The sequence below is a fragment of the Cupressus sempervirens genome, chromosome 10, assembly GCF_028749045.1.
Source record: "Cupressus sempervirens isolate cs-2001-9-10 chromosome 10, ASM2874904v1, whole genome shotgun sequence".
In the NCBI taxonomy this organism is placed as follows: Eukaryota; Viridiplantae; Streptophyta; class Pinopsida; order Cupressales; family Cupressaceae; genus Cupressus; species Cupressus sempervirens.
The window spans coordinates 267,893,853-267,965,941 of NC_143127.1; positions in this window are offsets into that span (position 1 = coordinate 267,893,853).

A 72,089-nucleotide genomic window follows, 5' to 3' on the forward strand; every position below is an offset into this window, starting at 1 on the left:
CAACAATAGCTATAGGAAGAGTTTCAACTAGACACATGGCATCATCAAATCTGATCAAATCTGATATAGAAACTTCTTCTTGTCTATATATTCTCTCCTCCTCTCATTTGTAAGGGTCTGAATTTTGAGAATTTTCTCAGTATTGAGAGACCAATAAAGGGGTTCCATTCTTTATGACTATGATCACAAGGGTGACTCCAATTTTATAGTTGTGATACCACCCACTCTCAACATATTTCTTTTATATGAACAACATTATTGCAGTTCCCTTAAAGAAAATAGTTTGTACAGTCATTTTTTGTGTATATTCTAAGTTTGGCATACATTTTACGTATTGGTTTCAAGGAGATTAATACAGAGCTTCATTTTCTTAGTTTCATTCTAATTCTCATCTCCTTCCTCTATTGTCTATAATGTTTTGTGTTTAAGAACAAAGAGCTTATATCCTTTTGTAATCCCTTAAGGTTGTATGTCTAGATAAATTTTCTATTGGAACAAAGAGCCAAGTTAATGTTTATTTACCTTGATAAGGTTGTAGGTTTCACCAAGAGGATATTACATTAAGTATGAGATTTTCTATGAATATAGATGTTTATTTACAAAGTGAATAGATAGATCTAATATTTGAATATATGAATATATCTCATGTATCCATGTGTATGTTATGATTTAGTTTATGCCCAATGGATAAGGGACTAATTAGCTAGGAGATTGCATGCATTTACTATTGCATACTTTGGTTGTGTTAATTTTCAAAATAATTATTCAAAATATTTTCCCTTTCATTTTGAAGAGCTGAAAAGAATTGCTCTCACTTAGTTTGTGGATTTCATAGAATTTACAATTTTCTACTGCACATCTTTGTAATTGCACAAGTATAGGAGAAATAAGGGTTTTATCTACTTTGTTTAGATTCAATGTATGATTTTGAAAAAATGGTACCATATGAAGAATCTATAGGTATACCCATGTAGGTTTTGTAGAGGCTAAAGTAGAAGAAGGGTCTAGCCTTATAGTTGGCCCGGTGTTTGAAAGGATACGTTGAGGATGGGAAGTAGTTGCCCCTAGATGTATCTTGTTCTCATTGGGGTAATTTGAAACCATGATGTTTCAAAACACCAATAGGTAGAACCATAAAACCAAATGAATTTAAGGATACTTCATCCAACTCTTTATAAATATAGGTATCAATCCTAAGCATTTCCATATATATCTATATAATATATTTTAGTAGGTTGATTGCAAGAAAATAGGCTACTTTATTGTTTCAAAAATGTGTAATACATCCTTATTACCTATCACCTACCTAAAAGGGATTCTTATAGGACTTCCAATAGTCGTAATAACATTTCAAACCTATTTGTGGCTATTTGAATAGTTTTACATTTGTTTGCAAAAAGTTGCTCAAAAGTTGCTTGACAACTTTTGAGCAATTTTGCAAACTGTATGTAAAATACCATTAACAATAACATAACTAATCCAAATAGGACAAAAACATGTCAAAAAATGAAAATGTGCAAAATCCTAAGGTTTTAGGCCTTTTGACCATCTTTGAACATAGTTGACCAAGGTCTTATAACTATACCAATCTTGGAACTAGGTCTTACAATTTGGTTTAAATGCCTAGATGATATTTCTAACCTATTCTAGATGTTCCTATTTCTTTGATGAGTCACCATTTATTTTGGTTTCTTGTGCACCATAAATACAAAGGTAAATATCCTCTCTCTTTTTTCATGCAACAAGATTTGTCATATTACTATAAGGTGTCCTGCCAGAGAAGAAAAAGATGACAACAAGGAAATAAAGTACAAAGGAAGAAGGGATGAATGAGATTACAAGAAGAAAAAGGATGATAGTATTAATCTCATATTGGTTTTGAGATATGAGTGACTACACACTTATTCATATTCATATAGTGTATGTTGAGTAAGTAGTGTATGTCGAACATAAGTTGTTAGATAGTACATGTCGAGAAAGATATACAATATGTGTTGAGCACTAGTATGTGTTGAGTAGACACTTATTGTCAAGTCACTCTAGTAATTGTTGGGCATTTATTTTGCACAAGGTCAACGGTAGGAATCCATAGTGTAATTCCTCTCTTGAAAAGAAAATATTTTAAAAGATCCACTCCAAGGTTTAGTGTTTGCTTTGCGACGTACCAAAATCTTCTCAATAGAATATAAATGTGAGTGTTCACGAGGAGGCCTTTGCTGGTTCTAAAAACTCTTTTATCTTGGAATCAAAGTAAAATTTGTTCGCTGTCTCAAAATATCACACCGAAAGAACAATATTTTTGTATTTTCTATTTTTTCAATGTATGCAATTCTAACAATGCAGCTAGTATGAGGTCCTACTCTAACAGGGGGTTAGCAAAGAAAATGATGAAACTAAAAGAAAATAACATGAAATCAAATAAATTGAAATTGAAATTCCTAAACAAACATAAGCTACAGACGACAACATGCTATGAGTTAAACCTTCGAAGAAATTGGCAGGAAACCAATGAAAATAGGAGTAGCACTACCTAGAATCCACTGATGTAATTGTCAATGAGAATCTTTAACAAACTGAATGATGTTTCACTCTTCATCAAATCACAAGGCCATGGAAAGTGTGCTCATGTGAGACAAAAAGCTATGTAGACACAATAGGGTTATCTCTTCTCAAGCTCGTAATGTCAATGGAATTCATATATCTATAAAAAACACAAGAAGTAAAAGATCACACAACCAAAAATAACACAATAAACCTTTGGTTCAATCACAATTTCATGAATAAAATTCACAAAATAATGACACATTTAGGCAAGAATAACTACACTCTGAATGCTAGCACCAAAAGTATAATTTTATTGCATAATAACAGCAGCCATTCTTACATTTTATAATGGGGTATTTATAAGAAGTCCTCTCCTAAATTTTTGTTGAGATTGAGAGCTATCTTGATGCAATAAAATGCTTTTAAAACATTTAAACAAACTAAATATATACAAGTTAACAATCTAACTAGTGCTTAGAGGGACTCCATCCATATTTTATTCATTAATTAGATGCATGAGCCCTTTAAATGTCAAAATAGAGAAAGCATGAGAGAGAAAGTAGGAGGAAGCCATCGATCGAAGTGGAAGTGCATGGAGGCATAAAAAACGAAAACTGGCCCTTCACTAGGCATGTGTTAGAGTTAACTTGCCATCAGAATGTGCTCCCAATGCATGAAAAGTGCTATTTTTAGAACTAGCAGTCAAATGTTAGTGCACCTCTAAATTTTAGAGCTATGGAGCTAAAAAATGTGGAGTTGTGGACCTACGTAACTGCAAACCTATGGCCCTGCAGACCTCGGAAGCTCAATTCGCCAAAAAATCAATGTTCCCAATTTTGAAAATGGTTTCTGGGTTTTTCTCAAATGGGGCTTTAGATCATTTTTTGTATACATTATTTTCCCTTTTTTGATGATTTACACCCTCTTTATAGCCAATCACTTTCATAAACTTGAACTGCTTCTACTTCTTCAATCTAAAATCCCAAGGCACCTGTGTTGAATCTTGTCATTAATAGCTACATAAGATGGGGAACCTATTCTACTTCATGTGTCCAACCTCTGTATCTTTGACCTTTTTCTTCTCTCTAACTGCCCTATCCTTCCCAACGAGAAACCAAGTGACCTGGATCATCAAATGTTTGAAACTTTTTCATATTTTTTCACAAATTTTTCTAGGCATTTTAAATGGTTTTTTCAAAGGTCTTCTGCTCAAAATTTCAAGTTGAAACTTTCATCGGTCTCTAAAATTGGGTAGCCCAAAGCTCTTTATTTTAGGGACTAAAATTAGATATTTAGTTCTTCTTTCCAACGGTGTAAACAGTTATGAATTCTGAGCTTCGAGTCAAAAGCTATGACCCCAACAAGTTCAGGATACCTTTTTTACCTACAAAAAGAAGCAAACATTAGTCCAGATAGTTGAAAATGCTTAATTAAGACAAACACCTCTGAAAGAGAAATTTTGGACCTATTTTTATTTTTTTGGGTGCGCACACTAGGGGGCACGCACGACACCTCCATGGAGGGTGCACGCGTGGCGCACCTCCATTGGCAGTGCAAAATTTTTTTTATTATAAAATTTTTAAATTTTTTAAAAATTATTATTATTTTTTAATTTTTTTAATTTTTTATTTTTTTTGTTATTTATTTATTTAATTTTATTATTATTATTATTTGTGTGTTTTTTCTACTTTTTGACTCTAAAATTCTAACTTCTAACCAAATTTTTTTCTTGCGACTCCCGAACTACAGGTCTAGGAGTCAAAAAAAGTAGGGGATCCCCATTCCTCACTAGGAATGGAGCGTGTGTTGTGGAGACCACAACAGTAATGAGAAAGTTAGTATATGGCAAGTGATTCACATGTCAAGTGAATAGTGGATAATGAGTCATTGAGAGGATGAGTTACAACATTGAAGATATAGTGGATGTCGAGCATCAAAGGCTTCAAGTGTTGAGTAAATAATTTTGGACATAGTTGTTTGTAATGGCACAAAATCCTATGTAAACCATTTTTAGGCTGACTTAAGGATTGTTTTACAATTCTAAATGATAACAAACAATCTATATTGAGAATCCCTATGTTGTACATGCAACCAATCATATTGAGGGATAATTTAAGTGGTAAAATAGGTGAATCACAATAATTGATTCCTATCTAACCCTAAGTCACCTATGTGTTCTTAAGGAGCATAAATACCTAAAGATTTTGTAGAAAGAAGGGAGAATTTTTCATATATAGAAAAAGCATTCATGGTGGCTAAGGAGTTGTGATTGAGATATGAATTGTAGAATCAATTAGAGACAATAGAGGAAATTAGAGAGAATAGAAATTATACATCTTATTAGAGAGGATCAAGTATACATTAGGAAAGAGGTGATCTGATATCTAGTAGAGGTGTGCTAACCAAAGTATCAAGGTTTATACATTCTATGAGGTGAATTAGTAAAATCTCTTAACAGAGTAGCCTTAATAGGTTTCAAGTTGTAGCAAAATTTTGTGCAAATCTCTTAACTGAGTGCTTACTTCATTGTAAATTGAAGCCCTTTAACTAGACACACTTCTAACAAGGTTCTAAAATCCTTTAAGAGGGTAGGATCTAATAATCTTTGTAAACTTTTAATAGGGTTGACCTTTCATAGGGTAGATCATAGTTTATGATTGTACACTATAACCTTCATTAGATACACTTTACAACTAGAGTAGTGAAGATTTGTGAGTGTCATCCCACCCCAGTTTTACCTTCTTATTAGAGGGTTTCTAGGTAACCAAATATCTTGTCTCATATATATGTTTAATGTTTATTGTTTTCATGCTATGGATGAATATTCTTAGTTTGGTACCCTATGAAAGGTCTTACCTTTGTTACTTCATTGTTCACCACTTTTAGATGATTCTCCTTCCTCAATGCTAGTGCATTGTAATCCAGTAGTATCATTATTAGATCTAGGAGATCTAATTAATTTCTCAAAGTACTTGATGGCTTCACTTGGTCTATTGAAACTTTCAACAAATTCCCTTTCTCTTCTTAGATCATTTCTCAGTTGTTCATTTTGTAACTTTAGGGTTGTGATCTTAATTTTCTTACCATTCAATTCATGATTGACAATCATCACTCGATTCATTATTTCCATTTGCATGTTATCAATCCTATGTACCTTTGATGTCTTTTCTTCTAGTCTATTGGTCAGTATCCTTTTGTCATTTTCAATCATGAATTTTTCTTCCTCATTTTTCTATTTTTTCTCGATCACCTCACATATTAATACTTATTGGAATTCTTATTCTATCTTAAGATTTGTAACCTCTTCAGTTAGGGCACCATTCTGTTCCATCAAATCTGCAACTATTGCATCAAATTCACTTAAGTTTCCATCTACAAACAATTTAGTAGTGTCTTCCTCTTTGTAATGTGTGTCATTATCCTCATTAGCTATCTCTTTCCTTCTCTTTAATGAGCACTTCAAATCATCTCTTGCTTCATTTAGTTGATGTAGGGTAAGTTTTATTTCAATATTTTGGTTCTCAATGACTTTTCTGAATTTGTAGACTTTCATCTTCAAGATCTTTCCTCAAAGTTGCAAAGCTTTCCTTTTCAGAGAACAAGGCTCTAATACCAATTGTTGGAAATACAATAGGAAAAGTAAAATTTGTGTTGGAGGGGGGGTGTGGGTAAAAGCACAAACCTGTGTCACCTTTTATAAAGAAATGAGATATCAGAATGTGATAGTTCAACATTAATAACAAAACAAATGGTATTTGTGTTTAAAATATGAAGATGATGTAAACTGATGAAATGTGTAGAATTGGATGAATTTTATTCCTATAATTTTAAAAAAAAATTGAGTAAGAAATTTTTCATTTTATTTTATTTTGAAGTCCCATTTTCAACTGTAAAAAATATAGGCTATAGTTCCTACCAAACAAGTATATGCAAATCATCTTTTTTGGTTCTAATTTGAAAATATCTTATAGATGACATGTATAGCTACTGAACAAAAAAAGAAATAATCATTTTTTATGTATATTTTCTTTGTTATAAGTACTCAAGTTTGACTTTATTAGAATCCAATAGTTTTTTCCTCCCATCAAAACTTCCCTATCAAATCTATACCTTCTTGAAAAAAAACTACATATTCATGAAGAGAATTCTCTCCTCCAGAGATAAATATAATTTTTTAATTTTTTTGATATGATTTACTATTCTTTTCCTTTTTTTAGGGAGCATCTTCTAAAATATTGAAATATTGACTTATAATATTTTGATATTATAACATATTATAACTAATCAAAACACTCAAAATTTAATATAATGATGATATTGAATCTAAGATCTATAAAAATGTATTTTTAATTTTTGAAAAAAATTGAGTTTTGATAGAAAAATAAGATTTGACCAAAACAAGTTTGGTATCATAAACACTGACACAGATCTATGCTTTTACCCATGAATTAGTCCTTCAAAGCCTTAACCATTAAGTGTGACAATGTTTATTGGTGGAAGGACATAGCTATAATATGTTGTGTGTTTCACAATTAAACAAATTAGGACAAAGAGTTGAATTCCATCATAAAAAGGCCATGATATATGATGTTGATGGGAAGCTAATTGGAAGTGGTGATTTCATTAGAGGTAACTTGTTCTATCTATATTTATCTAATGAGACATGTTTTTTTTCACAACAAGAAGATGTTTGCTTATGGCATAAAAGGGTATGTCACTTAAACTTTGAAATTGTTAGGATTAAACCATAAGTAGAAATAACAATTATATGCAAATATAACCAATATCAAAAAATAATAGATCACATAGAAAAGAACACAAGAAACCAAGATTTAGTGTGGTTCACTCAATCCCTGGGCTATGTCTACCAAATAACAAGTTTGATATTATTACAATCCAGTGATTACAACTTAATTACAATTCATAATCCCTTATAGCTCAATACTACTGCAAGAAACAATTTTTGCATCACCACTGTTAAATAATCCCTAACCCTAAGCCCTTTATACAAGTATTTTTTCCACTTTAGAGTTACAACATATCAGCTATAAATTGGCAAATATTAGCCCAAACTTTAGAGGTGAATCAGTCAATTGTACCAAAAAAAATTATATGATGTATAGTACTTCCCTGATCAGTCACCACAAACTAACAAAAATTTTGGTGAACATTATTAAAATGAAGAAAGTAAGAGGGTTGCCAAAACTAAAAAATTCTAATAATGCTACGTGTAAACATTGTCAATTGGGAAAAATGACAAAGTCTACTTTCAAGAGTAAAACATACATATCTAGTGATATTTTGGAATTGGTTCATATTGACCTTTGTGGACCCATTGATGTTCAAATTTATTGTAGAGATAAGTATTTTATTATGTTTGTTGATAATTATTCTAGGATGATGACTATGATGTTTCTCAAAGTTAAATTTAATTTTTTTCAATTATTCAATTGGTATTTAGCTAGAGTTGAAAAAGAAATAGGGAAGAGTCTGAACTGTTTGATATCTTGTAGAGGTCATTAATTTATTTCCAATGAGCTCAACACATTCTGCAATAACAGAGGAATTAAAAGACAGATGTTAGCACCAAGGACCCCTTCTTGGAATGTGATAGCTAAAAGGAGAAACAAATCAATAATGGACTATACTAGAACATTGATGATGGAGAAGAACACATCATAGAAATATTGGAGAGAAGCTATCAATAGTACTATCTATATGTTAAATAGTGTACAAGTCAAGAAAGGTACAAATGCTACACCTTTTGAACAATGGTATGGATATGGTCCTAATATGAAATATTTTAAAATATATGAAAGAAAATGTTATATATTTAGAGATAATAGAAACAAAAAAATTAATTCCAAAACTAATGAAGGTATATTCCTAGGATACTCAAACAAAAGTAAAGTTTATAAGTGTTTAAGCTCTAACACTAACAAAGTTGTGAAAAGTGCAAATGTGAAAGTTGATGAATTTTTAGAAATAAATGATGTTGAATATAAGGAAGAACCTAAATATTATAGTGCATTCATTTATGTGAATGATGGTGCTCCCAACTCTCCAACTGAACAAGAAAACCAAGCTATAGTTTCCCAGCAGATAGGGAATGATGAAGTGCAACAACAAGTTGTTGAGAAGTAGATAAAAGGTGCCAAGCAATAGGTAGAAAATGTAGAGCCTTAAGTATACAATGCCAACCATTAGATAGACAATGTCAAGAATATAGAACCAAAACTAAAACCTTAAATAAAAAGAGAGTTAATGAAACTGAGATTATTTTCAAGATGAACATATTGAAGAACAAAGAAGGAGACCACTTGTGCTATCCAAGTATGTAAGAAGACATCATAAACATGGAAAAATGATTGGAGATGCATAATTTAGTATCCTAAAAAGAATGAAACTCATACATGATACATGCTGACTTTGTGAATTTGAGCCCAAATTAGAGAAAAATTCTATAGACAATGAAGATTCGATCTAGGTAATGAATGAATAAGCTGAAAAAATTAAGAACAATACTTGGACCCTAGTACCAAGGCCAAAAGACAAGAATTTTATTGAAACAAAGTGGGTTTTTAAGAATAAGGTAAATCAAAATGGTGAAGTTACAAGGAACAAGGAAAGTTTAGTATGCAAAGGATATGCTCAAGGAGTTGACTATGGAGAAACTTTTTCTCTTGTAGCAAAACTTGAAGGAGTTAGAACTCTATTAATTGCATATTCAACCTATAAAAACTTTAAGGTATATTAGATGGATGTCAAATCTACATTTCTAAATTGTATGCTTAAGGAAGAAGTGTACATAGAAGAACCTAAAAGATTTATGGATTCAAATAAGAAGAATATGGTATGTAAATTGAAAAAAGCTCTATATGGATTGAAACAAGCTCCAAAAGCATGGTATGGAATATTGCACAATTATTTGGTGAAGACTGATTTTGAAAGGACAAATGATAATAGTAATTTATACTTGAAGATTGGTAGGAAGAATGAATTACTACTATTTTAATTTTTTGTTGATGACATTATATCTGGATGAAAAGAAGCATTGTGAAAATTATTTGTTGATTAAATGAAGGAATTTGAGATGTCAATGTTTGGTGAAATCAAATTCTTTTTTGGTTTGCAAGTATGTCAAATGAAGTTTGGTGTTGTCATTACTGAGTCCAATTATATGAAAGAGATATTAAAAACTTTTGGAATAGAAGACTCAAGATTAGTGAGAAAACTTATGTCTACAGGATATATAAATTATCTAAAAGTGATGAAATGTTGATGTGTATGAAACACTATACAGATTAATGATTGAAAAATTACAATACATTGTCCATAGCATATATGATATTGCATTAGCTATTGGAATAGTTGCTAGATTTTCAAAAAATCCTAAGGATAATCATATGATGATAGTAAAATGGATATTGAGATATATAGAAGGTACAGAAGACTATGGATTGTATTACAAGAGAAGTAATATATTTGAACTAAATATAATCACTAACTCTGATTGGGAAGAAAATAATGATGATAGAAAAAGAACTAGTGGAGGTGCAGTCTTCCTAGAAAAGATATTGGTGTTATGGAAAAGGAAGAAACCAAACCATATTTCCCAATTAAAAACTAAGGCTGAGTATGTGGTAGCTATAGTGAACTATTCAAACATTATATGGATATGAAATTGTTGAAAGAAATGAAACAAAAAAGTACATATTGAATATTTATATATTTTGATAAAAAAAGTGCTATCAACATATCAAAGAATCCACTGGTGCATACTAAAACAAAACACATTTCTATCAAGTATCACTACTTGAGAGAACTAGTCCAAGAATAAGAAGTGAAGTTAGAATATGTGCACACCAAAGAACAAATTGCTAGCATATTCACTAAAGCCTTATGTAAAGATGCTCATGAATATCTTAGAGGTAAATTAGGGGTGATTCCCCTAACAAAAGAAACTTAAGGAGAAATATTGCATTTCATCAAATGTGTTAATAAAAATACATGAGGCATTAATGCAAATAGTTCTAACTTAAGAGGTTCCTAAGGTAGTCAAGTACACAACATAACAGATCTATCATAGATAGATGATAGATGATAGAATTCAGCTAGACATGCAAATATAGCATAATCAAGATTTAAGAAGTATTTGTTAGAGTAATACAATATTTTTTTTATTAAGTAAATCATATTGATTTAAATATTAAGTCACTTATTATCTCTAGTTTCCTTAAACTAAACTTTTCACATATAATAATTATTTCTTTTATTAATTATTATAATGCAACCTAGGTTAGTTACTTGTTAGGGCTTTGATCTCCTTTTATAAGGATTGATCTCTTTGTAATTCATTCATTCACTTTTGATAATAGAAATCTCTTTTTTTCTCATCAAGAATGTCTCACCTATGGATCTGAGAATTCTAGCCTCCATAGGTTTTTCTTCTTTCTTTATATGACAGATGTTTGCATGTAGGTGATTCTTGGTATCTATGGGGTTTAACTTTCATCAACTTCAATAGTATCAAGATAGTGTCCTTTTTCACTTTTTTCAAAGAGGGGGATAACTACTAAAGAGGGAAAAGATACATAGGTGGAGAGATACATATTGTAGGAGAGAGAGAGATTTGTAAAGAAATGGAGAGCATGAGGAAATATGAACTCAAGAACTTAGAGGGGTTTTCTAAATGAAACTAATGATATTGGTCACTCGTGATAGTGAAATCTTTTGGATTTCTTGGTAACAAATAATTAGATTGTATTCTTATAGAGAAAAAATATTGTAAGGTATTGTCATCAATGCCAAAGAGGGAGATTGTTGGAAACTACAGTTGGAAAATTTTTGGTATTGTTGTGGATGTTAAATCTATTGATGAAACATGTTGTTCTCTAACCTAAATTTAATAACTATTTGATTGAAGAAGAGGATTTGAGAAGTTTCTCATAACAATAGCACCTAGAAGAAAGGTTGAGTTATGAAAAGGAGGCTGCAATGGACATTAATTGATTAGTTATACTTTGATAATACAATATAATTATATAAATCACGTTGATGTTAAAGTTTTTATGGTAAAAGTTAAGATATAACACTTATGTAAAGCTCGACTAAGCAAAAAAGTCAAAAATTAATGAATGTTGAGAGATTCTAGTGCCAACCAAGCCACAATAAGTGCCAAGAATATTCAATGTTGAAAAAGCATTAGTATTGACCAAGAAAACAAGTTGATGTCAAGCTAGAAGCTCTACAGTGATTAAGAAATTAAGGGATGATCGAGTGTCAGAAACTGGTAATAGTTGAGTGACAATATTTTGAATGCATATGAGGAATTGTGATTTCTAACCAACTTAGTGGATTTTTGATAGAGAAAGTTGTTGGAATTCTTTAGAATTACTGAGAGGGGGGATGAATTAGTTATCCAAGGTCTAGATGTACAAATGGAACTTTTCACAATTTAGTGAACCCATATCCATAAATCATTTTCATCATACATGTATCCATTGGATCATACAATCAATTAAGCTTGTGGGTTATTGTCGAATAAACTTTGGAAAAATGTAAGTATGCAACTAAATAGATTCAATAAAATATTTGACACAATTATTTAATGTGGGAACCCAATTTGAGAAAAACCACCAGTAACATGCCACTCATTCTCACTCTTTTGAAGTGATGCCCTGTGAAAGGCCAACTCTATTAAAGGTTACAATGCACATTGTTAAATGTGACATGGTTAAAATATTTTCAATCACCCTATTAGGAGTGAGCCCTATTAGAGGACTTAAGATCATTCTTTTTGAATGTCACCTAGTTAAAGGATTTACAAATGACTATTAGGTCAGCCTTAATCCAAAGGATTTACCCTAGACTAGTGTGATGATTAGAAAGTAATAGTAAGGCTTGATCTTATAACAAATTACAATGAACTTGTAGATTAAAAATCTCTATTTTAGTCCTCCATTCTATATAGCTTTCACACAGTTTCACTTTAATAGCTTGCTCACCATTCATGCATCCATACCCTTAAGCCTTCTTGCTTTGCTTGCCAATATAGTCTCTTCTCTTAGATCAATAAATGAATCAATACCCTAGACACCTTGTCTTCCTTAGGTTCTTACGCATGATAACCTTTATTTCCAACCAACCATCTTTATAAATAGAAAATTAATATCTTTTTTCATTCATCCTCCTTTGTCGATTTTAGAGTTAGGTTAGATTAAGTAGGATTCAATGAATCCACCCATCACTTCATTCCATTCCCTTCTAGATGTTGACATAATTGTAATGCCTTGCTTGGAGATCCTTGGAACAAGGATTCAATTCAAGCCAAGATTTTTTTTTTTAATAGGTATGAATGCACATGACAACATCATACAAGGATCAAAAAGATCACAACAGAAGACTTCACCACAATCCCAACAACCAACAAATCTTTGAACATCACTAACAAATTGACACACACAAATAGAGGCCAAAAATGACCATGCACATGAAGAGGGCTCAAATAAACAACCACTCATCAACAAAACACCAAGTTGGAGCAAAATGCAGAATCCTAAAATTTGGCTAAGCCTGAAATCTTCTAGCCTTAAAATTTGGCTAATTCTAAATTTTTGAAGCCTTAAAATTTCCTAGAATCTTTATCTTATCTTGGAGAGGTCTGAAACCTATCTCAAAATATTTTTCGCATATATTAAAATATATCTTAAGTATAAAGAATTAAATATATGTCAACTTATACTTAAACAATATATTTTAAATGCCTAAGAAAGAATGTTTTGAACTTGAAAGGTGTGAAATCCACTAAGGTGTCCAAAACAAACTTTCAAACCTTCCTCGACCAAGCCTAATTGCCCCCTATTTCTTGCATGAGAAAGTGCACTGGTCTTGAGTTTTACATGAGACCTTGCATCACTATGTGCAAGAAAGTGCATGGCTCCACACAAGGATTTGCAACACATCGCGTGAGGATTTGCATCCATATGCAAGGAAATACATTCTTGCACTAGGAAGTACATTCTCACACAAGGAAGTAAATTCTCACATGAGGAACTACCTTTCCACACAAGAAAACCCAACAACATGACAAAAGAAAAAGACTAAAAACCATAAAAACATGAAAACCTCCACACCAAGGAGTACCAGATCCATGTAAATTGAGGAATGAACACTCAAGTGCATACACATAAAGAAAGAAGAACATCTATCCATCTAAACCATAGTAGTAAAGAACATACTGAATACAACATCACAATGAATAGAAGTAACATCACAATGTATAGAAATAACATCACAATAACTGAACAACCAAACTAAGTACATGGTTCCTCCCAACTATCAATAGCATCATAAGACCATCATGGATCCTAGCCATCCCCTATGTGTAACATCCCGAGCCACCGATTAGATCATCGGTACTATCATAATAGGGGCATCACTACTAAACACATGCTACAATATAAGCATAAGGAAATCTAACTTGCTAGTAGTAAAGCATAACATAATCCTAGAAGTAGATAACATCACCTATCATAAGCTAATAATCATAATAAGGAAATCTAACATGCTAAACTGTTGTGGTATTCACAACACACGCCCCATTCCGAGTCCAGAATGGGGACCCCCTAACTTTTTTTTTTGACTCCTGACTCTCATTTTGAGAATTGGGAGAAGAAAATTAGTTGATTAGTTAGATTATTTGAGTCAAAAAAAAAAAATTAAAAAGAATCCCGCGCGCGTTTTGTAAGAGAAAGCAAGGGGAGGAGTTATAAAACCCCCTCCTTCCTCCCACTCTTGTCATTTTTTTTTCTTCCCACTATCTTTTTTGGCTAAGGGAGGAAGGTGAGGAAAATTCTCCCCCCCCCCTTCTCTCTCTCCATTTTGCGCTACGCACGCCCTTAAGGCTGCACGCGCGCCGCGCCACTACGCCACTCTTTTGCACGCATTGTCACGGCGCCCTTTTGGGTGCACCGCGTGCGCGCACTACGCTGCACATGCCTTGAATGAGGCGCGCATGCCGCACTTCCCTTTTGGGCCCGCCACGTGCACACACTACACTGTGCACACCTTTAAGGCCACGTGCATGCCGCACTGCCCTCATGGGGGTGCACGCCTTTAAGGCCACAAGCACGCGCGGTGTTGTGCAAGCTTCCTGGCTGTGCATGCATGGCGCTCCACCACGGCATCCCTTTTGCCCCCACGCGTGGCTGTGGCCACCGCCCTCACTTTTTTTAAATTATTTTATTTTGTTTTATTATTATTATTTTTTAAATTTTATTTTTGTGAAAAAGAAAAAAAAATTAAAAAAAGAAAAACCATAAGTAAAATAAAATTGGTTTTTGAGTATCATTTTTTTTAATGTGTTTTATGTATCCAGTAATTAATTATTTTTTCTTTTTGTGATGTATAGGTAATATAATCAAATGGCATCCACATCCGAATCAATAGCAAAGCCAGTCGTATACAAGTATCAAGGCGTAACCTCGAAGTCACGGTTACACAATGAACACTCTGAGATCAAAGACACAAAACTTGGACACATAGACTTGGGAGAATTTTTGAGGGTTTGTAACAACCCAACTGAAAGATCTTCTTTGAGATCTGCCTTAATACGGTCTGGATTGGTAAATGCAGCATCACATCTTGAGGCTATTCAGTCAGTTGAATTGATCATGACCTTATCTCGACATTTTGTTCCCGAGGAAAGGGTGGTAAAGAGTGTCACTGGGGAAGTAGTCTTGGATCTACAACCTGATAATATTGAGAGAATCTTTCACTTACCCAGAGCTGATCAGTTTATCGGGCTTTCATATGAAGCAGCTGAGAGGTGGCATAAAGATCATCACCAGGAGGCCATGGACATTATATATTCCTCATACTTCATTGAGAAGCCATCTCGAGGAAAGACAATCAACAAAGTGGATATGGCTCAAGGATATATGAGGGATGACATTGGATATTCAAACATTCTCCTGAGCAGAGTTATGGGACTGCCGGCAGTAGTTCATCTCGCTCCATTCATGGTTAAATTCATTGAAACCATCAGACACGCAAAGATGCCACTAGATTGGGCTACCACACTTAGTGAGAACTTGTGTGATCAGTTGTGGATAGTAAAGGACAAGAAGAAGTTCTATATGACTTCTTATGTGATTTATCTACTTCCAGCAAGGGCCACCGACTATCCTGGGTTGTACAAAAAGGACAATATGCAGGATCCTAATGCATGGCCTTATATAGTTTATCCTTAGCTAGTTAAGAAAAAGCTCTTGTTGCAAAGCAAAGAGTACCGGATTGTGAATGATGCCTTTATCTTTGCCATCATTTGATTCATCAAAGGTGACTATGGAAAGAGATTGTTTGATGAGGCCAAGGCACAAATCACAGCTCTCGGTGCATATTTTATCCAGTTTTGGACATTCACATACATTCAGGTCGGTGGTGCATCTATCCATCCAAAGAAGCTCCCAAGGTACCCAAGTGATAAGTTGGTTCTGATGGAAATTTCTCAGCAGATTGAGTCAGCCTATGAGAGGATCAAGAAACAACGAAGGCCTTGTTGGGATTGGCCTTTTGTAATAGGGGCATACCAAGTAAAGAGAAAGCAAGATATCTTGACCTTCGAGTGGGAATGGGAGAACTATCCTCTTGAGGAATATAACTCTCCTTGGTCGTTCTTTGATAGTGTTGGTAAAGTGGAAAATTTGGCAGGAAAAGAATTCTACCATGAGGACGCTATTGAAGATCATTGGATGAATGCCACAAATGACTATGATGTCCGTATCAGGGACTATTGTAGAATGACTTTGTATTTAGCAGAGAGAGCTCTCCATTTGACCATCCCAGATGAGATAAGGATACAAGATTTGCAGGAGCTATTAGATCCCTTATTTAATACAGATAAAGTTGGCGAGAGGCCCATTCTGAATGCAGAAATTGATAGAGAGGAAGGGGATGATATTAATCATCGAGCAAGACATGTCATCAAAATGACAAAGAGTTGGATCAAGAAACCCTTTCTGCTTGATCCAATTTTGGATACAGTGATATTCCATATACATGCTCACCCAAAAAAGGTAAAGGGGAGGAAAGTCACAGTTCCTATCTTTGTGCTCCAATCTCCTATCAGGCCAGAAACGGTCTACCAGCTTGATCATCAAGTGGGATATTACCATCCACCAGAGAAGAAGAAAGAAAAGAGGAAGAGAGCCTCTCCTCAGAGGATCCAGATAGAGCATGTTGAAGAATAGGCCCCTTTGTAGCAACAACATGAATCTACTCCCCAGGACCCCCACGACTCTGGGATTTTTCATTTCCAGGTTGATTTTCCATTGCCTCCTATTTTGTCAAGCCAGGAAGGGGAGGGAGAGATTCTAGAGACATCCATTCCTCTGATGCATCAAGAGCTTGCTTCTCCTATGGTTCCATAGAAGCAAAGGAGGGTCAAGGTTAGAATGAACAAGAGGCAGAGAGTTCATAAAATATTAGTGCCTAATCTCTCTATTCCTAAAACTATTCTCGAGGAATCAGATGAGGATGAAACAGAGTCAGATGGGGAGGAAGAACAAGTGCCTCTACAAGGGAGAACCTAACTTGCCAAAGCTACAGAATTAGAAAGAAAGAATAATGTCACAAATATCCCACCACCCACCCAAGCTGAAACAATAGAGCTCTCTTCGTTGGAAGATGAAGTACAATGATGGGTGAATGAGAAAAGAGAGCTAGGTGATAATATTCTCTCCATTCTAGATTTTGATTTCATGCCAGTGGGTACAGAATTAGTTGGAGATAAGATTAGAGATACTCCTACAGGTGAATCTCAATAGCAAGATGGGATGTAGATGCCATCTGAGACACAAGGTTCTCATCCAATGCCCTCATCTTCACCTTAGTCTATGATGGTAGATAGGGTTTTAGTGACACCTCCACCTCTGAGTTCAAAAGAACATGTTCAGAAGGAATCATCATTACAAGGAGAACCAGAACCAAGGGTTACTAGTGAGCCATCAAAAGAGGCACAAGTAATGGAATGTATACAATAGCCTTCTCAGGAAGTTGAGGATCAAACTACGGGATCTACAGAAATTGAGACTACAAAAGAAGAACCCTCACAATAGGAAACTCCAAGCAAAAATGACAAAGGGAAGGAGGTAGCTGAACACATCCCTTCATCATCTAGAGCTAAGGTTGGAGAAAGACATATCCCGAGATGGTTTTGAAAGGAAATAATGAGAAGTGCTAAGCATCAATAATTTGCTTTAGAAGATGATATCTATGACATTGCAGAGATTTTGAGCAAGCCTGACTCTCCATTACAGGATGCAACACCATTTGCATTCATTACCACTACTCAAAATCAGGACCTATTTGCACAAGTGGCTCATCCCTCGAAAGGTACAGATGAAGAAGCTGTCAGCCTTCAGGACTATGAGGTAAAGGATATCACATTAGGGAAACCTACATGAGATACTTCTTGACAAATTATGACTATGGGAGTAAAAGAGGTTCTTAACCACATGGAATGTGATGAGATTGAAATCAAAGCACTTTGAAGGCAAGTTGGGATCTTGAAAGGATATCTAGCTGAAGTTATTGGTCCTCTTGACTCTGAATGCCCTGAGGAGACTTTGACTACCATTCTGAAAGAAGGGGAAGGTGTACGACTCAATCCATTTTTGAGAGCTTGTCAGGATTGGCAAAACAACCTTGAGGATAGGGGTATCACTATAATTACAATAAGTCTGAAATTATTGCACGCTACACAAGAAAACGTTGATAAGATCGTGGCAATTTTGAGGCAGGATTTCAGCATTATGGATGAGGTACGAGTTTAGGGCAAGGATTTGCAAATTCTACAGGCCATAAAAGGACAAAGGTACTGCATTTTAATTGATGTATATACTGGCGAAGAATTAGACATAATATATGATTGGATAGAAAATGTTACAGAGGGAAATAAAGTGATGGAAACATTGCATGATGAGATACATAGGCTCAAGGACCAAGCTCGAGAGTGAATTTTGGAAGCAGAAAAGCTATATAGTGATGCATGCTTGGATATTTTTGAAGATGAAGAATGGGAGAAGCTTTTACCAGTTGAGGTAGTTGTGGAAAACTTCAAAAAAAAAATTAGAGGAAGCATCCAGTGATGAAGATATCAGACAAGCCTTCAGGATAGAAGAAGCATTGTTAGAGTTGGATACCAAACTCAGGGATTTTGCAGAAACTCGGATTGAGGTGGACAACTACAGACAGAAGGTCAAAGATAAGTATGAGGCTTTGGATCTTCCCGATGCCACTAAAATTACTAAGATTATAGAGAAATTCAAGGGCAAATATCCAAACATATCTTTAGGATGAAGATGAACAAAACCCAGATGCCAGAATTTCAATTTTGACACTTATAAAGTTTTGAGGTTTTTGACTCAGTCGAGGTCCGTAGCTCCACAGCTTCACAGATCTGTAGGTTCGTAGCTTCACAGTCTGCAGGTCTATAGCCCCACAGCTTCGTAGGTCTACAGGTCTATAGCTCCACATTTTCATGAGGCTCTGCAATTTAGAAGTGCACCGACAGTCAACTGCCAGTTCCAAAAATAACACTTTCCATGCATTGGAAACACATTTTGATGGCAAGATAACTCCAACACACATCAAGTGAAGGGCCAGCTTCTATTTTTGGTGTCTCCATGTAGTTCTACTTTGACTGATGGCTTCTTCCTATTTTCTCTCTCATGCTTTCATTGTTTTAACATGTAAAGGGCTCATGCATCCAATTAATGAATACAATATGGATGGAGTCACTCCAAGCATCATTTAGATTACTAGTTTGTATATATTTAGTTTGTTTTAATGTTTTAAAGGTATTTTTATTGCATTAAGATATCTCTCACTCTCAACACAAATTGAGGAGAAGATTTCTTATAAATACCCCATTGTAAAATGTAAAAAGGGGCCGCCATTATTATGCAATAAAATTATGCTTTTGGTTCTAGCATTTGGAGTGTAGTTATTCTTGCCTGAATGTGTCATTGTTTTGTGGATTTTATTCATAAGATTTTGATTGAGCCAAAGGTTTATTGCATTGTTTCTGGTTGTGCGATCTTTTAGTTTTGGTGTTTGCTACAGATATATGAATTCTGTTGACGTAACGAGCTTGAGAAGAGATCACCCGATTGTGTCTACATAGCTTTTTGTCTCGCATGAGCACACTTTTTGTGTCCTTACAATTTGATGAAGAGTGAAACATCATTCGATTTGTTAAAGATTCTCACTGACGATTGCATCAGTGGTTTCTAGGAAGTGCTACTCCTATTTTTATTGGTTTCCTACCAATTTATTTGAAGGTTTAACTCATAGCATGTTGTGTTTTGTAGCTTATGTCCATTTAGGAATTTCAATTTCAAGTTATTTGATTTCATGGTATTTGCTTTCAGTTTCGTTATTTGCTTTGCCAACCCCCCTGTTAGAATAGGACCTCATAGTAAGTTGCATTGTTAGAGTTGCATTCATTAAAAAAAAAATAGAAAATACAAAAACATTGTTCTTTTTGGTGTGATATTTTGAGACAACGAATAGATTTTACTTGATTCCAAGGTAAAGAGTTTTTGGAACCAGCAAAGGCCTCCTTGTGAACATTCACATTTATCTTCTACTGAGTGGATTTTGGTATGTCACAAGACAAACACTGAACCTTGGAGTGGATCCTTAAAAAGATTTTCTTTTCAAGAGAGGAATTACACTATAGATTCTTGCTATTGACCTCGTGCAAAATGAATGCCCAACATAAACCAATAAGCAATAGATAATCCAATACAAAAATTCACATCATCTAGTCATATGCTAAACATCATAACATGGAAATGCATCAAATAAACTAACATAATCTAAACATGATATCCAATAATTCTAATGAATGAATAAATCACAAGGAAGCATACTCTAGAACTCAAAGTACCAAGTGAAAATATCTTGCAATGGTCGCACTAGGAAAAAGACCATCTCTGTACACCAGTCACTAGTAGTGGTGAAGGTAGCTATGCCTACCAACCACATGGCACCCATAGGTCCACACCCATCATGCTGATGGAGATAAAGATCTAACCACAAACACACACACAAAATAATCATCCATGGCTAACACTCATGCCAGATAGTATGATGACAGTAACCAAGAACCTAAGATAATGCAAGTGGTACGGGTCCTAGTTAGACACTCATAAGGCTACTAAGTAGGGGCTAACATCTTGGAGAGTCACTTGGCATCCAAACGCCAAAACTTGGATCATGTGTCGCAATACTCTCAAGGGATTTCCTTGGAACCATCACACAAATGTGGAACTTTTCATTATAATAAGTTTTATTAACACTCACACATTTTATTTAGTTATCACTTATATAACACTTCCTCTACCAACCCATGGCACCATGACCACTAGGTTGCAAGATAGAAGCCCCCTCTAGATGCTACCCTACCCTACCCATGCTCATCCTATGACAAGTTCCCATGTCCATGCATACTCCCATCTTAATCCCAATGATCATAGCTTCTAGAAGTGCTACAAAAGATTGAGACCCGTGAGTCCTTCGAAAAATGTACATGAATGTACTTCTATGTGGTGCACCACCATCACAAAGATCATAACACAAGGACTGGATGAGAACACAATGCAAAATATAACATCCAACTAAAAGCAACATGGGAAGGATGGATTTGACACGAATCCCAAAGCTAATAAAACCATACATGATGAAATCACTCAACCAACCTCAATCCAAGAGTATGGATTTTACATGAATCCCAATGATGCAACAAGACCAAACATCATGAACTCACTCAACCAGCCTCAATCTAGGAGTATGGATTCTACATGAATCTTAGTGTCCACAAAACAAAAGCAAAGGTACAAAATAAACCGTAACACCAAGTATAAAATCACTCAACCGAACACAAAGTTAGGAGTACGAATGTGACATGCATTTCAATGCAATCAAAAACGTGCAACAAAGATCTGACTAATATCCAAATGGATAATCTAGGTCCATGACCCAACTCATGCCAAGAAAACTCAAGAAAATAGGGTGGCATGCAAAATGAGGTAAAAACCCCCAAATTTGAAAAAACTTCAAAATTAAAACCCATTTAGCCTTTGGGTACAAAATCCCAAAAATTCAAAAATAATCAAGTTTGGACACCGTATGCAAAAATGGCTAGCGTAATGGTGCAAAACCCTAAATCCTCATCCCAAAATATAGGGAAATGTTCATACCCATTTAACTAGGTAGAACTAACTTATAGAAATAGAGGGGAACACTAGTTCTTAGCCTCCAAACAAATGGCTACCAAAAATAGAAGCAGAAACAATAAAATAGGAAAGCCTTACCTCATAGCCAAAAGGGAAAAATGGGAATATAAACCATAAAATAAATAGTGTGCAAAGCTAGCTAAAAATCGTGGCAATCCAAGGTTTCCCCGAGTTGGATCCAATGAGCTCAACCTCACAACAATCCCACACCCATAGCTCCCATAATGAACAAAATAGTAAATCCTCATGAAGAAGATTTTGGGTTTTACTCTCAAACTTTCTAATTCAAAAGTGAGAAGTGAGAAATTAAACTCCTTTTTTGGATGCTTATTCACTTTTTAAGTGAATAATCGATTAGGAAAAATAACTAGCCAACCTAGTTAAACCCTAAATCAACCAAAACAAAAATAGACTATTCATATAAATAGGAATTCATCTATGGAAAGGCTGCCATAAATTAAAATAAATCAATTAAAAATCTCAAAAACCCAAAAACACATAAATTTCCTTAACAACTTTCACAACAAAGCGAACCTCTAAATGCACAAACACGCTCACTAGTCTAATCACATAATGCAAATGAGTTCAGATATAATAATCACTGAAAGGTTTAATTTAAACATTTAATTAAGGATATGTCGACCATACAAGGATGACATTGGTAAAATATGAATGGTTGAATCACTAACTCCATGTGCCACTACTAGGGATATAAATCTTGCACACTAAACAATGTGATCAAGTGCAATTGCATATAATAACATAGCTAAAGCAATAAGTGCACTAAATCACCTAATTTAACCATTTATTAAATTATATTAAAATAATCTATTTACATCACTCACATTCACATAAAATATAACAATGCTGGAATGAAGTAAATAACCATAGCATTAAATCCATCACATAACATAATCAATGATATGTCCAAATATTAGATAACCATATATCATCATAAAATACACTCTCATCTCAAAATGGTATCATCATACAATATGATCAACTAAATAGCATAATAGTCTAACATTTGTGATACTGAAATCAAGGTATAACATTCGACCCTCAGGTCCTCTCAAATTTAACACATAACATAAGTAACAAATATCTCTTAGATCAAAATTTAACAAGATAAATGTTCACAACACATAACCAATGAATCCAACATAGACAATCCATTTCTAACTATTTAAGCATTCCATAATGGTTGTTTAAACAACATGAGAAAGGCACTTAAAACACATAAGTGAACACAATCATAAATATGACTAACCACTACTACAAGAACCTAGTCTAGTGTAGTATGGTGATAGTACATAGTGCAATCTCTGCACACATCTCAATGTAATCACAAAACAATCTTATGATACCACATCAATCTTGGTAAGCCCTAGCACAAACCTTAGTGAATCATAAATCATATCATAATCTCATAAATCAGTCAAAGCATAATCAAGACAACTGATACAAAAAAATACATCAAATCACCTCTATGATGTAGACCATTCATGGTCACAATCATGATCCCATCTCAAGGAGAGATCAACAAGGTTGCATACATCTGGATGACTCATAGAAGTAAAATGGAAGAGGCATTATAATACTAGTCAAGTTTGTTATTAGTGACATACACTTATTCAGAATATAAGTATCTATTGAGCTTCTTGTATAGTTAATATTGTTTACCAAGCATTTTATTTGTTACAGAGTTCTACAATTACTACTGAGTCCTTTGGAAAAATTTTAGTTGAAGCCAAGAAGTTACTACTATGATAAAGATCAATAGTGTAAATCAAGCATCTTAGTGTATGCCAAGTTTACCAATACGAACCAAGTTGTACAGTACTTACCAAGTTCACAATTGATGTGATGCGAGTCTAGTGTTAACTGAGCTACTCAATGTTAACCAAGTGATTTGGTTTATATTGAGCTTGTAGTGAGTGCATTGAATGAGCTCTATAGTATGACTCAAGTGATTTAGTTTATATGTCGAGTTTCATAATATTCACCGAGTCATCAATGCAGACTGAATTCAAGACTACTTGGAAGTTATTATTAGAGACTGAACTTCTATTTCTACCAAGTGCATGATGATGCCAACCATTGATAGTGGATGCAGAGTATCAAAACCTCACCAAGTTAGTCTTCAGAACTCGAGTTTCTATATTTGAGCCAACTTTGTAATATTTGTGAAAATTTGTGTTATGGCTGACTTTATAATTATATAATTGAATTGATGTATATGTAATATATTGCATCACATCCAAATCATCAAGAAGAAGTAATGTAATCATCAAAGAAGAGTAAGAGAGAAAATTACAAAAGCTACAACAGTATAAGGAACAAAAAATATATAGCTAACATAGTAAGGTGATTATACACTTAGAGGAATCTCATTCATCAAGCCAATTTGTGGATGAGAGATCAGCTATTATTTCATCTTGACAAGTGGATCAGTCAAATCCTTTAACAAGGTAGACCTAATAGTCTTATGTAAATCTCTTTACCAAGTGCACACTTCATTGTATGTTTATAAATCCTTTTGTAAGGTAGACCTAGTAGTCCTTATTTCTCTCAACAAGGTAGATCATCAAAAGTGATCAATGTAAGCTTTAACTGGCCAAATTTATACTACAGTAATAAAGCTTGTGGGGATCATACCCACCCCAGTTTTACTTTCCATTTGGAAGGTTTCTGGGTCACCAAATCTTGTCTTAAAGTGTTACATATGCTTTCATGTTTTCAATTTCTCATGCATGAAATTAGATCAGAATTCACATAAAGGATTAATTGCAAATTGGGAAAAAAAATTAATAGATAGTGATTCACCCCTCCCCTTTTAGTCACTTAACCTATCGTAATATTTCCAACAATTGGTATCAAAGAATTTTGGTTCTTAAGGAAAAGATTAACAACTTGAGCAAAGATCAAAGACCATGGAGATATTCAAACTTGACAAGGCTATTAATAATGAGAAGCTAGATTTGGAAATGGTTGTTGCCCAACTCAAGAAAGAAAAGGAGCAACTCTCTCAATCCCTGAAAAGAAGAAAAGATCTTGCAATTCAAATGAATGATCATCTCTATACTGAAGAAAGAATTGAAGACCTTCATTTAGCAAGTGACTCAGATGAAGCCAATGAAGTAATCAAAGAACTATTAGAAAATAATGGTTCACTACAAGAAGAAGTAATAAAACTAAGAAGAGAGAAAGAAATTCAATTAGTAAGGATATGTAAAGTTATGGAAGGGAAAAACAAGATAAAAGAAGAAATAAAAGGAAAAGATAATGAGATTCAAAATTTATCCCTTCAACAAGTTGAGTTCATTAATCAGCTCACCAATGCAAATGAAGAAATCATGAATCTAAGATCAAAAAATGAAAGATTGTAGAATGATCTAAACTTTGAAAGGAAAACCAATGAATGAATGATGAAATCCCAAGCAGATGTGAATTAGTTGAATGAGAAAAGTAATAATAGACAAAAGGGAAAAGCAGGAATTGGATATATGGAAGAAGGTGAATCATCCAAGCAAGGAGCTCAAAAGAATCAAGGACCTACTTGTAATCACTATGGTAAGATAGGTCAAACATCAAACAAATGAATGGGAAAGCATAATTCAATGGAAAGTGTTATAATTGCAATCAACATGGTCATAAGGCTAATGAATGAAAGAGAAATCTAAGTTTGAAGGAAAATGTCACAAATGTAACAAACATGGGCACATGTCATCATCATGAAAATCTTAGATATTGAATCTAGCAGAACTAATTGTGAAAGCTATATTTGGTTGGGACTATAACACCTAGTACAGATGTCATTACTATGGAGAATTTGGACACACTAGAATGAATTGTGTAAAGCATCATATGAGGAAAAGAGATACCACTAGAAGATGTTTTATTTGTACTAAACTTGGTCATCTTACCAAGAATTATATGAATACTGAAAGAATGGAAGATGAAAAGAAGGAAAAAGCTAATAACATCGGAAAGAAAATGAGACAAAAATAGGTTCTAAAGTGTACTAAGAATGCAAGTCCAAGAAATGATGAACAAGTCACTCAAGAATTAGGTGACTCCACCATTTCCACTTGATTTCTTAGATGAGAAATGTAACTAGACTACTAAAGAAGACATCTAAATCAGTGTCAATCGATAGGATGAAAAGATTCATATTAGCATCCAAGATGTAAAAGGACCACCAAGTAGGAGGTATCAGTTACTACTGAGTTACTCTCTTACTGAGCAAGGTTGGGTTGTATATTGTTTTGAGGAAGGTCGAGAGTAACTAAAGTGTGTGTGGTTATTGATTCATGAAGAATTCATCGAGCATTCAATAAAAGGAAGTGGATGATAGTCTATCAATTTGATCTAACATTCATACCAGACATTTATTGTAAAATGGGATAAAAGGAATGAAATCAAAGTCATTTTTATCATGAATTTTCAAGAGCTATTTGTGCAGAGTGATCTTCAAGAGAATTCAAGTGATTTATTACAATTTTTTTTTGAATTATCTCAAACCTAAGCAAGAGAAGATGGCAACTACTAGTAGCAAAGTGAAATGAGGTTTAGACATGTTGATTCATGGTGTAGAATGGAATGAACCAAATTTCAAGCTAACACCTACCATCATTAAAACCCTAGATCCTAGGAGAGCATAGTCTCAAATCCCTCCTAAGGTATTTTTGATTAATGATACCCATTCACATTTCAAATGTGCTATATGAGTTATAGGGACATAAGAAATGGATGAATGTTCAAAGGAGTTATGAATTGATGGTGTGTTGAAACCTGAGCATCAACATCTTGAGGAAAAATGTTTAACACATATTCCTCCCATGACATGAGGTTTCCAAGTGAAATAGATAAGGTTTATCCTCAGTCATGTGCATAATGGTTAGTTTTGGTTCGAGCAACCAATTTTGATCACAAAGAAGATGATCCATCTCCCAATGTTGGCAAAAGCTAAAATGACTAAAACCCGAGGTTGGGTTGAACTGCAAAAGAAAACCCTTTCCAAATAGGATGGAAGGGGAATACAAATAAGTATTCTAACTAACATAGAATTAAATTTTGGCATCAACATCATTGCACACGAGATATACAATTCGAGCAAATTGAATAGTGTGTCTTACGAAGTAGTTGATTTAGCTTACAAGGTAGTCAAGAATAACCTATCTGTTGACCTTGCTGAGTTACTATTGAATCAGTTCAACAAAAACATGGAGAGCATTAAGACATCAAAGAAAAATCCATGTAAGTTTGGCTCAGTTTTGACATGTTTATTCTTTTATGTTCAAAAATTCATTCCATCAAAAGGTACCATTGTTTGGAGGAAAGATGTGTCAGTACTCTATTAGATTAATGAATACATTGTTGAAATGGGAGAAAATTATACTAGTATCATGGACAATTATTTTGATGCATTCAAGGAGAAAATGAATTAAAAAAATTGAATTCTTAAGAAACTAGTAGATGATTATAAAGATGATGATGTTTTTAATGGCAAATAGTGACAAAGTGTACATTTAGGCAATTAGGCCTAGAATTGTGTGGGTAGAACCTCTTGGATATGAGGTTAATATTGATGAAATAAAATATATTATTGAGGCTATTGGTGTTTGAAAACACTAGAGGTTTTTCAATTATCCCACTAATAGAGTGACACATCTAGGGGCAGCTAACTCCCATTTTATACATGCCATTTCAAACAATAGGCCAACTATAAGGCATGACCCTTCTTCTACTTCAAGCTCTGCTAAACCTAGGTGGGTAGACCTGAGATTCAATTGATACCGTACCAGTGCAAAATATATCCCTAAATTTATTAAGAAGATAAAACCCCTTATATCTCTTAGTAACTCATGAAATGACACAGATCTACAGTAGCCAAATGCAAATCTAGAATATTCATAAGCTGAGTGAGGGCAAACCAATTAAGTCCTTCAACATAAGATGGAAAGAAAATTTGATTAATAATGTTGATTTCAACAAAACCATCAAATATGCAGCAATAAGATTTAATGATCCTGTAGCTGATCAGTGCCTTAACCATTCGACAATCCCATGAATCACAAACATACATATGAATATCCGAGACATATACACATCTTCAGATATCTGATTTATCTATTTAACTTGGAAATAGACATCAATGCTCAAATTAAATCCCATTCTTACATGATATCCCCATTAGTAAACCTGCAAGCCTGTTGATTCCCTGAAGCATTTACAAAACCCCTTGGGTCATAAGCAACAATGAATAACATACAGCCTTAAGGGACTACAAATACAACCTAAACACTATGTCAAAGACTATAAAACATTGAAAATTATCTGGTAAAGGAGACATGATTCAACTGAAACTCAATCATCTATTGCTCTTTCTATTATTTCCTTGAAATTATACAATCATATGCATGAAATGAAAAAACATGAAACAACCTAACAGATCTAAACTATCTCTGTTAATCTTCCTATTGTTGTTCATACAAGAAGAATTTGTTGAAAGAAAATGGTGTCTCAATATTGGAAATGCATCAAGAATTGGATCCAAAACCTTGGTATCACCGTAATCTGCCAATTTCTCTCCAAAGAATTGGAACCTATACAATGAGAAAGAATGAGAGATATATAGGAAGAAAGAATTTTTGGATCTACTCTGCAACTGACAAGTGTCTACTCAGAATTCCCTCTCTTTGTCTTGAAAATAATATCTCTAATCTCTTTCCTCAACTGAAAATCAAATCCTCATCATTCCGGCTCTTCCAGCATCAAATATCTGAAGCATATGATTCAAAGAAATAACTGATTTGATGCTTGTCCTTTACCCATGGTAAAAGTGAAATTTAGTTAAAAACTAACTTCTACAAGCCAAGGAAATCTTTTGGAAATAATTTTTTCCACATTCAAACTTTACCAAGCCTTCCAAACTACTCTGGAACCAACTTTGATGCTTTGTGATCAAATTATGCCTACTGCACTGAGACTACTCCAAAATTTATAAAACTGCTTATAGACTACACTAGTGCAAACCTGTGCAAAATATGACCACATATTTGGAAAATTTACTTCCTCCCAGTTCCAACGGTATACTGCAGTGCCCAATTCAGACAAAAATTGCCCTAGTTATGGCCATTTGAAAAATTTGTCTCTGATGACTGAATCAGAAATGAAAAATTTTAAAAGGTATATAGTCTAAACTATATAAAATTTAAATTCATTTGAATTTTTTATTCTATTTGATTTTTATGCATTTGAAACCTTTGAATTTCCATTTTATATTCATTAATCTCTGTCTCCTTGCCACTTGTTGGAATCAGATTGACTGAGCAAGATTTAAGATATTTTAAATTAATTAATATTTTAATATTAATTAATTTTTCTAAGGCCTTTCTCGTAGCCCTAGAGGCTTTTGAAAGTTTTTTTACGTTCATACGGGCTTTAGGTGCCTTTACATTCTCATGCTTAAGCGTAACCTCGGAGCTTTCAAAATTTTGGTTTACGCCTATACGGTGAAGCACTTTCCCATAGCATCAGGAGCTCGAGAAAATTACTTCCCGACCATACATTTTTAGCTTTACATGCTTATGCCTTCTCACTTTTATGGTCAACCTCAATTTTGTGAACCCCCATGAACCTTCAGAATTTCCTCTTTGTTCTTATGGACATAAGACTTGGCGTATCACTGGGGGCCTTTGAACTATGCATTACACTCATATGAGGGCACTCAATTTCAAAGCATCATAAAGAAATACAACTTAACTTCCTAACTATATGGGGTGGTCATAGAGTTGAAAGGCTTCTCAAATCTTTATCCAATCATACGTTCAAATTTCCCTTATCATGTAGCCCCAGAGCTTCTTCACATTTCCATTTACATGCATATGGGCTCAATCTTCATCCACATAACATCAAGAGCCTTAAAAGTTTCTCTTACATTCTTATGGGCACAAGTCTCCTTTCCACTCATATGACTTCCAATGTAGCACTAGAGAGCTTCAAAATTTGTTTCATGCTCTTAAGAGCGTGAATTTTCTTTAGGTTTTGACGAGCTAAGCATAACACTGAAGGTCTTACAAATTTTTCTTATGGTCTTGCATTCACCTCTTTAGCATATCATTGGAAGCATGAACTATCGTAGCATCGTAATACACTTAACATCCATCTCCCAACCATACGGGGTAGTGGGAGTGGCAAAGATCTTTGGAATTTGATCTTCGGGCTTACATTGAAACCTGTAGCACCAAAGAAGTTTTAAGTTCTCTCTTCGGGCATACGAGGTAACTTCCCATTTGTGAATAGTTGTATTTAAGAAAATGAGAAAAACCCACCACAATGCATGTGGGATTTACATGGTAAGCCATCTCTGCACTAATGCTTCTTCTGCAAACATAAAATTTTGTGGCACCCTTTCTCATGCATGGGCTACTTTAATGTGCCATCTTCTGCCGCAGTGAGGCTCCTTGCTTGTTATTGGTGTAAATCCCCCTCTTCATGCCTTGATTCTCTTTTTCTCCAAATTGCAGCTTCAAGTGTCTATTGGCTTTGATGGAAAATTTCTCCTTTATTTGCAAGCTGTCTATTAACTGCACCTCTTAGGTCTCATAGGTACAGTCAAGTACAACTAGGTATATATGCATTTATGGGGCTTGATTTGACTCAAAATTTTAAATGGACGCTCGAAATGAGAATGCAATTTTGAGGGCCAACAATGGCTTTGTCTAGGGATGCATGTCCCTTGTGGGCATGACAAGATTTTAGATCTCTAGGAGAAGTAGACCACACACCTGACTACACAAACTCTTCTGAATAGCTTTATTGAAAGCAGGGAAATCTACAACTACTATATACAAGAGATGGCCCCAGGCCACCGAAAAGTTTCAGAATTTTTTACCTTTTTCATATACTTGATTTTCATTTACATCTTCTTGAGGTAAGCTGAAATTCTTATTTCCATTTGTTTCACCCAGCACATCAACATTTGCAATCAACTCATTAGGTAAAACAAAACTATTATCATTTCATAGTGCATATAATAATCAAATATACTTTCTTCACCTTGCTCACTATGAAAATATGAATCAGCATGATCATAGCAACTAACAACAAACAGAAACTGATCACTACTAACTGAATCATGGATTCCTTCAATTAGAAACACAAAAGCTTGGTATTCTACTTCATTCAATGAGTTACATGAATTAGATTGTAACTCACCTTGTGCCTCTGGGTGTGAAGAGTGTGTAAAACTTGATTTCTCCTCATTTGCAACATTAGTAGTCCATACATTAGACTGAACATTCACTACAACCTCTTCACACTTAAACAACTAATTAGATACCAAATCATAAGAATTATCATGAAATTTCATTCCTAGAATGTATTGATCCGTATCAAATTCTTTCTCAAATAACTCACTAGGATAAACTATTTCATTACTATTTGTCTTATCACATGGGCTATCTGAACTTATCTCAGCCTTATGAAAATAGGAAAACATTGAATCAGCAACAACTCTTATCTCTCTATTTTCATTTTCATCATACAAGTCGTGATGTGCATTGACATACAAATTACTATCACATACACCCCCCAAACCTGACATAGCACATTCTGAAACTACATCTTTCTCAACATCATACTTAGGGAAAATGACTTCACCACATGAATTTGCATAACATGTAAAAACACAAGAATCCTTAGATTGGTTAGCATACCTTTCAAAATCATGAGCCAACAAATCAGAAACCTCATCAACACTTAGCAAGATTTCATCGCTAGTTTTTTCTCCTTGGCTTAGATCATTATCTGGATGGCTTGGCACATTTGTAACAGCAGATTTTTTAGTAATACATTTTGAAAAATCATAACTCTAATCATCACATACATCTTCCTTTTTAGGCAATACCTCAACAACTGGCATTGTAACACATTCATCATTAGAAGAAATATTATCATTACTGCTACACTATTCTTGTTCGGTATAGTCATCATCACAAGAAGATGAATTGACATTATGCATATATTCAGACTCCTGATTACTATCCTTTGATTCATAAAATTGAGACTCTTCATTTTCTATATCATCTTGAATAGATTGATCACATTCACTAACATTATACTCAATAGCCTTTAACTCACATTCGAATTCTATGATAATATCATGAATTTCACAAATCTTATTTAATCTTATCTTGGTTGGCCAATTAACTAAACGTGGCATAAAAAATTCTAAGAGTACCACTAGCCATGAAGACTCCTCAGGTCTAAAAAACTCATCAAGATTCATAACTACTGATTTGAACTTCATATAAATTTGAAATCCACTAAGACCCATAATATCACCAATTGTATTTCTTAACATTAAAACAGTCTTATCATGAATCCTTCTTATCAATCTAGCAATATTTGCATGAACACTTTCAAGAGTTGGCACATCACTTTCAAACCTAGACTCAGAATCCATCTTATAAATTTTTTAAAACTCTACCTCTATTTTCTTAGTGCTGAAACCACTAAATGGAGGCATCCATTTTTACCATTCAACTTTCACGAATGAAAAATACATGAAAATTGAAAATACCCTTATGTGTTGCTGCTGAACATTGATTTGCTGACTGACATAGGTGCAAACATGAAACCCATCACACCATTGATCGAATACTTTGTAGAGTCACCACCTCCTTGAAGAGGAAAATGGAATGACAACAGTGATTCACCCTTTGAAATGAATTACTTCAGCAGATACAAACAATCACATAAAGCAATCATCAAGAAGCTTATACTTCCTCTTTCCAAGAAACCAGATCTACCTAGCACAAATACTGAAAGTCTCTGATATTTAAAAATAAATCATGTGCTGGCATAGAGATTAACTTCAAAATCACCACTCACACTTAGTGAAGAAAGATTCAAAACAATTTTACCATTTGTAAATTCTGAACCAGACTTCTAGTATGGAAAACTTGCAGATCATTAACACCTTGAAAAGAGACTACACTTCATAAATCAATTCTTGACTTTGAAATTTTCTCAACAGCACTTGGAAAGATTGAACTAATTGAGGATAGACTTATAATAGTCATAGAACACAACTTTCATTCAATTCTCACAACATACTGCTACAAATGGATAAAACCTTACTGACATGAAAATTTAGTAAGGAAATAGACTAAACACATCAACTTACTGCTGTACAAAAACTTTCTCCATGTAATTCCTTCTGTTGTGTTGAATTCATTTAAATTCTCAAGGTTTGTCTATCATGAATCTCAACACAACTCCCCAACAAAGTTGCCATTTTGTTGGTGACTTGAATGGGCCAAAACCCAACTGAGAGTAGGAGTGAAATGTAGGACTGAAATGTTCAACAAATATACCAGAGATTCTTGTCCGTCTAACAATGAATTTCTTCACTATCATTCCCCAACAGAGTCACAATTTTCTTGGTGTTTGAAAATGTAGGAGGTTTTTCAATTATCCCACTGAGAAAGTGACACATCTAGGGGCAGCTAACTCCCATTTTCAACATGCCATTTTAGACAATAGGCCAACTATAAGGCATGACCCTTCTTCTACTTCAGGCTCTACTAAACCTAGGTGGGTAGACCTAAAATTCAATTGCTACCGTACCAGTGCAAAACATATCCCTGAATCTATTAAGCAGATAAAACCCCTTATATCTCCTAGTAACTCATGAAATGACACAAATCTATAGTAGCCAAATGAAAATCTAGAATATTCATAAGCTGAGTGAGGGAAAAACAATTAAGTCCTTCAATATAAGATGGAAAGAATGTTTTATTAATAATTTTGATTTCAACAAAACCATCAAATATGCAACAATAAGACTTAATGATCCTGTAGCTGATTAGTGCCTTAACCATTGGGCAATCCCATGAATCACAAACATACATATGAATATCTGAGACATATATGCATCTTTAGGTATCTAATCTATCTATTTAACTTGTAAATAGACATCAATGCTCAAATTAAATCCCATTCTTACATGATATCTCCATCAGTAAACTTGCAACCCTGTTGATTCCCTAAAGCATTTACACAACCCCTTGGGTCATAAGCAGCAATGAATAACATACAGCCTTAAGGGACTACAAATACAACCTAAGAACTATGTCAAAGACTATAAAACATTGAAAATTATCTGATAAAGGAGACAGGATTCAACTAAAAAAAAATCATCTACTGCTCTTTGTATTATTTCCTTGAAATTATACAATCATATGCATGAAATGAAAAAATATGAAACAACCTAATAGATCTAAACTATCTGTGTTAATCTTCCTATTGCTATTCATACAAGAAGAATTTGCTGAAAGAAAATGGTGTCTTAGTATTGGAAATGCATCAAGAATTGGATCCAAAACCTTGGTACCATAGTAATGTGCCAATTTTTCTCCAAAGAACTGGAACCTGTACAATGAGAAAGAATGAGAGATATATAGGAAGAAATAATTTTTGGATCTACTTTGTAACTGACAAGTGTCTACTCAGAATTCCCTCTCTTTGTCATGAAAAGACTCTCTCTAATCTCTCTCCTCAACTAAAAATCAAATCCTCATCATTCTAGCTCTTCCAACATCAAATATCTGAAGCATATGATTAAAAGAAATAATTGATTTGATGCTTGGCCTTTACCCATGGTAAAAGTGAAATTTAGTTAAAAATTGACTTCTACAAGTAAGGAAATCTTTTGGAACTGATTTTTTTCACATTCAGACTTTACCTAGCCTTCCAAACTGCTCTGGAACCAACTTTGATGCTCTGTGATCAATTTTTCCTACTGCATTGAGAATGCCCTAGAATTTATAAATCTACTTATAGACTGCACCAATGCAAACTTGTGCGAAATCTGACCCCATATTCAGAAAATTTACTTCCTCCTGGTTCCAATGGTATACTGCAGTGCCCAATTCATTCAAAAATTGCCCCAATTATGGCCATTTGAAAATCTGTCTCCCATGAGAAATGAAATTTTTAAAAAGGTATATAGTCTAAACTATATAAAATTTAAATTCATTTGAATTTTTCATTCTATTTGACTTTTATGCGTTTGAAACCTCTGAATTTCCATTTTATATTCATTAATCTCTACCCCCTTGCCACTTGTTGGAATCTGATTGACTGAGCAAGATTTAAGATATTTTAAATTAATTAATATTTTAATATTAATTAATTTTCCTAAGGCCTTTCTCATAGCCCTGGAGGCTTTTGAAAGTTTCTTTATGTTTATATGGGCTTTAGGTGCCTTTACGTTCTCACACCTAAGCATAACCTCAGAGCTTTCAAAATTTTGGTTTACACCTATATGGTGAAGCACTTTCCCATAGCATCGGGACCGCTAGAAAATTACTTCCCAACCATACATTTTTAGCTTTACATGCTTATGCCTTCTCACTTTTATGCTCAACCTCAATTTCATGAACCCCCATGAACCTTCAGAATTTCCTCTTCTTTCTTACAGACATAAGACTTGGCGTATCACCAGGAGCCTTTGAACTATGCATTATGCTCATATGAGGCCACTCAATTTTGTAGCAGTGTAAAGAAATACAACTTAACTTCCTGACCATATGGGTGTTTGTACCGTTGGAAGGCTTCTCACATCTTTATCTGATGATACATTCAAATTTCCCTTCACGTAGCCCCAGAGCCTCTTCACATTTCCATTTACATTCATATGGGCTTAGTCTTCATCTGCATAACATTGGGAGCCTTGAAAGTTTCTCTTACATTCTTATAGGCACAAGTCTCCTTTATGCTCATACGACTTCCAACATAGCATCGGAGAGCTTCAAAATTTGTTTCACGCTCTTACGAGTGTGAATTTTCTTCAGGTTTTGATGAGCTGAGCATAACACCGAAGGTCTTACAAATTTTGCTTACGCTCTTACATTCACCTCTTTAACATATCATTGGAAGAATGAACTACCATAGCATTTTAATACACTTAACATCCATCTCCCGACCATATGGGGTAGTCAGAGTGGTGGAGATATTTGGAATTTGATCTTCGAGCTTACAGTGAAACCCGTAGCACCAAAGAAGTTTTAAGTTCTCTCTTTGGGCATACGAGGTAACCGGAGGAACGTAAGTGTTCTCAAACCAATCTCCACTCCAATGCTTGGGTGAGTCAAAAGCCAGTCAATGAACACCATGGCCCCCTCCACACATCAAACTCTATCTTTGAAAAGCGTTGTCTTAAAGACAACTTCCCATTTGTGAATAGTTGTATTTAAGAAAATGAGAAAAACCCACCACAATGCATGTGGGATTTAGATGGTAAGCCATCTCTGTGCTAATGCTTCTTCTACAAGTATAAAATTTTGTGGTGCCCTTTCTCATGCATGGGCTGCTTTAATGTGCCATCTTCTACCATAGTGAGGCTCCTTGCTTGTTACTAGCATAAATCCCCGTCTCCATGCATTGGCTCTCTTTTTATGCTGTGAATTTGCCAAACTATGACTTCAAGTGTCTATTGGCTTTGATCGTGGATTTCTCCTTTGTTTGCAAGCTTCCTATTAACTACAACTCTTAGGTCTCATAGGTATAGTCAGGTACAACCAGGTACATGTGCATTTATGGGGCTTGATTTTACTCAAAATTTTAAATGGATGCTCAAAATGAGAACACAATTTTTAGGGCCAATAGAGGCATTGATAAATGAGAAAATTGATCCCAAGGTAGCCTATTTTGACACATATGATGAGGCTAAGGCTAGGATAGAACTAGAAATCAAGCTCCCTTAGGTGGTTAACAAAGGCAAAAGAAGAATTGCCAAGTTGAAAACCAACACTCCTCTCTTGTTAACCGAGGGAAAATGTGGAGATGAAGAAGTAGAGGACGAAGAAAAGTCAGAGGAAGAAGAAGGGTAAGGTAATCATTACCAAACCTACCAAGCCATCCACTAATATATTCAAACGAAGGGCTTCAAGGAATATATCAGACAAGGAAGGAGAAGACATAATTTTCAAAAAACCTCCATCCACCTTCCAAGATAGATTGAAAGATCTAGAATTAGGTTGTGGCATTATAGACTTCAAGGTACTGAAATACGAAATCAAGACTAAAGAAGAACAAAACTAGATTGAAGACTTGGTCATATCTAAGATGGGTAAGTGGAAATACTCACCTGATTAGCTTGCACTTCAGATTCCTAGTGCTTTGATGGATAAGATTAAGCCAAGATGAGAATTTTCTAAAAAACTACAAAAGGTATATATGATTAAACCTTAAGGAAACTTATGTCAAGCTTAATTGAGAAGGAGGTGAAGAAATCTTTGAAGAAAAATGAAAAAAAGTTAACCTTGAAATTTAACACTTGTCTTGTATTGATAAATGACATTGAGCATATTGTGAAGAATGCTACAAACACATGGAAGAATATGTATCTTCTTTACAAACTAAGTGATTTTTTTGTAAATGTAAGTAATAAACAGGATGATGATCTGGAGGAGAAAGATGAAGAAAAATGTGATGAAGAAGCAACTCATTTTGATAATGTTCATGATGAAGAGGAATAGGAGTAGGAGGCTACTAAGGAAGATACACAAGATGTTGAGGAAATCAATTCAGTTAAGATTTTTGTAGTGGTTATAGCCTCACTTCCTCATTCTCCAAGAAAGATATTGATAACATCAAACATATAGACAACCTTAGCAAGATTTACTATGACCAACACTACAAGCACAAGCATCCAATCAATGTCTACACTAGCCTAGGTTAGTACTCCACTGATAATGGTGCCTAGCACTTCATCTACTGAGCTACAAGTTCTACCCTCTACATCAATTTTTTCTACAACAAGTATTCCTACCACCAATATATCAATGAGTCTAGTATCCATTTTTGCCTACTATTTCAACTATTGTTTCCATGCCTAGTACACAAACAATAAGTGCAAGGATAGTTGAGACCAAACCTCAACCGAGCACAAAATTTTTGGGTAAAGGAAAAGAAAAGAAGGAGGATATAGATCTTGATGAAGAGATTGTCTTTATAAAATGGGACATCTCAAATCTAACTCCAGATCAGATGCAAACTTTTAGTGAACTTCTTCAAAAGAAAGCCAAGAAGTAAACTCTAAGAGAAGAAAGGAACAAAGAGTTTAAGATCATTGAGGATGCCAAGAACATTCTAGTAGAGGTCCTAAGTATAGAGGTTGAAACTTCTCAATGAACTTTGCATCAGTTGGCAAAAGTAATCTAGAAATACAATGAAGATTTAGATGGACAAGAGAAGTTATTATAGAAAGCTAAGAAAAATTTCAAGAATAAATGGTTACAACTCATTGCTCAACATATTTGTGTTCATCAAGTAGAGTTATCTACTATTTTGGACTCTCTAGAAACTTCTTGTATTAATGTATCATTACATTTTGGTAAGTTATGTGACAGATTAATTTTCACAAAAGAAATAAAAGACAAATCATCTAAAATTGATAAAGATCTGAAGGCAAGTGCACACCAATTACAGCTTGACCAAAGTTCAAGCTCTACCCAGTTCAATAAGATTACAATACTAACAAATATGTAGGAAAAATTTCTCAGAGAAGAAGCGAGAATCAGATCCACATTGATAGATATTTAGAATATGATTCTTCCCAACATGGATGCATTACAAAAGCATATTGCACATTCTAAAATTCTCATCCATGATAATAACTTCTCCATTATAGACCACACAATTGAATTGTTAGTAGAAGTGTAGGTTGCATTGCACATATGCAAGGTCTTGCAGGAGAAAGATGTAAAATGTTAGGGGAATAATATTGTAAGAAGATTGTATAGAAAATGTATTGTATATGGAGAGAAGATGTATTTAGATATACATATTAGATGTATTGTATACTATATATTATACTATGGAGGAGCATTACTGTGTATAGAAATATATATCTTACAAAACCAAGTTTGAAAAATCTCAAAAATAGTATACTCTACCAAGTTGAAATGATAAGGTGATGGATAAAGGTATTTAGGAACTTTTTGAATTCAGTTTTGACTAATGAGTGCTTTTGTTACTAATGCCAAAGGGGGAGATTGTTGACATAATTGTCAAGATTTTTATTAGTGACATAGACATATTTAGAATATAAGTATCTACCAAGATTATTGTATAGTTAATAGTGTTGAACAATCATTTTAGTTGTTACCAAGTTCTATAGTTGCTAAAGAGTCCTTTGGAAAAAATTTAGTTGAAGTCAAGCAATTACTACCATGATAAAGATCAGTAGTGTAAACCAAGCATCTCATTGTATGTCAAGTTTACCAATGCAAACCAAGTTGTGTAGTGCTTATGAGTTTACAGTTGTTTTGATACAAGTCTAGTGTTAACCAAATGATTCAATTTATACCAAGCTCATAGTGAGTGCATTAACCAAGCTATGAAATGTGAAACAAGTGATTTAGTTTATATGTTGAGTTTCACAATATTCACCAAGTCACTAGCACAGACCAAGTCCAAGACTACTTGGAAGTGAGTAGTATGGACTGATTTTTTATGTCTACCAAGTTCATGATGAAGCTAAGCATTGACAATGGATGTCAAGTATCATTACCTCACCGAGTCCATCTTTAAAACTTGAGCTTCTACATTTGAGCCAACTTTGTAATATTTGTGAAAACTTGTATTTTGGTTGACTTTGTAATTATGTAATTGGATATATATATATAATATTGTATCACATCCAAATCAAGAAGAAGTAATGTAATCATCAAAGAAGAGTAGAAGAGAGAATTACAAAGGCTACAATAGTATAAGGAGTAGCAAATATATACCTATCATAGCAAGGTGATAAATACACTTAGAGGAATCTCATTCAATAAACCAAGTTGTAGATCATAGATTAGCTATTGTTTCATCCTAATAGGTGGATCAGTCAAATCCTTTAACAAGGTAAACCTAATAGTCTTATTTAAATCTCTTTACTAAGTGCATACTTCATTGTATGTTTGTAAATTCTTTTGCAAGGTGGACCTAGCAGTCCTTATTGCTCGTAATAGGGCATATCATTAGAAGTGATCAATGCAAGCCTTAACTGACCAACTTTATACTATAGTACTAAATCTTGTGGGTATCATCCCCACCCTAGTTTTACTTTCTATTTGGAAAGTTTCTAGGTCACCAAATCTTGTGTGTTAAAGTGTTATGTATGCTTTCATGTTTTCAATTTCTCATGCATTTAATTAGATCATAATTCACATAGATGATTAATTGCTAATGGCGACAAGAGTTTTAATACTTATTGATTTACCCCTTCCCTCTTAGTAACTTAACCTATCATAATATTTCCAACACTAGAAACTTCTCTGTCAATCTTCATTGAATTCTCATCAAAACAGTTCACCATGAATTATGTGCCATGAGCTCATCAAGCTTATCTTCCACATGGTTCACACAATCCAGGAAATGAAAATTTTTGGCTTAGATTCATCAAATTTATGATCTTTTTCATAATTCTAACACTTGGCATTAATTTTCTTCTAATGCTCAACACATACTACATTTCTCAGCAACACTATCAAAACACTCAGCACAAACTAAATTTTACAGGTGATTGACATTAACTAAACTTTACTTGGCTTGCATTTTATCACTCAACATATACCAAAATTGACTTTTCTTGGCTCCAACTAATTTTCTACTCATCTTACACTAGCTTTTCTTGGCACCTTCTATGAAATTTTTTAAGCATGGCAAACATACATCATTTAACTTGTTCTTCTAAACTTAATTAGTGTATCCATCCTCTATAACCTTAAGTAGATTATCATTGCACTATAATATCACTGTCTTAACTTATCCTTGTACTCTTTTTCCATATCACAACTCAACCTTTCCTCTAGGTGCTATTATTACCTCATTTGATTAAATCATCTTCATCAATCAAAAAAATGATAGTACTAAAGTCATCTAAGAAATTATCTTACCAACAAGTGGCAGGTATGACATTAGTGACAAAATAATGATTGAAACACATTTTCATACTTGTATCATCCTTTTTTCAACAATCTTCTTCTTTGACATTCATGGAAAATCAAACTGACCAAACTTAATTAGTTCAACCAAAAAAGTACCAAAAAGAAAATAATTCCTTGTAATGAAAAATCTCCCTCTATCAACAACTTTTCATCTTCTAAATAGGTTAGAAAATTCTATTATGATTAACAAACACTCAATCAACTCATCCTTATGACTCCCTCTAGATCACTTCTTGTATCTACTTTGACATTAAGTCCCTCTTATTAGGTATTATATGTTTCTTCTATGTTATCTTCCATATCCCTCTTTGGCAATAATATCTCCCTTAGTAGTCAAGATTTCTCCCTCAACAACATTTTTTCCTCTTTAACAACAATGCCAAAGACTTGTCATCTTAATATATCAATATGAACATTTTTAATTTCTCCCTCAATCACCTAGCTTATGACTAATTTGTAATTCTAGCTCTTTGTTTATTTTAGGAAACTCCTAAAGTATGATTCACTACATCAATGTGAAACATATGTCAATCAATTTGTTTGATGTAGGTAACTTCTTATGATTCTTAGATAGCCTTTGATATGGGTGTCACCTCTAGTTTACCTCTTAGATACTCATGAGCCTCCTTAGGTAATTCTTTTTTGAACATATTAGCTATTTGTTGTTTTGTGTTAACATTTTCCATCTTCACCCCTTTATCTTGAATTGTCTCTCTTAAGTAATGATACTTGATTGCAATGTACTTAGTACTTGGATGCATCACAAGATTTTTTGATATATTTATAACACTTGTATTATCACAATAAATTATCAAAAATTTATTGATTTCCCCCTTCATACCTTTGTGTAGCTGCTTGACCCTTACAATGTTTGTATAATTTATTGCAGTAGCTACATATTTAGCTTTGGTAGTAGATTGAGAGATGTAATTCTATTTCTTGCTAGTTTGTGTAACCAGCCTTTGCCTAAGAAAAATTATCCTCCACTAGTGCTCCTTTTGTCATCAATATTTCAAGCACGATTAGCATCAATATAGGCTCTCAATTCAAATTTCTCTTTTTTCTTGTAGTATAGACCATAGTCTTCTATTCCCTTCATATATCTCATTATTCTCTTAACTACCATCAAAATATTCTTGCTAGGATTAGTAGATAATCTTGAAACTATCCCAATAGATAATGCAATATCAAGTTTTTTGTGTACTACATGTTTTAATTTTCCAATCATAGACCTATACAATGTTTGATTCACTTTAGTTAAATCATCATTTTTCGACAATTTATGGCCAATCACAATATATGTGTTATTATCTTGGAATCTTCCAATCCAAGAGTTTCAATAGCTCTATTACATATTTTGGTTGAGTGATGTAAATACCATATTTTATCTGATGTACTTGGAAACTCACATAGAACTTGATCTCTCCTATTGGAAATGATTGAAAAGATTATGAATGAAGAGTAATGGAGCTGGTAAAGAATGTTTTCAATGATTGTTTTTTCATTGATGTCAAACTTGCTACTTGCAGGAATGACAATTTCTTAAGTGATCCAAATACTATCAATTGGTTGATTATCAAGGAGGTGGAAATCAATAAGATGTAACTAAAGTACCTAGAGAAAGGTTGAAGTTATGATGTTGTAATGAAGTATAAGGATCAGCTAAGTCCTTGATGAAATAGTGTATTGATGACATACTCTAAGAAGATGGACACACTAAGACACAACAAAGATGTAAGGTTTAACTAAGTCATTTGTAAAACCTAACTATGTTCATTAGAGAGAGTCAAGCAAGCAAGTTTGAGTTGAGCAGATTCTGAGTTGAAGCCAAGTAAGTTCAACTTTAGTGTGTGTTGAGTGATCTTTAGGTGCCGAGCAGCCTTCAGGTGTCGAGTGAAGATTAAGTGCTGAGTGACTTCAGATGTCGAGCAAGATACAAGAGCCAAGTGATATTTAAGTGCCAAGAAAAAGAAAAATGCTATAGGTGCTAAGTGCTAGTAAAATAAAAATAGAAGCTGAGTAACACAGAAGGAGCCAAACATTGGTAAATCAATAATGCCAAGTTGTTGTATTATTTGTTAAGTCAAAGATTTGTCATATCACCAGTGATAAGTTTGTTACATCAAATTTTGTGAATTAGTTGGATGATAAGGATGATGAGTAGATGTCATAGATTTTTATGTAAACCATGCAAACCAATCCAAGGTGAATGCTAATGAACTTATCATGAAGTTTCTAGAAGAAAAAATTAGGAGGGAAAACAATACTGTATTCTCAAGATCAAATAAAGATCTGAGTGAGAAATGAAGAACAAAAATTCTTTATAAGGAGTTACATGTTAGATATCAAATGAGCATGCATGAGAGGGAGTTGGTCATAAAGTATGGTCATGTGAAGAAGCCAAGAGGAGTAAGAATAGATCATCAAGACTCTGAGTTGATCAAATAATCATGGAGTGCATTGTCATAATGAGTGGAAGAAATCAAGGACACAGATCTTGAAGGGTGAACAAGTTGTCAGCACTACAAGGGAGGAAAGCCAAGAAAAGAAAAAGACTGAAGAGTGATATGAAATTTGCAAGGTTGAAGTTTCAATCTGTATCAGGTCAAAATCCTTCTAATACTTTCTTACCATTGTATTAGACATTGAAACCCTACATTGCTAGGTTAGCTTAATAGCTAGGTGGATAAGCCTTAGGAAAGAATAAAGAGATCCCCAAGAGAAGGATAAAGAGATCCTTAGGAAAAGGATAAAGAGATCCTTAGGAGAAAGATAAGAGATCCTTAGGAGGAGGATAGGAGATCCTTAGAGAGGGATGAAAGATTCTTTTGAGAAGGTGACTATAAATCCCATGGACTTGGGTGAGCCTAATAGCTCTATGTAAATCCTTTAACAGGGTGACATTCCAAGTTGAATGTTCTTAAGTACTCTAATAGGGCACACTCCTAACAGGGTGTAGAAATCCTTTAACAGGGTCACATTTAACAATGTGTTGTAGCCTTTAATAGGGTAGGCCTTTAACATGGCAACCATCAAAAGTGGTTGAAATCAATTGCATAGTTATTCAATGGGTATCATCCCCACCCCAATTTTACCTTCTTATTCTTGGAGGGTTTCTAAGTCATTAAAATCCTTAGTGTTATGGTGTGATGCATGTTTACTTTCCATGATTGTCTAATGTTCAATTGCATGCATGAAAATGTCAGTTATGTGCCATTAAGGATTAGAAGAAAATTTTGTATTGGACATCATTAGACCTTGGATAACTGATTCACCCCCCCTATTAGTTATTCTAAATAATTCTAACAATTGGTATCAGAGAACACACTGCTGATTTGTTTCAAGGTATGAGTAGCAGAAAGATCAAGATGTCCAAGAGAGAAGTTCCCAAGCTAAACAAAGACAACTTTGGTGCATGGAAAAGCCTGATGAAGCTACACCTCAGATCAATAGGTGACTATACACAAACCTCAATCATAGTTTATCATGTAGACCCTATAGGACCCCTCACTGCAAATGACATGAGCAAGAAGAAGGAGCACAATCAAGCAATGTTAGATATTGCTTCAGCACTAAGCTATGCTGCGTATGATGACATCAAAGGATGTGATACTACACATCAAATGTGGGAAACATTATCAAGAATCTATGGAGGAGATGATAATGTCAAGAGAGCCAAAAGAGAGAGCCTGAGAGTAAAATTTGATGATATGAAAATGGAAGAAGGAGAGAATGCTACTTAATATGGTGCAAGGATGAAGGAAGTAGTCAGTGCCATAAGAAGCCTAGGAGGACAGCTAGTAGAAGAAATAATATGTAGCAAATACTTGAGAACTTTGCTTCCCATCTATGCTATAAGAGTATCAGCTATCCAAGAACTAAGGTGTGTACTAGGCAACGTATTATCATTTGAAAGAATAATTGGAAGACTCACTACCTTTGAGCTATCCAACTTTGATAACTACAAGCTAGAAAAATTTGAATCTGCATTCAAAGCCAAGATGACATTAAAAGACAACAAGGAGATGTAAAAAAAGAAAAAGAGTGGAAAAGGAAAGTATGTATCTTGTGACAACAACACTGATGAAGATGATGTGGACCAATTGGAGGCATTACTAGCAAGAAGATTTCATAGAGGAAGAGGCAAATTCAAAGTTAAGCTACTAATCATTTGTTTCAATTGTAATGAAGTTGGTCACATTGTAGCTAGATGCACACAAAAGAAAAATTACAAGGATGGAGGCAACTTCAAGAACAAGAAAGAGCATAACAAGGACTACAGAGGTAAAGGAAAAAGATGCTACATTTTTGAAGAAGACTCTAACGAGAATGATGATGAAGTAGTCTATGTGGCTATGAAAGATGAATCAGATGAAGATGAAGCAACTACCTTGGTAACTTGCATAAATAGGAATGATAGATGGATCATAGACAGTGGATGCTCTCATCACATGACTAGAGATAAAAGTAAGTTTATTTTATTTACTCAATATGAAGGAAATAGTGTTAGATTTGGTAACAATGCACCATGTTAGATCAAAGGGAAAGGTAGTATCAACCTTACTAAAAATATATCATGTCATAATGCATACTATGTTGAAGGCCTAAATTATAACTTGTTAAGTGTCTCACAGTTAGGCAACATAGGTTGTAAGGCTGAATTTGAAAAAGGAGTTGCTAAGATCTATGATTCTCAAGGAAGTCTAATAGGAAAAGGTGATAAGACTAAGAGTAATTTGTTTTACCTTGACATGGAAGATGCTTCTTGTCTCATTGTTCAAATTGATGATGTATGGTTATGGCACAAGAGGTTATGTCATGTAAATTTTGACAATCTAATAAGCATCAACAAAATGAAGAAAGTCAGAGGTCTACCAAAGTTGAGGAAATCTGATAATACCATGTGCAAAAAATGCCAACTAGGGAAGATGACCAATTCAACTTTCAAAAGCAAGGCTTATACTTCTAATGAAGTATTAGAACTAGTTCATATTAACTTGTGTGGTCCTATTGAAGTGAAAAGCTACAAAGGTGACAGATACATAATGCTATTTGTAGATGACTGTTCAAGGATGATGACAGCCATGTTCCTAAAACTAAAATCAGATGCATTCCAAATGTTCAAATGGTACCTAGCCAGAGTAGAGAAAGAGACTAGAAAGAGCCTAAAATGTCTCAAATCTAATAGAGGAGGTGAATTCACATCAAGAGAATTCGAAGAGTTCTGCAATGAAAGAGGAATCAAAAGGTAGACATCAGCACCCAGGACTCCACCTCAGAATGGTATAGCAGAGAGAAGGAATAGATCAGTTATTTATTGTGCTATAACCTTAATGATGGAGAAAAATATTGCACTCAGGTATTGGAGAGAAGTTGTAAGTACTGCAGTCTATACACTCAACAGAGTTCAAGTCAAGAAAGGTACAAATGCAACACCTTTTGAATTATGGTATGGGCATTCTCCTAATGTAAAACATTTCAAAATATTTGGATGCAAATGCTATATATATAAAAGAGTCTAGAAATGGAAATTTTGATGCAAAGAGTGAGGAAGGCACATTTTTTCGTTATTCTACTAGAAGCAAAGCTTATAAGTACTTGAATGTTAACACTAACAAATTAGTAGAAAGCACAAATGTGAAGTTTGATGAGCTTGTAGAAGTTCAAAGAGTTGAGAGTACTAAGAAAGCAGAATAATACAAGACCTTTGTATACTTTTATGAAGGTATACCTAATAATGGTGAAGTTGCAACTCAGAATGACAATCAACAACAAAATCCAGCATCTTCCAAGTCACAAACAGTGAATGTCAAACAACAGGCACATTCAGAAGCCGAGCTACAAAATATAGAGAATGTTCATTCAAATTCTAAGAATAGCCAAGAAAATGAACAAATACCTGATGAAAATATACATGAAGGCTCAGATTCTGAAAGAGACAAAGCAAACAAGGAAAGAACTAGTATAGGCAAAGTATGTAAGAAGAAATCATCCTTCAGTTCAAATCATTGGAAATAAAGAGGCAGGACCAATGACAAGGAATAGACTCACAAGTGAAACATGTCTACTCAGAAAAATGGAACCAAAAATAGCAAGAAAAGCTGTAAAAGATGATGACTGGTACAATTCCATGAAAGAAGAAATAGAACAAATTGATAAGAACAAGACATGGACCTTAACCTCAAGACTAGCTAACAAGAATGTAATTGGAACCAAGTGGGGGTTCAAAAATAAGTTAGATGACAATGGTGAAATCACAAGGAACAAGGAAAGACTAGTTTGTAAAGGGTATTCACAAGAAGAAGGACTAGACTATGGAGAAAATTTTGCTCCAGTTGCCAGAATGGAAGGAGTAAGGACCTTATTGGCATATGCAGCCTTCAAAGGATTTAAAGTCTATCAGATGGATGTAAAGTCTACATTTCTGAATGATATACTTGAAGAGGAAGTCTACATAGAGAAACTAGAAGGTTTTGTTGATGAGAAAAACAAAAACAAGGTATGAAATTACACAAGGCTCTATATGGATTAAATAAAGCCCCTAGAGCTTGGTATGAGAGACTTCACAAGTATCTAGTGGAAATAGGATTTGAAAGAACCGATGATAACAACAACATGTACATCAAATCAGAAGAAGGTAAGGATATTCTTGTATCTGAGATATTTGTAGATGACATAGTCTTTGGAGGAAAGGAAGTACTTTGCAAAAGTTTTGTTGACAAAATGAAACATGAGTTTGAGATGTCTATGTTTGGAGAAATCAAATTCTTTGTAGGATTATAAGCACATCAACTACAACATGGTATATTTGTGACACAATCAAAATACATCAAGGAGATACTCAATAAGTTTTGATTAGAAGATTCCAAACCTATTAACACACCAATGGCAACAGGACATAAGCTATCCAAAAATGATGAATCAACTGAAGTCAATCAAACAATGTACAAATCCATGGTTGGAAAACTACAATATGCTATACATAGCAGACCAGACACAACACTATCAGTTGGAATAGTGGCTAGATTCTTTGCTAATCCTAGAGAAAATCATCTCATGGAAGTAAAAAGGATAATGAGGTACCTCAAAGGAATTGATGATTTTGGCCTATATTACAGAAAGAATCAGAAGTTACACAGATGTAGATTGGGGAGGCAACATTGATGATAGGAAAAGCACAAGTGGAGGAGCATTATTCTTAGGTAAAAGGGTAGTTACTTGTACTAGCAAGAAACAAACATGCACATCTCAGTCCACTGCAGAAACAAAATATGTGGCAACAGTAGTCAATTGTACAAACATTGTGTGGCTTAAGCATCTATTGAAAGGAATGAAAGAAGAGGTAACCAAACCTATGATACTATATTGTGATAATACAAGTGCTATAAAAATATCCAAGAATATAGTAATGCATGTGAAAACCAAGCATATTGCAATCAAGTATCACTATGTCAGAGAATTGGTGGAAGAAAAATAAGTGAAGATGGAGTACATTCACACAAAGGAACAAACTATAGATATCTTCACCAAACCATTGCACAAGGATGCTTATGAATATCTTAGAGGCAAGTTGGGGGTAATACCCCTAACTCAAGCAGTCTAGAGAAACATAGAAGCTACCCTACATCAACATGAACAAATCATTGAAATATTAGAAGAGTGGCGTAGAAGATATCAATGGGAATAGAAATTCTAGATCAGTCACAAGCAGGGTGACAGAGGGAGAAAACATGAGGTGCAAAGCTTCTATTTATCATGTTGAAGATGCTACATCTTTGACATTTATGTCAAAGAGTGAGATATGACAAACTGATCAAAGAAAGGTAAGATGGAGATACATATATATGAAAGGAGAGATGACAAAAAGAGATTTAGAAGAGATAAGAATCAGCAAGCAACTATGAAGGATTAGGAATACAAAGTAAGGATGTAGTAGTCCAGAGTGAGAAGCAATACAAAGGATTTAGTTTGTATCAGTTTGGTTTTCCATCAATGCCAAAGAGGGAGATTGTTGGAAATGATTGAAAAGATCATGAATGAAGAGTAATGGAACTAGTAAAGAATGTTATCAATCATTGTTTTTTCATTGATGTCAAACTTGCTACTTGCAGGAATGACAATTTCTTAAGTGATCCAAATACTATCAATTGGTTGATTATCAAGGAGGTGGCAATCAATAAGATGTAACTAAAGTACCTAGAGAAAGGTTGAAGTTATGATGTTGTAATGAAGTATAAAGATCAGCTAAGTCATTGATGAAATAGTGTATTGATGACATACTCTAAGAAGATGGACAAACTAAGACACAAAAAGATGTAAGGTTTAACTAAGTCATTTGTAAAACCTAACTATGTTCATTAGAGAGAGCTGAGCAAGCAAGTTAGAGCCGAGAAGATTCTTAGTTGAAGTTGAGCAAGTTCAAATTTAGTGTGTGCCGAGTGATCTTCAGATGCCAAGTAGCCTTTAAGTTCCGAGTGAAGATCAAGTGCCAAGTGACTTCAGATGTCGAGCAAGATACCGAAGCCAAGTGATATTTAAGTGTGGAGTCTTCAAGTGCTGAGTAAAACAAAAATGCTATAGGTGCCAAGCACTAGTAAAATAAAAATAGAAGCCAAGTAACACACAAGGAGTCGAGCATCAGTAAATCAATAATGCCAAGTTGCTGCATTATTTGTTAAGTCAAATTTTCCAGATCAATAGTGATAAGTTTGTTACATCAAATTTTGTAAATTAGTTGGATGATAAGGATGATGAGTAGATGTCACAGATTTTTATGTAAACCATGCAAATCAATTCAAGGTGAATGCTAATGGAATTATCATGAATTTTCTAGAAGAAACAATTTGAAGGGAAAACAATACCATTTTCTCAATATCAAATTAAGATCTAAGCGAGAAATGAAGAACATAACTTCTTTATAAGGAGTTACAGGTCACAAATCAAATTAGCATGCATGAGAGGGAGTTGGTCATAAAGTATGGTCATGTTAAGAAGCCAAGAGGAGTAAGAATAGAGCATGAAGACTCTAAGTTGATCAAATAATCATGGAGTTCATTGGCATAATGAGTGGAAGAACTCAAGGAGATAGATCTTGAAGGGTGAACAAGCTATCAGCACTGCAAGGGAGGAAAGTCAAGCAAAGAAAAGGATTGAAGAGTGATCTAAAATCTACAAGGTTGAAGTTGAAATCTGTATTAGGTCAAAATCCTTCTAATGCTTTCTTACCATTGTATTAGACATTGAAACCCTACATTGCTAGGTTATCTTAATAGCTAGGTGGATAAGCCTCAGGAAAAGGATAAAGAGATCTTTAGGAGAAGGATAAGAGATCCTTAGGAAAAGATAAGAGATCCTTAGGAGGAGGATAGGAGATTCTTAGAGAGGGATGAAAGATTCTTTTGAGAAGGTGACTGTAAATCCCATGGCCTTAGGTGAGCCTAATAGCTCTATGTAAATCCTTTAATAGGGTGACATTCCAAGTTGAATGTTCTTAAGTCCTCTAACAAGGCACACTCCTAACAGGGTGTAAAAATCCTTTACCAGGGTCACATTTAACAATGTGTTGTACCCTTTAATAGGGCAGGCCTTTAACAGGGCAAACCATCAGAAGTGGTTGAAATCAATTGCGTAGTTATTCAGTGGGTATCATCCCCACCCTAGTTTTACCTTCTTATTTCTAGAGAGTTTTTGGGTCATCAAAATCCTTAGTGTTACGGTGTGATGCATGTTTACTTTTCATGATTGTCTAATGTTCAATTGCATGCATGATAATTTCAGTTATGTGCCATTAAGGATTAGAAAAAAAAGTTTTAGTGGACATCATTGGACCTTGGATAACTGATTCACCCCCCCTCTTAGTTATTCTAAATAATTCTAACATCTCCAAACATAGACATCTCAAATTCTTTCTTCATTTCATTTGCAAAAGCCTTACATAAAGTATCTTGAACTCCAAATATGATATCATCAACAATAATTTCAGATAATAAAATATCTTTTTCTTTCATTTTCTTCAAGTATATATTGTTGTTTTCACCAATCCCCTCAAATCCAATCTTTACAAGATAATTATAAAGCCTTTCATACCATGCTCTTGATACTTTCTTCAAACCATATAAAGCTTTGTATAGTCTATATACCATGTTGTTTTTGTTAACATCAAAAATATCCTTCTAGTTGTCTATATACACCTCTTCCTCCAATATACCATTCAAAAATATAGACTTAACATCTATTTGATAAATTTTGAAACCTTTGTATGCAAAGTAAGCAAGAAAAGTTGTTACCCCTTCCAGTATTGCAACAAGGGGAAAATGTTTCTCTGTAGTCTATCCCTTCTTCTTGTGTATATCCCTTACAAACTAATTTTTCCTTTTTCCTTGTTACTTCACCATTTTTATCTAACTTATTTATGTATATCTATTTATTTCCAATCACATTTTTGTCATTTGGTCTAGGAACTAGAGTCCAAGTCTTATTTTTCTCAATTTGTTCAATCTCTTCTTTCATGGCTTTACTCTAGCCTACATCTTTTAAGGCATATTTCATTGTTTTAGGTTCTTGCATGCTTAGAAAACATGTTTCATTTCTCATCTTGTTCCTTTTCATTTGTCTATCATCTTTATCTCTAATGATTTGTGTAGCAGGGTAATGTCTCTTAACATACTTAGACAATCTTGGTTCTGCTATGTTTTCCTCTCTTGGTCTCTCAACTTTTGAATCACTATTTACATATTTGTTAGGTATTTAAAAATATTTTTCATGTAAACTAATCTCAAGATTAGAATGTGCCTCAATTTCATTTTGTAATTTGGCACTTGAATGTGACTCGGTTCCTAAATGCAACTCAACAATTACTGAAACTTTCTATTGGTTTGAAACTTTATTTAAAACATATTCATCAATAGGCATACCTTAATAAAATTATATGTAATTGATTTGTATCTTTTGGTACCTTCATAGGTTCACCCTCATGTACTTTTGTATATTCATCAAATTTCACATTTGCACTTTCCACAACCTTGTTAGTGTTAGTATTTAATACTTATAAGCTTTAATTCTTGTGGAATAGCCAAGGAATCTACCTTCTTCACTTTTTGCATTTAATTTATCATTTCTAAAATCCTTGAGAATATAAAATTTTCTTCCAAATGCCTTAAAGTATTTAACATTGGGTGAGTATCCATACCATAGTTCAAAAGGTGTTGAATGAGTACCTTTCTTGAATTGTGCATGGTTCAATGTATAGATAGTTGTGCTTACATATTCTCTCTAGTATTTCAAAGCAACATTTTTCTCCATCATGAGTGTCCTAGCATAGTCCATTACATACTTGTTCCTCCTTTCAACAATTCTATTTTGTGGAGGAGTCATAGGAGCAGATGTATGTCTTTTGATTCCTATGTCATTAAAAACATCTCAAACTCATTTGGTGTAAATTATCCTCCTTTATCCGATCTCAAACATTTTAAAATTTTACCTGTTTTCTTTTCAACTCTTGCTAAGTACCACTTGAGCATTTGGAAAGCATTAGATTTCTTTTCAGAAACATAATTGTCATCATTCTAGAAAAATCATCAACAAATAACATAATGTACTTATATCCTTTGTAGCTTTTCACATCATTTGGTCCACACAAGTCAGTATGGATAATCTCTAACATTCCTTTAGAGGTATGAGTCTTACTCTTAAAAATTGACTTTATCATTTTGCCTAACTGAAATGTTTGCAAATTATGTTGTCAGATTTCTTCAACTTAGGCAAACCTCTAACTCTTCTCATGTTACTAATACTAACTAATTATCAAAATTAACATGATATAACCTCTTGTTCCATAGCCACACATAATCTAATTATACAACTAAACAATTAGCATCTTTGATACCAAGGTATAATAGATTACCTCTAGTTTGATCACCTTTTCCAATTAGTTTTCCATTAGTATCATATATCTTAGCAATCTTGTTCTCAAACTCAACCTTACAACCTCAATTATTCAATTGTGACACACTCAAAAAATTATATTTAAGATATTCAACATAATAAGCATTGTTACTTAAAATATTTTCTATGATTTTGATAGAATATTTTCCTTTTATCAGATAGGGTGCACCATTACCAAACCTTATACTATTTCCATCATAATAATTCAAGGTAATGAACTTACTTTTATCTGTAGTCATGTGATGTGAACATCCACTATCAATGATCCATTTTACATTCTTGTTCACATAAGACACCAGTGTGATTGCCTCATACTCATTAGAATCATCCTTCATTGCAACATACACCCCTTCATCATCATGATCATTAGATTCATCTTTTTTTTCCTCTTCAACAATTTAGCAAGACTTTTTGCCTTTGTCTTTGTAATCTTTGTTGTCTTCATCTCTTCTACTTTCATACTTGTCTCCACCTCTATAATTCTTCTTCTCTAGACATCTAGCAACAATATGACCAACCTCATTGCAATTGAAGCACATGGTAGGTAACTTACCTTTACCTCTATAAAATCTCCTTGCTAGTAGTGCTTCTAGTTGATCTACATCTTCCTCATCTATATCACTATCACTGGACACATATTTTACCTTTTTATTCTTCTTATCATTAGGTTCCTTCAATGACAACTTGGCTTTGAAAGTAGATCCAAGATTGTTAGGTTTGTAATTATTAAAATTAGATAGCTCAAAAGTAGTGAGTCTACCCACCAAACCTTCAAGATTTAGATCAGTGCCTAGTAAACATCTCAATTCTTGTAGTCTAGAAACTCTAATAGTATAAATAGTCAATAGTGTTCTCAAAATATTTCTCAAGATAGTCTCATCATCTAATTTACCATTATCTCCTCATATTGTATTAACAACATCTTTTTTCCTAGAGAAATAAAGAGCAATATTCTCACCTTCTTGCATTCTCATATCATCAAACTTACCTCTAATACTTTCAAATTTGGCTCTTAGAATATTTGGTTCTCCTCCATAAATAGAGTGTAGAGCATCCCACATTTTATTTGCACTATCAAAACCCTTGATATCATAAAAATTGGAATAACTTAGCGAAGAGGAAATCTCCAACATTGCCTAGTTGTGTTCTTTCTTCTTTTTTAGATCTTTAGTAATTAGTGCTCTAGTAGGATCAACACGCTTAATGGTGATGGTAGATTGTCATGTTATCCAAGAGATCCTATGTGAAGCTTCATCAAACTTTTCCATGTAGAAAATTTATCTTTATTAAACTTGGGTACCTCTCTTTTTGACATCTTGATCTTTTTCTTCTAGTACCTTCAAACTTGTCCTCTTAAGCAAATGGCTCTGATACTAATTGTTCAAAAAATTTAGAATAATTGAGATGAGGGTGAATCTGTTATCCAAGGTCTAGATGTACAAATAAATTTTTTTACAATTTAGCAAATCCATATCCATAAATCATTTTCATCATGCATGCATCCATTAGATCATACAATCACTTAAACTTGTAGGTTACTGTCAAATAACCTTTGCAAAAATGTAAGCATGAAACATAATAGATTTAATAACACATTTGATATAATGATTTAACATGGAAAACCAATTTGAGAAAAAGCACTAGTAACATGCTACTCATTCCCACTCTTCTGAAGTGATGCCCTATGAAAGGCCAACCCTATTAAAGGTTACAATGCACACTATTAAATGTAACATGGTTAAAGGATTTCAATCGCCCTATTAGGAGTGAGCCTTATTAGAGGAATTTAGATCAAATTCACTTAGAATAACTTACAACACACTTGTAGATTATAGATCTTTATTTCAATCCTCCATTTGACTTGGCTTTCAGACACTTCAGCTCTTATAGCTTGTTTACTCTTCAAGAATCCATACCTTTAAGTATTCTTGCTTTCCCTACCAATCTAGTCTCTTATCTTAGGTCACTAAATGAAGCAATGCCCTAGACTCCTTTTCCTCCTTAGGTTCTCGCACATGGAAACCTCTACTTATGACCAACCATCTCTATAAATAGATAATTAAGATCTTTTTATGTTCATCCTCCTTCATCCATTTTAGGGTTAGGTTAGATTAGGTAGGATTCAATGAATCTACCCATTATTTCATTTCATTCCATTCTATAAAATTCTCCTTTAATCTTCTTTGAATTTTCCTTGAAATGGTTCACCATGAATTTTGTGCCACTAGCTCATCAAGCTTATCTTCCACATAGTTCACACAATCCAATAAATTAAACTTTTCAGCTCAGATTCATCAAATTCTTAGTCTTTTTCATTATGTTGACACTCGACATTAACTTGCTTATGATGATTAGCACATACTATGTTGCTTAGCATCCACTATCAAAACACTCAGCATGAACTAAAGTTTACTAGTGCTTGGCATCAACTAAACTTTGCTCGGCTTATACTGCATCACTCGACATATACTAAAATTGACTTTTCTTGGATCCAACTAATTTTCTACTCAGCTTTCACTAACTTTACTTAGGACCTACTATGTAGATTGTTAAGCTTGGTAGGAATACTTTGTTTAACTTTTTATTTTGAGCTTAATTAGTGTATCTATCCTTTGCAACCTTAAGTAGATTATCAATGCACTATAATATCATTATTTTAACTGATCCTTGTACTCCTTTTCCATATCATAACTCAACCTTTCACCTAGGTGCTATTGTTACCTCATTTGATCAAATATTATTCATCAATCAAACAAATGTTAGTACTAACATCATCTAAGAAAATGTCTTACCAACAAGTGGCAGGCTTGACATCAGTGAAAAAATAATGATTGAAAAACATTTTCATACTAGTATTAGTTTCTTTTCAACAAAATCATGTTGAAGATAAGATTAATGAGTTGGATCATTCAATACAAGAAGAGGATTAGGTAAGATAACTAATGAATGAATTCAATGAGAAGTTTTTAGAAAAGAAGAAGATGTAGAGATACAGCGAGCTCGATGAATCAAATGGAAAACTCTAATTTCTATAGTGAAAGTGAAAACAAAAAAGGACAAAAATTACCTATTTAATGAGGTATTGAGATGAACTTTAGATTATTCACATGAAGGGTTTATGCACACAAATGTGATAAGTAAAGAAGATAATAGAGGAGATAGCCTATGTGTGTTTCCAATAAGAGGGAACAAAGTTGTTGAGGTTGATAAGTGAATCTAAGTAGAAGGCTTAAGTTTGTTGTGAAGAGAAGAGTGATTGCCTGAAGGGTTGCCAAGAAATAATAGAGGTGACAAGGAAAACTTATCAAATAATTAGCACATGATTTGAATAGATATCTAAAAATTCAAAGTGAGTTGTAATATATTATAGTGGCATTTTTGTTGTACCAAAAGACTGATCTATCAATGCTCGATACAACCACTCAACTTAGAGTACATAGGAGGTGGTTATGCCCTTGTCACGAATCCTAAGGGGAGTGCTGAAATTTTTTCCAAAAATCTCCCCCTTAGTGTTACTCAAGGGTCTAAGCATTTGAACATGTGACCAAGCTCTAATACCACTTGTTAGAGTGGGGTTGTCATTGCACCAAAAGATAGATCCATCAATGCCCAATACAACCACTCAACTTGTAGTACATAGGAGGTAGTTATGCCCTTGTCTAAAATCCCAAGGAGAGAAATGAACAAATTTTCAACATAATCATACAAGTCAAACCCTATCCTTTTCTTTCTAGTTATTGTAGATAGTTTTTATTGAAATATTTTTAATCAAATATTGTCCTAATAGTCATTGACGACTTAACAATCTGTGTAAATCTTTTAGCAAGGTGACATTCTAATGTAATGATCAAAGTTCTCTAACAAAGCCACTTTTAATAGGATGATTAAACTTTCTAACTAGGTCACATTTAACAGTGTGTATTGCAAACCTTTAATAGGGTTGGCTCCTAATAGGGCTCACTTTAGAAGAGTGAGAAAGTGGTGACATGTTGCTGGTGGTTTTTCTCCAAATTGGGTTTCCACATTAAATCCTATTGTCAAACTTGTGTTGAATTATTTTTACAATTGGCTAACAAAGATATGTAATTTCTGTCATTTATAGCAACACATGATGTACATACTTAACATAAATCTTGAAAATAAAGATACTTAGCTTTTGGTACTCAAAAATTGTCTAAGTATGAATTTGGTATAGAACAGACTATTGTTTTATTTGTAACTTGTTACTAACCACGTATTATGACCGAAAAAGTTAGAAGGAGATAGCATACATATTAATGATGACATGTATAACCTTAGAAATTAGTAAGAACAATACAAAAAAGAGATATTCATGTTCACTGATGAAATAGGACAACTGAATTGAAGGAAAGGAATTATTTTGTTTACAAAATAATTACTTCACCAACTAGGGTCGACATCCTAGATGTTTACTCTAAGTTGGAAAAGTGTATTGTGGTCTTAGATGACCTAGTAGTAATTTATGAAAAGGCATGGCATTTATGCAAAGGAAATCTTGTGATAACATGTGTGTTGTAGATTTATGTGATATGTTGTAATATGTGAACTTTCTAAGAAAGCAATATATGCAAAGTTGATTTTTTAATCTAAGATTGAACTAAGGAAGAAGTTATAGTACCCATATTCTAGAAGTCTAATTACTTGTTTGGGTAGTGAGCTCTTCTTGTAATTGGAACTACTTGTTTGGGCAGTGGGCTCATCTTGCATCTACTATACTACAACTCTTAATAGGATTGGCACAACTCCTAACAAGGTTGGAATCTCCTAACAGGGTTTCAAAGTCTCATAACAAGGAGACTCTATATTGAATTTTCTCATTAACTCCTAATAGAGTCCATCCTCTAACAAGGAACTTATGTATAATTATATTATCTAGTGGATATCATCTCCATTAGGGTTTTCCTTGGCTAGGGTTTCCCTAGTTAACAAAATATGGTGTTATGAGTTATCTTTGTGCACGTTTATTGTTACTATTCAACATTACTTTATTATTTTGTTATGTATGGTTTAAAGTAAAAAATAATATCTACTTAGTGACTAAAGTCTATAGATTACTTATTCACCCCCCACCCCCCCTCAGTAATTCATATTTCTAACAATTGGTATCAGAGCGTAGTTACTCAGAAGAGGCTTAACAGCTTGAGTAAGATCCATTGGAAATGATAGAATGAACCATGAGAGGAACTCCAAAAATAAGAAAGATAATGAGGAATGAAGAAATTTAGCTAGTGAAATTTTAGAAGAACTCAATGAGGCATTCATAAAAGGATTAGACATCTCAAACGAAAAGCTAGAAGATGATGAAATAGGAAGATCGAAGTTAGTTATCAAGTTTGATTCAACCAAGTTGAATTAAGCTTGTTCACAATGCCATAATTTGAAAAATTCATCTAGAGATCAAACTAAAAGTAGTGAAGTTGGGAAAAGGTGTATCGAGATAAGTTTAGATGGTATCTAAGCTCACTTGTAGTTTGAAGCTTATCTAAACTAGTTACAAAGGAATTAAGATTTACTGTTATTAAAGAGAAAGTTAATTCTACAGCAGAAGATGAAACTAATGTTCTTACTGAGAATTTCATGGAGCAAAGCTTTGCGAAGAATTTTCATAATGGGAGAAAGCTATAGTAAACATTGGGTAGCATCTAAAGATCAAATAGAAGATCTTGAGTAGTTATTTGATTTTAAAATAAAATTAACATTTTTTCGTGTTTGCAAAGTATGAAATTAATGTAAGATAAAGTTAAAGGAATAAATGGAGTACAAAATTGATTACCACTTCATTGTGATTACATTAGAATCATAGAGCACTTAGAAGTGACTTGGAAAGGTGATTTTGAAGCAAACACTATTTTCAAAAAGAGTTATTTTATCATTTTTCCATAGAATTTATTTGATAAAAGGTCCTATTTGTTAGAATCATGAATATTTTAGTAGTTTACAATTTTGAGAATGAGGAGAGACCAAAATTTAAGGTTGTTTCTGTGAAACCTATAGAAGGAAACCCTAACTCAGCATTATCCATTACTCCAAACAATGTAGTGTATTTGGAAGATATTGGAAGTTATCTTACTAGTAAGTTTGAATCTATTGGGAGTGAGAATATCAAAAAGGATATGGAATTAGTCTTTAATCATGATATGACTATGAAACCCAAATTTGAACACTTGAAAGAACTAGACCTACTTAAATATCATTTTTATTGAGAATTGAACACAAATGAGTGGACATGGATCATACTAAGTAGAATACATGATGGAAAATTATGGATGGAAGATAGTATAGTTGACATTTGAGCCAACCTTATTCATGAGGTAACTAGTCTTTATAAATAATATAGTGTACCTATAGGTAGGAAATTGGTTAAGAAGAGAGTTGAGAGCTACACCAAAGCACTCTATAATGGAAAGCCCATGGTGATCAACACTATTAAACAAGATGATGTAAGATTCTTGAGTAGAATCATTGCCTACTCTATATGTGCAAGTTCAATATTGATGAATTGTCAACTGGATTCATCTATGTAGCCTACAAGATATGTGTTAAGAAGGAAAAAGTTAATCTTAGTGAAATTCTAAGAATTCAACTTCTTGAGAACCTATAGAAGATCAAAAGGACTAAGAACGTGTTTTTAGATTTCAGTCAATGATCAATCATTTCATTTTTCATGTGGTTAAGAGATTTCCCATTTTGTTAATCATAGATATTATGTGCAATGAGAGGTGTAGAATGGAAAAAATCATTGAAGTACGTAGAAGACATCTAGTAGATAAAATATTGGATAGTGGAAACTTGATAATGAAAACATTTTAGAATGAAATGAGGAAAAGATTCAAAATTGCACCTGCAATTGTAGATAGATTTAAAGAAGACATTTATGTTATGGTTGATACAAATTTTACTTATATTCAACTAGTAGAACCTCAGGAAACATTGATCCCTTAGGTTATGAATTGAGTGATGAAACAATAGTTGGATGCATTGATATATTGTTGAAATCAGAGAAGGACTAAGCTGAATATATATTTGGAACTTATGATGAGATTACCCAATTAGCTAATCAAGAATTGTTGGAGAAATCATCTTACAAAAAGACATAAACTATAATAAAGAAAGCCTTATCAGAGCTCAATATGACTGAGAGTGAGCCACAAGCAGTCAAGAAAACTATGAAGTAAGGTATATTGAATGTGCAACCTTTGTCAATGTCTATTGAAGAGACATCTTTGGAATAGAGCATTCCTTATGCATCAGTATCAAATGTTCATACAAGTGAGTTGAAGAGAAAATATAAGAGATTAGTCGAAGCTGTGACAAAAAAGACTAAAAGGGTCAAACAACAAGCCACTAGACTAGGAAAGAGACAAAAGACATTTTTGATAATTATTGAGTCTAGTGAAGAAAAAGAACATGAAGTTACATAGACAAAAAAGGTAACTACTTATAAGAAGTTAGCAGGAAAAGCTCTGTAACCCTAGAAGCCAAAGATAGAAAAGATAAATTCAACTATTGCTAATGAAGGAAACTTTTTTCAAATGACATAGAACTTTAGAATTCTATGTTAAGAATAATATGAAACACTGATGATAAAGAAGAAATCAAGAGATTGCTGAAAAATCTAGCACCTTACTTAAGAAACAAGGTAAGACCATTCCTATTTATGGTGGGTGAGAAAGATAAGATAAGAAGTGAAATTTTGGTAGCCATAAGTCAAATGTTGATAGAGTCCAAGGCAACATCTTCACTAGTAACTAGAACCTCGAAAGTGTTAGTGAGTGGTGACATAATGCAAAGAGATTAGACCAATGCTACCATTAACATTGATGATACAAACCTATTTGAGAGTTCCAAATAGAATGAACCTCCCACCAAAGACATTGAAGATCATTTGAAGCAAATTGAAGAGGAAAAGAGGTTATTAGAGGAAGAGAAAAGGAAAATGGAAGAGGCCAAGAAAAAATTGATTGAAGATGAGATGAAAAGAAAAGTAGAGGAAGAAAAGAAAAGATTAGTCAAAGAAGAAATGAAAAAGAAAATAGAGGAAGATAAGAAGAAAAGATTAGAAGTGGAAGAGAAGAGAGAAAAAGAGAGAAAGGCAAGAGAAAAGAAAGAGGAGGAAGAAAGAAGAGTCAAAGAGGAAATTGAAAAGTAGTAAAGGGAAGATGGCACTAAACCTTCTAGTTCATCTACTCTGCTTTCACATAATAACCTGACAACTAATGATGATGATCAAACTGACTTGATCTCATCCTTGTAAAAACATATTGAGAAGAACATGATAGTGAAAATCCTATAGAGAACCTCGATGGAGGTTACTGATAGATTACATAGTACTCTAGTAGTGTAGCATATAGAGGTAGATCTTGAATAGAGGGAACAGGTGGTACTAAAATCTTTTGATGAGGAATTCACAATTTTTTTGAATGTTGTAGAAACAAAGGCACAAATCTCACATGATACTAACTTGTTTAGAACTATTTGTCAAAATATTAAGAATAGTTTGATAAGTCTTGATACTTGTATCAAGGAGCTTTAGAAGTGTTAATATGATGGAAAGATATTGTACATCAAGTGTACTATATCTCACAAGTTGACTAATGATATTGACAGTTAGATTTGAGAAAAAATGAGTGAGCTAGAGGCTCTATCTAGCTAGTTACAACATCCTACTAGTAAAATTGATAATTTTGAAAGATAAGTGGTTAGTATTCATCATGATATCATGAAATTGGAACATTAGAAGGAACAAATTTTAAAGAGAGTATCAAATTTTAGAGAGTCTATTTCTCTTAAAATATCTATTATTGAGAAATAGTTGGGGGAATGTGTCAAGGCCAAGGACACTTATTCTAACTTTTTATACTCTAACCTTAATGCAATTGAGATTGCATCATATGCCTTATGTGCAATTCTCACCACTGCTAAATCAGCCAAAGATACATGGACAAAAGGTACGAGTAATCTTAAGGCAAGTTTTGATGACTACATGAAGATAATATCAATTCAAGGTAGATGTTTACAAATATTTTGATAGCAGATGGATAGTTTTTGGATAGTTTTGCACACTAATACATTTGGGGTGAAATTGCGATGGCAATTTGTGATGGCAGACAAATGTTATGTGTTTTTGGCTCTCTTTTTTTCAATTATAACCCAATAATTTTGTAATTGTAACACTAACAAGATATAAGAAAAAAAAAAAAGAGAACGTTGCGCATTTGGGTAATTTGTATGTTCAAAATCCATAGGCATCTCTGTGGCGAAAGGGCCAAGGTAACATTCGGCAAAAACTCACGAGTTCAAGGTAGGAGAAAGAAAACCAAAAAAATGTTGCTCATAATATTTCCATTGTAGTTTTTATTTTTGTTTTGTTGTTCAAGAGGAGGCACAGATAGACAAAGCATGGGCATCTATAATTATATTACACATTGAGATAGAGGGCAGGGGATCTTCATTTGCAGTGGCAAGGGAGGAATTCCTCAGAGTGGAGGCTACTAATCATAGGTTTCCTTAAATCCTCCTCCTTTTCTTGCAGAAAGAAAATGATAGATAGCAGTAAAAATGAAACTTTTCTTTTTTTCCATGCTCTCTCTCTCTCTCTCTCTCTCTCTCTCTCTCTCTCTCTCTCTCTCTCTCTCTCCTTGTTTCATTTTTTGGAACATACCTGTAGGTAATACATATCTTAGGGTATCAAGGTTTTCATTTTATGTGAGGGAAACCATAGAGAAACACCCATAGGTTCTAAATAACTTCACCTTAGAGACCAGTTTAGGGTTAAATTGATAGAGAATATGAGTATGAGTGCTTGTAAGGTATATACTTATGAATAAATTTTACATCCTGATTTAAATGTATGAAAACAATTTTCATTCCTTTTAAGCTTCATTCATCTCGAGGTGCAATTCACAAACTCAAGAATAGTGGCTTTTTTTCTTCAGGATACCTTTAGGGGAAGAGTATGCGAATGCCCCCTTGTGTCTGGAGTCCAGTGTAAAGGAGATGGCTCTTTACACTATGAAGGTTTATTGAATATAATTTTGAATAACATTTCTTGCTATTGTATCATGACAGAAATGAAAGCAAATGATTTAAGAGTTAAAAGAACAAAATGGATTATTTGAAAAAGCTTTAGAAACTTTCAAGAAAATACTATTGCTAATGATTTATTGCTGCTCTATTTTGATATTTGATGATTGTCCATGCTTAAACAATTAATGTCATTATGGTCATATGAATGGATTCTTTGCCTTAGAACACTATCATCTTCAAAATCCTATATGAAATCTATATGACCATTTCATTTCTTCAATATGCCCTATGGATGTCCCTATCTAACTATATATCTTTTAATTACATATAATAACTAATTTATGTTCTTTTTCATGGCTATGTTTGACATATTTATAGATTTACGGATAGAAGCATACTGCATGAATGTCTCCCTGCTATGGCTTTGTTGCAGGATTTTGAGTTGAGCAATGAGTTGGTAAATGACAAGGATCATGGGTTGGTGAGTTTTTGTGTTTGGCTAGATGCAAAAAAGGCATTCTATAGTGAAATTCAAATAAAGATGATATTGCTATTATTTTTGTTGCATAGTTATTTGATACATTGATAAGAAATCATTAAATGATAGTTAGAGTTAGTGAACTACATCATTACATGATGACGATGAAAAGAATCTAGGAACATTTGGGTTTGGTGCTATAAAATGAACTTGTAGTTTAAGAAAATGATATTTAAGGTTCTTATTATGTGATTCATTAATGTACCTAGATGGTTAGATATGTTATAGTAGCGCTGCTCAAGTAGAGACTTTAAGAAACCCATAAAGGACCTAGGATTAAGTTATTTATTTTCCATTTATGTTTTATGAATAGTTATGTTATGTGATGATATATCCATAATTCCACTTTCTTAGAATGTAAATTGAACTTAATGTTAAAATAGAAGCTCTAATCATATGTAATGAATATGTAGTTGATTGTTTAAACAAAATATTTGCACCTTTATTTTGGCTAGATTAGTGTCGTCGTCTTGGGTTCCTTAGCAGGGTGTTGCACAAATAGTCCAAACAAAAGAGTGGAAGCAATCTGATTTTCTATCTTCCAATATTTTACAGCTTGAACATCTATCTAAACAGTACAATGGATCAGCTTTGACTCTTGTTGAATCTCTTTTTAGGTATATTGGCTCTGTGTTATATTATAAAAATTGACATAATTTAAATGTATCAGACACATCAGGCAGTTGTTCGCACCAACATGATGTATTTTAAAAAATGAATACAGTATTATTTACTAAAGAAATCAATGAAATTTACAACAGACATGGAAATGTTGTTGATATTGGTCTCAAATAATTTGACTTAACAATCATTGTAAAAAGGCAATGATGACTATAGATATGCATTTCTTTGGACAACCCAATCAATACAAATGAACCGTTAACTATATCAGTGTTGGATTTAACAATTAAGGGACAAGACAACATAAATTTATATTTTTGTTTCTAGTTCATGAAAAAGCTTATTGATACATGCGTTATTTCCCATAGGCAAATGCTTATGCTACCTTGGAACATTTTCGATAGAGTACATTGATATACATTGTAACATTTGTGTTTTGAGTAGAAATACATCTCCTCCCTATAATTAATTCATTAAATGAGCGTAGAAATATTTCCATATCTCTCCTATATCCTCCCTAAAATTAATTCTTTCTCACTAAACCCAGCAACAACCCCTGTAATAAACAGAAACAACTATCCTAAAAAGAGAAAAACTCAATTTGCAGTCACAAAAAAATCTTCTAATAACAAATCAATCAGCAATTAATGGTTCATTACACCATCCTCTTTATTTTTACAAAATTTTGAAGTCCTAGTTCAAAGAACTCATGAGCCCAAGTGCCATGGCTCGCCCTTCCACCACATTAGTTACTTCTGTAATCTTTCACAATATTTGTTCCACTACTTTCAAGGCTATAAATTACTTTGCTTTGCCAAAATGTTCCCTTTCTATTTTCTTAGTTTCTTGTGGGCTTAGACCTACCACTACTTGTCCTCTACTAAAATCCGTTTCTAGTTATTCTCATCCCTTGTCCAACTTTTTATTGCCCCTATACAGAAACAATCAAAATCATAAATCAAGTAAAGGGATCACAAGCAATCAAAAATAGAAATCAAGTAAAGGGATTAGAAATGTCCCATAGTGTTTCCTCCTTCCTTGCTGCATGATATTTACATAGGCCTTCCAATTATCCTTTATAGTTTGTATCTTTCCCATGTCTTGCTCTATATAGACAATCAGAAGTCCATTTTCCTCTTCATCTATGTATGCTAGCATATCATCTTTTGGCATGCTCACAGTATTCTACCACTCAGACATAGCAAGCTAATAATTGATTCAGATTCAAACTCCACACTAAGATTTGTCAAATTGAAAAAACCATGAAATCTTTAGATTTCTAAGGATGTAAAATTTGTCTCAAGCACATTTTACCAAATAAACTTTGAAAACACAATAAACTAATCAAATAAAAGCTACATAAGTATGCATTGATCACTTGAGAATAATTAAAAGATTTTGATCACACATTAACTCTATTGAGGGTACTACTAGCTTCCAATTCAACTTGGAAGAAGTTTTGTTAAAGTTCCTAATGGTCTTGACATTGTTTATCACCACACTTATCATTTTTCTTTATGGTACCTCTAGTTCTTGTGTTGAGACCAACATCCCTCTTAGTAGTCATAATATAACCAAAACTTATTGTGACATGTATGCAAAATGTGGAAATATAGACGAGGCACATGAACTCTTTGAACAAATTCATCTAAGAAATGTGGTATCATGGAATGCCATGATTGCATGATATGTACAAAATGGATTTTTTGAAAAGGCTTTAGAAACTTTCAAGAAAATACTATTGCTAATGATTTATTGCTGCTCTATTTTGGTATTTGATGATTGTCCATGCTTAAACATTTAATGTCATTATGGTCATATGAATGGATTCTTTGCCTTAGAACACTATCATCTTCAAAATCCTATATGAAATCTATATGACCATTTAATTTCTTCAATATGCCCTATGGATGTCCCTATCTAACTATATATCTTTTAATTGCATATAATAACTAATTTATGTGCTTTTCATGACTATGTTTGACTCATATAATTGTGATCTCTCTAGCACTATGATGACATTTAATATGTCTTGCTAAAGCTTGTAAATTTTGTTCCTTTTGCCATGTCATGTAATATGTCTTTCCTTGTAGCTTATGTGTTTTGAAATTGCTGTTAGGCCTTGGAGCTTATATAATTTGATTGCCAGAGAGCTTCTAGAGTTAAGCAAGAAGACCATTGCATGAGTTATAGCCATGCACTCGGGTATGAAAATTGTATATTTTTTAATCTAATGTATATTTTAACTAGACTTTTAGATTATATGTTTTGAAATTTCTTTTAGTGGCTTAATGTTGTAAGGTCTCTTGAAATAAGACCTTCAAGTGGTTGGTCAAAGTTTTACAAATAGTCTTATCCACAAATTTTCCTAGAGCAATTGACTAAATGTTATAAAAGGTGATTGGGTTAAATGTCTTAGGAATAAAGTCAAAGAAAGTATTTTTAAAATATTAAATTATTTAACTAGGTCTAAGAAGATTTTTGTACTTTTGACAGTTTTGCTTAGTTTGTGAAAGTTGTAGACCAAAGTTTTCATAGCCTAATTTTTTCTTCCTGCGAAGAACGATCATGTCAGATAATATAAGTGAAGAACAAAATAGGGAGACAATCACTAGATTGTAGTCTAACTTGAAAAGAAAAGGTAATGGAAAATGTTATTGTCCTTGCAAAATTTGTAAGGGCTTAAACTATAGAAGATTGCTAATCAAAACAGTTAAGAGAAATTATAGGGAGAATGGTCACATTGAAGGGGGGCATGACTATCATCCACAAGTAAGTTGTTCATTATATCATTTTAACAATTTATATACATATGAAATCACTTGATCATGAGTTGATGATCATGGTTTATTTATGTTAATCAATTCTATATAGGTTGATCTCCCTAGAGAAGTACATGATATGAACCACAACAATCCGAAGAATATGGTTTTCGAAGTGGAGGAACATGGAGGTGTGAATATCCAAGGTGAAGATAATGATCCCATGGAAGATGACTATCATGTGCTAGAAAACACAATTGAATATGATGGTATAAATACATTGATCCATGACACATTTAGTCTGAGCGTATCTAATGATGATGATGATGATAACTTCAATGTACCTCTACTTGAGAAGGCATACGAGCCCCTATACAAAGACTCCCAAAAAACTCTTCTCTCTATTGTATTGTTGTTGTTGAACTTGAAGGTTATGAATGGTTTATCCAACATAACAATGTCACATATGTTAAGGTATGTCATATATGTCTTTATAGTTAACAAAGGGTGAATAATGTACCACTAATATTTTTTATATTAACAACTTATATTTTTTGTTGTAGATTGATAGGTGAGTTTTTGTTACCACCATCAAATATTCTACCTTGCTCATATCAAGAATTATCTACTGTTATGAAAGATATTGGAATGGAGTATGAAGCAATACATGCTTGTCCCAATGATCATATTATATATTATAAAGAACATGAATTTGCAACACAATTCCCTGTATGTCATAAGAGTAGATATCAAATAGATTGACTAACAAAAAAGGTGCCTCAAAAGGTTCTTTGTTACATCCCCATTATTCCATAGATGTGACAATTATTTAGGTGTAGTAGCTTGGCTCAATTTATGGATTATCATGCACACAATAGAAGTTGAGATGATATTATTCAAATCCCTATAGATGGTTCTGCATTTATGCACATAGAGGAAAAGTGGCAACACTTAAAAGAAGAACCTTGTAATCTCAAGCTTTCAATGGCAGTAGACAGTGTCAATCCATTTGGAGAGATGAGATCTATTTACCCGATGTGGCCTATTTTTGTTATCAACAATAACATTCCTCCATGGATATCAATAAAGAGGGAGCACATTATGTTGGCAATGATTGTTCTAGGTATCTTATCATTTGATAGTTATTAATTTACATGTACTTACAAATCTTGTAGTAAAATGGTCACAATAATTATGTAATGTTACTATTCATTCAAGTAGGTAAATATCAAGTTAAAGATATGAATGTATATATTGAGCCTCTTATCGACGAGTTGGTGGAGTTATGGAACAGTGTCACTATGTATGACATGTTTAGACCAATAGGACAAATACAATTTCAATTCCATGTAATACTTACATGGACAATACATGATGTCCCAGGGCTAACACATTTTTGTGGTATGTTATAGTGAATTTAAGTTGCACACGATAATTCTAACTATAAAAATCAACATATTTAATAATCTAATTATATCATTATCTTGTAGGTCTTCAAACAAAGGGAAAAATTTCATGTCCATTTTGTGGTCCAAAGATGAAATCTCATCATTCAAAAAGTTTAGGAAAGTAGGTGTTTGATGAGTGTAGACACTTCCTCCATAGGAATCATAAGTATCTAAGTATGGAAAAACATATTTTCAATGGGAAAGAAGAGACTACATCAAAGCCACAAAGAATGACACCTCGCCTATGGAAGTTGGAATATAATAGAATTAATTGTCAAGGTAATGTCATTCCACCTAATAGTTTATGTTTGTAATTTATATATTTCTTTTGTGATTTTTGTTTACTAATTGTGTAATTGATGATCATGAAGGTCGTCAAGGCAGTACTGAAAACCTTCCAAAGTGACTAAAAAGCTATCCTTGACAATTTAGTAGGTTGCCCTACTACGAGCACTTAAAAATTGTGCATATTTTTGATACTATGCATATTGGAAAGAATATAATAGAGACATTGTGGAAAATATTGGATGGAAGGCATGACAAAGAAAAAATTGTCAAAATTTGTAATGACATTCATGAATCCAATAATGCATTGAAGAATTTCATTCACTCAAATAGAAACAAAGATTAGATTAATATAAGTGCCCTTCCTTGGTTATTAACAGAGTAGCAAAGTGATGCCATAAAAGAAGTCATACAAAAAATTCAATTTCCCACAGGATTTGCTGCGAACATAAACAATCTCATATATAAAAAAAAGTGAGTTTGGGCCAAGGCTCAAAATGCATTATTGACATACTTTCATCAAGGTAAGTTATGTTCTTCTGTATTTACAATATATTCATAAACTACATGTATTGTTCATTATGTTATGTTAGAAAAAAATGAAATGATTGGTTTATAATTACTGCAGTATGTGCTTCCTTTATCTCTCCTAGAGCACTTCAACAATAACATCAAACAAGTGATATACGATCTTGGAAAATACATGAGGTAAGAAGTAATATCTATTCAATTTGTTGTATATATTTATTATATTTGTGATTTTTTTTTCTTTCTATGTAATCTATTGTATATTATTTTGTAAAGTCTCATATTTATACATTTTTTGTGACTTGAATCTCTTAATGTAGGTGCTTGTCATCTAAAGAAATCCATAAAGAAGATATAAACTATTGGAAGAGAAGAATTCTTCATTTACTATGTGAAATGAAAAAGTGTTTACCTCCAACTTTTTTCAATGCACAGGAACACTACCTCATACACCTAGTTGAGGAGATTGAATTGTGTGGACCTATACACACTAGGTCAATGTGGATGGTTCAGAAGCACTTGAAATCTTTAAAGGCTTTGGTTCTACAAAGAGCACATCCTGAGGGTTCTATGGTAGAGGGATATATGGTATACCAAACTATGATGTACATTACTGAATATCTTCCTAAGTTTGCATCAAATATCTATGTAGATTTCATTTGAGATCTTGAGCCTTTTAAAAAATTAGAAGGGGAGTACTTGATGGGGAAAGGTACATTGAGGAAAGTGAGAGGTAATAAATTATTTCTTAATATTCAAAATAAATCAGTTGTAAGTTGTCTATTTTTTTTTGTATAGCTGCTCGAGAGTGGGATGCACTGCATTTGTATATTGCAAACAATCTTGATTGGATGATGGTATGGATTGAACGATGTCAACATTTTGGTCACACATTGACATGGGAAGGTGTATCTTCATTGGTTAAAGAAGGTCATCGTAATGAAGATTCCAATGTTATGCAAAGGGAAATAGATTTAGCATGTGGTTTAAGAGATTTCCAAGTACGTACAAATTTATTAATCACCCATATCTTTATCAACTCACGATACAATAATTTTGACATGTTGCACATATTATTACAGGTTAAACACCACAAGGCTATGTTCTATAGTGGTCAAAAATTTCATGTCAAAGTGTTCGATGACATGAAGAAAACTTGTGATTCAGGAATAACTGTAGTCTTTTAAGTGACTAATATTTCATCTAGAAACGACTTACATCCTCGAGAGTCTGAAAATTGATACTATGGCATTTTGGATGATATACTTGAGTGTGAATTTAGTTCCTTCAAATTAGTAGTCTTCATTGTCAAATGGTACAGGCTATGACTTAATCCAAACGATCCTGATAGAACTATTATTGAACATGATAATGGATTTACAATGGTTAATACAAGGTCATTTGAGCCAGTTGGGGATGAGCCCTATGTTCTTCCAAGCCAATGTGAGTAGATATTTTACTCAGAGGTTCCACATAAACTGGGTTGGTCAGTTGTTGTTAGACATGAACTAAGAGGAAGGCTGATAAAGTATAATGCAATGGAAGAAGAAGATACTGAAGAAGTAGAAGATGATGTAGATGGTGATCATGATCAATAGTTATTGAATGATGTTCCTGGCACAAATTTTCATGAAGAAGAAGAAGATGATGATGACAATGATGATACTACTGATGATGATGATGAAGAAGATGATGTTGATATTGATGATGACAATGATGATGACAACAATGACAACAAAGATGATGATGATGATGATGATGGTGAGGATGATGATGATGATGATGATGATGTTGACACCAACCAAGCATCTTCATAAGATCCCTCTCCTTGATCCGAGCCAACTCCATAACCTATCAAAGTGCACACCAAATCCTTATGTCACCTTAGGTTCTACATCTTTGGAATAGTCCCATGAATGTCCCTCAATCCATCCAATGGATTCATCCAAGCAATCTAATCAACAAACTATCAAATGCTCACAATGCCTCAATAGGTGCCAAACTTGAATTCACCTTAACTAGGTGTTTCCTACACCTCCACACACATCAAAAAACTTCAAATAGCATTTCCCCAAGGTGACTAAGCCCTCAACTCATCAGCTAATACAAAAACCTACTTTTAGCCCTTCTTTAGTCCTACTTCCTTAGTAGGCTTATAATGTGAGCCTGATTTAAGTGTTATATTGTGTACCTTTTAATGTTTTTTTATTTTTATGTGATGCTTATGATGGATGTGATTATGATTATGATGTGATTATGCTCACAATAATTGAATTAACATTTGCAAGAAACCGAACCCCTTTCAGAAGCATCTCGCACAGTCTCATGGATCTACAGGTATAAGTCAATACTCCTTATAGACAGTCTATTTAATACACTTATCAATAGTAAGATTGATGTCTTCTAAGATCTATCCCATTTGCAGGTACTAGTGAATAGGTATTTTTCAGAAGTGTCTTCCTTGAGTGAGGGAAATATAGGAATAGAAGAGGACAGTGAGACATGCAATTTATCTAGAATAGGGAGATTAACTGGAGGTTAAAGGACTAGAAGAAAATTCAATAAACACATGAAATTTTTCCTTGCTCAAGGGGGGTCATGTTCTTATGATGATGAGATGGAAGGCGACATCGAGGTGCCCTTGAGGTACCAACATCTATAGAAACATTGGGTACCCAAGGAACTTCCTCCAATAAACACTGATTTTTGTGTTAAAAAGAGGATATATTGCATAGCACCATCATCATTACATGGTTTGGACTATTTTCTATGGATTTCATAAAGGTGTTTTACAACAAAGTTTCTAAATTGATGGAGTATGTTGGACCATGTTATGATTACAAAATTTGGATGCATATTCTTCAATAAAAAAAAAGTATGCATAGGTATGCCCTCTCGGAAAATTATATACAACAGCAAGACAATAATCAAAGTAAAAGTGTGGCTATATACATTGATGGAAGGCCAAAAATAATAGGCAATATTGCAGGTTTTATAAATAGTACACAACTTGGGTCAACTATAAAGAAACCCAATTGCATATTTGAGGTGCGCCAGGG